The sequence below is a fragment of the Fundulus heteroclitus genome, chromosome 6, assembly GCF_011125445.2.
Source record: "Fundulus heteroclitus isolate FHET01 chromosome 6, MU-UCD_Fhet_4.1, whole genome shotgun sequence".
In the NCBI taxonomy this organism is placed as follows: domain Eukaryota; kingdom Metazoa; phylum Chordata; class Actinopteri; order Cyprinodontiformes; family Fundulidae; genus Fundulus; species Fundulus heteroclitus.
In genome coordinates, this window is record NC_046366.1 from 3538295 (window position 1) to 3610383 (window position 72089).

Below are 72089 nucleotides of genomic sequence, written 5' to 3' on the forward strand. Positions count from 1 at the left end.
TTTTTTCCAGTATCAAATAGTTTTCCCCCTTTGTTCAATATTTACTCTGGTATTTACTTTTTATCTTCTACTCTTAGTGTTTCTTAAAGCTAACTTTAAATTACACCGGTTTGCTCTTTTTTCTTCTTCTCTTCTTTTCTCATTGCTAGTAATTGTGTGTAAACATCTGTATGTTTGCCACTGTCACACCTGAATTTCCCCATTGCGGGACAATAAAGGAATTGTTACGTCATTAGATTTCCATCAGTTTGTTCAGTTAGAAATGCATTGCCGGCATGGTTTAATTTAAAAAAAGCAATGGGTGGAAAGATGCCAGTGCTCTCAATGCTTTTTATTTGCATCTAAGAGTTGAGGTGAGAACAGGGGCGGCTCTAGACAGGGGCCCACAGGGGCCAATGCCCCTGTAGAAATGGTCCTGGCCCCTGTTATGGCCCCTGTTCTAAAGACATAAATTAAATAAACTTCTTACGATTATATGCATTGGTGAAGAAACCACACCTCATTTGTCACTTTGACCAATTTTATTTTTTGTACCTTTACAATTTCACCCTAACAAGGGTTTAAAAATCAAAGTGTTTTACTTTTAGCTTCAGCAGCATTGAGCTGGGATCACAGTTTTCATCTGCTAGATCAGGGATCTGAAACCTGCAGTACCAGAGCCACAAGTGTCTCACTTCATATTAAGCGATTAAATATTGCCCTGTTTTATGATTTAATTCTTTTATGTTGCCCTGTGAAAAAAACACTGGCCCCACCTTGGCCCCCCTGGTAAATTTGGTCTAGAACCGCCACTGGGTGAGAAGGTGTAAATTTTTTCCCCCTCTTATTTGTGGGTTCTGTGTTTTCACATCAACACTCTGTGGCAGACAGCCGTATCATTAGAAGTTGGGGATACAATCTGCTTTTCAATTTATCGAGAGACAGACACAGATTCTGAATCAAAAATAGATTGAAAGTTGTCTAATTGTTACTCTATGATCTAATTTTAAGAAATGCAAAACACCCATCTTGGAAGCGTGTAAGTCTGCCAGACAGTTTATGGTGAACACAACAAATAATGATTTACCTCAACCAGCACACTCTACACCAAAGGCAAAATCAGTTGGACAGGAGCTTAATCATACAATGGCTGCCTAAAACTAAAAGTAGATATTATAAAAGACAACAAGCAAGAGGAACCATATTCTATAGTTCCATCTGAAGGAGAAAATAAAACAGCTGATTGTACCTGTCGCCAGGGCAACGTCAAAACAGAGCAACGTCAAAGTTCAACTTGGTAAAGGTGAAAGTTGTCCTGACTCAACTACAATGAAATTATAAATGCATGGTTGCCTCCTGAGTTATAATTGTGTTAAATGAAGATTCCCACCTCTAGATACCACATAATCAAACCAGTCTCATTTATAATTACCTGTTAAATTTTGATCATAACACTTTGTCCCTGTCATCCTGGCTTTTTTATGTTCTTGCAAAGTGTTAAAATCCTTAGAAAGTTGAACTTAGATAACTTGTAACAGGTGTGCGTACTTGAAGATTTTCTAATGAAAAAGAAGATTGCTAGTTTCTACAGTAGAAGTGTTTTTACCTATTCCCAACCAACATTTCAAATATTACTTAGAATATCAGAAATTTAAAAATACTTTTTCACCTAATTCTGTTTTCTGGAGATCAATTCCTCTTTGTCACTCTAAGTGATAATTCCTTATATTATGCAGATAAGCATGATGCTAATATCTTATCTCCAGCTGAATGTTTTCTGTTCAGGCTTTGTTTGGAGCTGTTATTATTATTATTGTTAGGTGTTTTTGCCCTTAAAGTAAATGGTGGAACAAGGCAGTTTCAGCTAAATAACTTATGTGTCTAAATGTTTTTGCACCTCTTGTCTATGATCTTGTCCTGACGCTGAGTCGGCTTTGGCCATCAGCAGTTCCTTTAGGAATTGCCTTTTCCTTCCAGATGAGGCAGGAAAAGTGGCGACTGCTACAGTGAAACAATCGCCTGATTTCTGGAAGGTGCCTGTGCATGTTTGTCACAGAGGAAAGTGGATTGACGTCAGTGAGCTGGGAAAAGACCCACATCATCAAAGAAGCTCTGAGGGAGAATTTCACAAGAACAAAATGAGCCTTTGTCCTTTGCTCATGCGGCGCTCCGGAAAACGCTGTTCATGATCCCATAAATATGTTTTTGACAGGTTTATGGAAGGACTGCACACGTCCAGTGTGATGCAGCATTCAGCAACAAAACATTGAAATATTCAGTGTGTTACTATTACTACTGGCAAGATAAAACTAGATGGAAATTTTAAAAATTCCTGTTTTAATAACTATATGCACCTCATGTTTTAACAGGGGGCAGCGCAGAGGCGCAGCTGGAAGTATCAGTCTTGCAGCAAGAAGGTCCTGGGATGACCTAGGGTCTTTCTGCATGTTCTATAGTTTGCATGTTCTCTCTCCAGGTACTCCAGTTCCTCCCACAGTCCAAAAACATGTTTTTTAGGTTAACTGGGCTTCCTTATTTGCTCTTAGGTGTGAGTGTGTGTGTGCATGGTTGTTTGTCCTTTGTATCTCTGTATTGTCCTGTGATGGACTGCGACGTGTCCAGGGTGTACTAATGACTGCTGGAGATAGGCACCAGCCCCCCTGCTACCGTGCATGGAAAAGCAGGTATAGACAATAGATGGATGGATGTTTTAACAGCTTTTGTAATCAGCTTTATCAGCAATAACGTCACATACAGTGAAAATGTATTTGCCCCTTTACAGATTTCTTCTCTTTCTGCTGTTTTGCCTTTGTTAAATATTTCAGGTCATCAAACAAACCTAAATTTCAGAGGAATATGACGTGAGTAAAAAGAAGATGCCCTTTTCCAGGAATGTGAAATGAAAAACCTTTCATGCAAAACAAAGAGAACTCTGAAGTGCAAAGGTGCGCTTCAGGGCAGGGAATGTATCTTACACCTTGTGCACTAAAGAGCAAACTAGGCCCATGAGTCAGATCATATTCTAATTGTTTAATGCTAAAATTAAATATTTTAAAATGTACCTGTCAGGATTCTGTAGGCAGTGCTGTGCAGCTTACTGCCGGTGCTGCCTCCTCTCCTCCCTTTCTCTCTCTTCACAGGTGATCGCAGTTGACAGGTGGGCGTGGTGCACACCTGCGACTCGTTCGGCAGCTTGTGCTGAAGCATGAAAGCAGGGCTCAGTCAGCTGGAGGACGCCAGAGTGTTATACTGTTGTGGTATGCCTCAGTGGCCACTGTCTCACGACAACAGACCTTTTCCCTGCGCTAACTCCTGTTTCCTGTTTCTCTCAGGTGGCTTCGCGCTATAAGATTCTACTCCAGGCGTTCCCACGTATTCCTACGTCTCTGATCAAAGTTCCGAGTTCTCTCTTTCTAGACTCCACTCTGGAGATCCCCCTCGTGCTCCCTTGGTCTTACCAAGTCGGGCTGAGACCTTTCTCTGGACTTCTCTGGTTCCTCCAGCTGCCCTCCGCTCTCAGCTCTCGGCTGCGGTGCTGCTCGGACTGCCCTTCGCTCCGTCTGCCTACTCACCTGTCGCTCAGTCACCGGTCCCATTATAGAGGAGAGCATTACAGAATCCATCTGTCAGAACCACTCCCCCGGAGTAACCCCGGATAGGTTACCTGAACTCGACGGTAAGCTTAACATTCTCTGAGCTAACCGGTCTCCAGGGCTTTCGTCTAATCAGCTGTTCTTTATCCACAGTGCAATCGGTCCCGCTCCTGCGTCTGTCAGCCGCTCACTCTGCGAGCCTGTCAGTGAGATCGGTCCCGCACCTGCATCGCTGTCAGTTGCTTGCTTTGCGAGCCATTTCTGTTGCCCGTTCCTAAATAAACATCTTAAACCACTTTCTGCCTCCTGATTGTGATCTGCATGTGGGTTAAACACTTGAAAGCCATGACAGTACCAAAATTATTAATTATATTAAACTGTGTTAATTTATTTACTGATTTGTAAAAAGACCACATCCTGTTCTCATTGCAGCAACTACAAAAGGCATTCAATATTCCTGAAACCCTTTTCTTTATATGTCCAGGATTGAGACAGTATATCCTGAAACAGGCTGTTTTCTGTCCTACATTATGAGTAGTAGTTATAGTGATGCACAGACGTTTATGCTAGAGGATAAAATAAGAATATTTTATGCTAGGGCTGTCAGTTTTAATACATTATTAACACGTTAACTTTGTTATACCATGTTGGCAAATCTGAAAATGGAGAATCAGATCACAATGATCAAATTGGAAGGGGGGAATGTAATGCCATTGAGCCATGATGAGAGCAACATGGGTTGGGACCCTCACATGCACAAAGGACGCTCCCTCTCAGCGGGGTGCCTTCTGAAAACCACCCCCACAGACGAAAGACCAGACCCTCACTTCTGCCCAGACTGTGAGACGACCACTTCTCCCTGGAGCACACCAGGACAAGGCTACTGCGTCTCACCTCCTCCCTCCCTGAGACAAAAGGAGGAGAGGGAGGCTGGCCCTAAAAGCCCACAAAGTGCACAGAGCAGCCATTCTGTGGAACTCATCTGCCTGCCTTGGGGGTGGGGGGGGGGGGAATTCTCCTCCTCTGCGGAGCGGAGAACCCAACTGAATCCGGAGAAACAACACCCTGATCAAAGCATAGTTGCACTCTGACTTCTGCGCAAACCAGCCGCAAAGTACAGATTGCCGAAACAACTTTGTTTATTTTTGTTAGCCATTACAGGGAAGCGAACCCCAGACAGTGCTGGACACCCAACAAAGCAACCCGTTTCCGCATGCTAAGGGGAACCTGCTTAAATCGGAACTGCAATCGGTCGGGGCTGTCTGCAGGACATTGGGCCTCCGATCCTGAACACATGGATTGGAGGCCCGATTGTAGGCTGCAGAGCTGCTAAGCCATTAGCCCGCCGTGAACAGACCAACAACTTTTCCTGCTTTTCACTGCCTTCCTTGGATGACCAAAGTGGACCGAACTCACCGACAGGTTGGATAAAGAGAGCCAAAGGGAGAGTTTAAATGGTTTATTGGGAAATGTTGTGTGATGCGTTACACATGGTTGCCTTAAAACAAAGGGCTAACGGAATAGCTCATTGCTAGCATTCGGTACCATGTAATTGTCAAGTGTGTTTTATGGTTATAACAAAGGTTATCTCCACAAGGGTTTCATACATTGATGGGACATTAATGTTTAGGTTATCAGGCCCACTCATTATGACCAAAATAAAACTGAAGCTTTTATTTGTTAGCGCCGAAAGTTTGCTAGCCAAAATGCTATTAGCTTCTGGTAATTTCCAGTTCCGTTTTTCTATAAAAGCCCGTTCCAAGCATAAACCTTGTTTGTTCTGCTCCGTCGTTTGATAGAGCTATGAGCCTTATTCCCGCATTAATATTGAATATTAACGTAAAGGCAATTTTGATAACTTTAGGCCTTAACCGATTTAGCGACCGATCACTACAGCGACCCCTAGTGCCCGGAGGTATAATTGCATAAACTATCCCAAGCGATCCTAAAAGTAAATGATTTTACTGGGCAAATCAGTCTTTAGAATGTTATTTACTCAAATAATGTTCTGGTTAAATTGGGATTTGCATTGTGAATGAGTTGAAACACATGTCAAATGTTACCTTTGCATGTAAATAGTTCCTTACCTTAGTTTCTTTTTATCTTCATATTGCTTATTAGTTTAGTTAAGTTGCACTAGCCTAGTAGAGAGGATTTGTTAATCGAAATATTGTCAGATAAGTCAGATAAACAGCATTACATAGTGATGTTCTCTGGATGTTCATTTTATTTTTGTTATTAAATTCTTGAACTTGAAAAGAAGTTCTCACTCCTTTATTCTATGTGTTTGCAGGGTTTGCTGTTAAAAGATCGCTAGTGCTCGAATTCATCCATTTGATTGTCTTGCAGTGTTGTATAGTAACAAAGTAAAAATACTTCACTACTGTTCTTAAGTATATTTTGGAGTACTTTATACTTTTATGGAGTATACATTTTTTTGAGAACTTTTACTTTTATTTCCGAACTTAATTGCATACTTTTACTCCAATGCATTTTCAATGTTTGGTTTGGTTACTCGTTACAAAAAAAAGATAGAAAGAGAGACATGCCAGACGTGCGTACATGCACAGGTTCGCCCGAAGAGCTGCTGTGGGCCAGCGGGGATGGGGCCTGGCGCTCCACGCAGCCAATCACTAACGCGCCTGGTCTTTTATTGACAAGGTAGACACCCCCCTTTAACGCCACTCTCATTGGTTGTGCTGCCTTAAATTCCGCCTTCCCTCTTCCTGATTGGCTGTTTCGTATTGCGTATGTGTGCGTGCATGTGCGTGCTTGGAGCACGAGATTTCAGTTTTGATTCATACTGGGACACTGCCATTACCACAATTAAAACTAGACTACGAAACTAGTCCCAGTTAAGAAACTAAATATTATCTGCACTAAAATAGGTGAAAGCTGCTGAGTGCAGTTCTGAACAGAAGCAGAAGAGAGTTTTGATTTGTTGAACTGGAGAAATGTAAGTAACTAACGTTAGCATCTCAAAATAACATTTAATTCTGAAGTATAACATATTTTATCAACAAAAACCTAATCTCTTTTATAAAACTAAATATTCTGTACCAGGCAGAAGTTCTGAAGACAGCAGGTATAATTTCTTTTGCATAATATACAGAATAAGAACACTAGATGCTGCCGTTTAGACCTTTGCGTAGTTATAATAGTATGATTAGGGTTCCACAAAATAGTAGTGCTATTTATTTGACTATTTCCACTTCTAGAATTATAATAACGACAAATAAAACAGAGAAACACTATTTACATTGGTTTTCTTGTACATAGATTTCCACACTGTCCATTAGTAAATTAGTACAAACCAGGGCCGAAGCGAGACATTCTCATCATCAGGGGCTTAGCCCATAAAATATTTCATCATCACAAGGGTAATTTGGTACACCAAAAAAGTAAGCAATTATTTAATCTGTAGATGTGGTCGCAACATTTATTTAATACAGGCCTTTACATATCTTAAAGTTTAATCTGCTGTTGTTTAATAGTCTTACTAGTACAGGGGTTGGACAATGAAACTGAATCACCCCTCATTTTAGTGTGGGAGGTTTCATGGCTAAATTGGACCAGCCTGGTGGCCAATCTTCATTAATTGCACATTAATTCATTAAGAGCAGAGTGTGAAGGTCCAATTAGCAGGGTAAGAGCACAGTTTTGCTCAAAATATTGCAATGCACACAACATTATGGGTGACATACCGTAGTTCAAAAGAGGACAAATTGTTGGTGCACGTCTTGCTGGCACATCTGTGACCAAGACAGCAAGTCTTTGTGATGTATCAAGAGCCACGGTATCCAGGGTAATGTCAACATACCACCAAGAAGGACGAACCACATCCAACAGGATTAACTGTGGACGCAAGAGGAAGCTGTCTGAAAGGGATGTTCGGGTGCTAACCCGAATTGTATTCAAAAAATATAAAACCACGGCTCCCCAAATCACGGCAGAATTAAATGTGCACCTTAACTCTCCTGTTTCCACCAAAACTGTCCGTCGGGAGCTCCACAGGGTCAATATCCACGGCCGGGCTGCTATAGCCAAACCTTTGGTCACTCGTGCCAATGTCAAATGTCGGTTTTAATGGTGCAAGGAGCGCAAATCTTGGGCTGTGGACAATTTGAAACATGTATTGTTCTCTGATGAGTCCACCTTTACTGTTTTCCCCACATCTGGGAGAGTTACGGTGTGGAGAAGCCCCAAAGAAGCGTACCACCCAGGCTGTTGAATGCCCAGAGTGAAGCATGGGGGTGGATCAGTGATGGTTTGGGCTGCCATATCATGGCATTCCCTTGGCCCCATACTTGTGCTAGATGGGCGCGTCACTGCCAAGGACTACCGAACCATTCTGGAGGACTATGTGCATCCAATGGTTCAAACATTGTATCCTGAAGGAGGTGCCATGTATCAGGATGACAATGCACCAATACACACAGCAAGACTGGTGAAAGATTGGTTTGATGAACATGAAAGTGAAGTTGAACATCTCCCATGGCCTGCACAGTCACCAGATCTAAATATTATTGAGCCACTTTGGGGTGTTTTGGAGGAGCGAGTCAGGAAACATTTTCCTCCACCAGCATCATGTCGTGACCTGGCCACTATCCTGCGAGAAGAATGGCTTAAAATCCCTCTGACCACTGTGCAGGACTTGTATATGCCATTCCCAAGACGAATTGACGCTGTATTGGCCGCAAAAGGAGGCCCTACACCACAATAATAAATTATTGTGGTCTAAAACCAGGTGTTTCAGTTTCACTGTCCAACCCCTGTATATCCCAATAGTATATTGTTCTCATTTCAATGATGAAATGGACAACCACTCATGTAACAATTCAGTTTTGGTGTCACTAAACGTACTCAAAGTATAGTATTGGGTCCTCCATGCTCCTTATGTATTAAGATGTACTGCACATTTAAACATTGATAACTCACTATTGTTAGGGAAATAAGTAGTTGTCTGAGAAGATGTAGGTAAGGAGAAGCTGTTATCTACACTTCAGATATATGATGTAAGAAATGTGTTTGGAATATTAAGATAAATTACATGAAATGGGCTACACAGAGCAACTACAACCCAATTGTACATTTGTTGAAATTTGAATTTAATATTGTTTATATTATTTTAAGTGAATTTGACTTTCAAAGTTTACCAACATCTAACAAATGTCATTCAAACTGCATTTGCTTTGTTTTACTTTTTACTTATACTTTTTATTTCATTACATATGTACATCTATTTTTACAGTAATTTTCATACTTAAGTATAAGACATTTCAGATACTTTAAGACTTTTACTCAAGTAACATTTCAGTCAGTGACTTGGCCTTTTACCAAAGTCATATTTTGGAGAGGTACTTATACCTTTACTTGACTCAGAGATTTCAGTACTTTATACAACACTGATGTCTTGATATCAGCTTAAGAGCTGATTATCACCAGATAATACTTAACAGACAGAGAGTTACTTAATTTGTATGAAATAACTTTAAACAGTGTATAATTGCACAACAACCATAAGGCTGATAATTTCTTTGTTGCGTGTTAATCGCGCATGAACACACGCACACCGTTCCCTAATGTTTTTTTCCCCACAGTGCTCTACGGCCTGTGTTTCTTTTACCCTCAGTGCTTTCCGTAGTTCCAAGATGCTAGAGACTGTAGCAAAACAGGCCAGCGCTTACTGTTAAGTCTGCTTATTTCATGCGACTTTGAGCTTCTTTTTTGTAAAGTCGCTTGTAAATTACATGAGTCGTGGGTTGCGGTTTTTTGGGCCTGTTTCTCAAAGTGAAGCCACTTATTTGGCTCTAAAATAAGTGGCAATAAACAGCAGTTATAAAGAGACCGGATTGCACTACAGACATTATGACTACAGACAGTATAACCAGCTGAAATATCCTTCCGCCTCATCATGCACTGAATCACATCTTCCTCTAGACAGACATAGGAGCAGACGGACGGGAGTGAAGGCAGAGGGAGAAACTCTGCCCATATATGGTTCTGAAGATGAGTTTGTACACACTGATAACATTGCAAAAACCAAACCCATAAACCATACTTTAATGCTTATCAATTTGTTGTCTTTGTATTTGACAAACTAAGGCTGAATCACATTGCCAAACAACGTACCCTGGAGTTACAGTGTCAGTTCTCTTTCAATGGTATTAAGCTCCTGCCCAGTTGCAAGCAAAGTGTAAGACTCTGGAATGACCTGGAAATTTTAAACCCTGTTCCAGACCTTAAAAAAACTGTACGAATGTGGATATAAACAGCATGCAAAAATATACAAAGAAATTATTGCTGTTGCTCAGAATTAGATGTGTGTGTGAGAGAGTTAAAAATTTAACAATAAAACTTGTGACTATTGAAATATAAAATTAGTATAAATTTATATGTATATGCGTATTTTCATGTCTGTCTTTCTCTAAGGGGCAAAAAAATATTTCAGCATGAAAGCAAGTATTTATTTATACATTTGATTAAACATTGTGTAAACATTAGGCCATTATCATTAGCGATTTAGCGATTATTGGCCAGAGTTTAACATTTTATGGCACCAGGATGTTTTCATTCCAATTCTGAAAAGTGCTTGAAAACTAAAAACTAAAAAGAACTTTTGTACTAGCATGTTTTTTATTTGTGTCATTTATTGAAACATTGCACAAATAGGCTTTTACACTTTCAAAAATAAAAGGATAATATATGTGATTAATTTGCGATTAATCGTGAGTTAACTATTGACATTATGTGATTAATCGCAATTAAAATCGTTTCACAGCCCTATTGTATACAAATTTTTTATTCATTAATGGCCTTATTTGACATAAATGAAAAAAAAAACAATATTTCTCATAAATGGGAGGAAGACTTAGGCACTGTCTTAAAGATGACTTGGCATCTCTAGACTGGTTTCAAACACCATTTGTTTGCAATGAATTATGGTTTTCCCAGTAAGACTTAATTTAAATCATTTTAAAACAACTTTCTTTATACCAAAGGGGAATTTTAATAATTACGCAATCTTCACAGGCAGCACTCTTTTATAGTTTTTTGGGAGATACCTGTCTCATTTGCTATCAGAAACAAACTGCTTGGCTGAATTAAAATACCTTCATATCAGCCAACAGTGTGAATAGTTTTGAGTTTAACTGTATGTAACAATAAATATGAGAAAAGATTGGAAACTGTCTACTAAAGTTTTTTCTTCATTACATCACAAAGATTTCAGAGGTTCTTGGGGTTGTGTAGGAATTGTGAAAGCCACTGCCTGATAGTCCAGTCATTAAGTCTGTTTAACCAGCAGTACTGGCCTCCTGCTTTCCCTCTGGAAGCAAAGAGAAGGCTCTTACCTTTTGCATAGAGTTTTTTTTTTCGTGTTTGACTTCATCTGTGTTTATTATACTCAGTGGCGAGCTATGCCTGTAATTGCTGGGCTTTTTCTGGCCAAAAACATGCTGCAGCTGTAACTGCTAACTTTGTAAGCAACAATCTTGACTTCACTTAAAGAAATGTAGATAAGAAATGCTCAAGTCACTTTTGGAATAACTGCCCATGCACAAGACCATCCTACCTGCTCCTCCGCTCCTCAGGGGAATCGCATAAAAAAAAGAAATCTCAAACACAACAGGCTACACATCCCATAAAAAAAAAAAAAATTCTGCAGTCACTAGGCTGCAAAAACAGCCTAGTGACTGCAGAATCAAGCTCTTTTTGCATGGTTCTTTTGCAAAATGCAACAAAGCCATGTAAAACCATGTAAATGAACAATTCTCTGATCATTATAACTTATCTGAAATAAGTAATTTTACAAATTAGAGTCCTGTTTATTTGTAACACAGTTTCACCTTAGTAGTGAAGCATGTGTTTGTGGGAATATTTGCTGCTTTGTGTTTTCAAAGCATCCAGTAGCGGGAGGAGGCTGAAGCTCTGCCCATTTCCTCTCAAGGGAAATGGGGATGGAGAAGAGTTTATAAACTCATGTGCATGTTTAAACCTAATCCACAACTGAATGTTGTGTTTTCAGTGCTGCAGCGAGGAAAGGTCTGACCTACATGGGCAGAGTGTCTGGCTTTATTGGAGGAAGGGCTAAAAGATTTGGAAGAAATGTACAGTGGAAGCTGCTGTGAGATTGTTCAGCTTTGTTAAACCTGCAGGCTTCTGCAGTTTATTTTCTTATTTAGAGAAATACTATATCAGAACCGACTGACAGCTCACTGTAATTCCAAACCTTGAGCAATCTACAACGTTGGGACCAATGTACAGCAGCAGCTACTCCAAAGTCACTCCAGCGGCTCAGAAGAAGATGCAGTACCGCCCTAAGGGCAAGAGTTGCGGCTATTACATGCGCATCATCTTCTTCTTCTCGTCTCTAATTCAGTCTCTCATCATAGTCAGCCTTGTGCTCTTTCTCATCTACGGGAAGACCCAGGACTCTGCGTCCTCGGCCCAGGACCTGGAGGAGAGCCACAGCCGACTTTCCATCGAGAACGTCGCCCTCCGGGCGCAGAGGAAAAATCTGACCAACCTCCTTAATGTCACCATCACTGAAAAGGCTAAGAATGACTGGGACCTTCGTAAAATACGGAATATTGTCAACCGCTCGATCACAATGTTCCAGGACATGGACAAGCAGCTGGTAAGACTAATTAGAGCACATTGCTAAAATAAATGACAATTAATTTGTCATCAGAAAATGTTGGAATGGTTTTTAAGCTTTGCTCTGATGTATGTGGAGTAGCAAAGTCCGGCTAACAGAGAACCTACTGTAATGAGTGTTCTGTGCATGTTAACCCCACACATCACTGCTTGACCCACCTGTTATATCAGTTATCTATTGCTTTTTTGACAAAAGTAGTTATTGCAGAGGACATTAGTTTCAAATTGCACCGTAAATATCTGCTATGATGCTCTTCAAGGAGCCTTGGTCCTGCGTATCATGCTCCTTTACGTTTAATCTCAAATGCAAAATCTTGGGCTCTTCACTGGATATCACATGATTTAGCCAGTTGCACATCTTCAACAATCCGTAGACAATACCACTGATATGTTTTCATCACAAACTCCCAGCATATCTCAGGGATACCTCCTGACCTGGTTTGACTTCTTGGTTCAGTCAGTTGGGGCCAGTCTTGAGCAAAAATGGTTGTTTTGTTTTGTTTATGTTTTCATAAGCTTCTACTGTCAGAAATAACATACTGAGGGCTGAACTGAGGAAAAGCACACTGAGCCAGGCCTTGGAGCAATGTGTTGCTGTTTACTACAAATTTAATTTACAATATCTAAAGGAAGCTGCTCTTCTATTTCCACTTATCCATCAACCCATCCATTATGCATACACGGGGGGTGCTTATCTCCAGAGGTCACTGGGAGAGTCACCAGTCCATCCAGGGATGTTTAGAATTATTGAAAGGTAAATTCATTCAGTGTTTCTTTTTAACCCTGTACAGCACTTTGGTTTATTGTGCCGTTTTGATGAGCTTCAATCTTGGATTGGATAAATCTTTTGGCTCCCCTTATGCCTTGCCTTTTTATGCACCTTAAAATCTAAAGTCATGCCACCCCATCATATGATGACAGCATTAAATCTCTGTCTAACATGGGGCACAGACCACTGAGGCTGATCAAAACGAGTCGCACATGGTCAACTCTGGTAGGATAGACTTTTACTGATATTTCAGGCATGCTGCTTAAAGAAACACTGGTGACAATTAGAACTTTTTAAATTGTTTGTTTTCATCTATCATGGTGCTGATTATCCAGCAGTGGTTTGTTTGTTTGATAGGATGGGCAGTGGTTTGGATTATCTGAGACCATGTTTATCGCATACACTGTAAATTCAAATTACCGGAGCAATTTAGTCTATTAAATGTTTCCCCCATTCGAAAAAAAAAAATTAACAAAATATTTTTTTAGTATGGCTACTTATAGTTTATTTATGTAGTTCTTGTCACTAAACTTGTTTTTCAGCTCCACTGAAAAGCATCAGGATTTTAAATGTAGACAGTGAGTAAACAGAGTGTAGTACTTGCTTGAAAAAGACACAAAATTAGCAACAAAATTTTTTTTATTCACACCAGTTTAAATGGATTTAGTTTTTGATTTCCAGTCTTTTCCTGTTTATTTTGTTTTGTGTGTGTGTGTGTGTGTGTGTGTGTGTGTGTGTGTGTGTGTGTGTGTGTGTGTGTGTGTGTGTGTGTGTGTGTGTGTGTGTGTGTGTGTGTGTGTGTGTTGCTGCGAACCACGCTGTTCTTCCAGCTGAACATCTGTGCCGAACTGGAGATAAGGTTTTGGATCCATAACGTTTTGATTGCTGTTTTATTGGTTTTCTGTACAGCGCTCTGGGATTGCTTTGTCTGTGAAAGGTGCTGAATAAATAAATAAAATAATTAAATAATATATACACTTTGCCAGTGAACGCTGTGAAGATCTCACTGCAAGCCTTTACGCCGTGCTCTGTCCTCCGCTAATGTAGACCAAACTACCCTCCGACATCCTTAAGAGGGACAATAAACCTGTTCTAATGATTTTGTCACAAATTTAACATCTTCAGCTTGAGGATTTACTTCCTGACAATTTTTATGACAAAAATGACATTTGCTCTCGCTTTCCCTTTTAAGTAAACACATTATACACTTTTATGCCATTTTATTGTGTAAGTGGCGATTCTCAACATCTGCTTTTTTTCTGTTCATTAACTTTGCTCTTATGCATCATTGATTCCTGTTTTCAAATTAACAATGAATGCATTGTGATGTATTGAAAAAAAGTAAATACTAAATTAATCAGTAGTTATAATGCTGGGAACCCTCGTGTTATTTGTGTAAATTTAGAAAATATGCTGCAAATCACAGGATCTTTTTCAAAGCCACATTGATCTACTGTGAGGCTGATTACAGAAATCTGTGCAGTTTTGGCAACCCTGCTAGAGAGCCATAGTGGTCCATTTAAATGACAATCCTTCCCAGTGGAGGAGGCTAACAGCTTTTGTTTTGTTTTGAACAGCTTGATTGCAACCAGGGGTGGTCGGCCTGCAAATACACCTCTTTTGTCAACCAAGGCCGTAGTATTTGTAAGTACATTATGCGTTCACTGCAAATCCCTGGGGAAAAAAAAACACAATTAAATGTCACCCTACTATCTATAATATTTTATATGCATTTGCACAAGTAGCTGCCTTTATTTATTGATATTTTGTTTTGACATTTTAAAGCACCGCAGCCTCCTGGGAACTGTAACTGCGGCCTGCTGGTTCAGCAAATGAAAGCGGGACTTGAAATGTTGGAATCCAACTTGACTCAAACAAAGCGCATAATGGCATACGAAAAAGAGCTGATTTCCAAAGAGAGGGACGCCCTTATCCTGGAAGCTATCCGTCTCAGGAGAGACAAATCCACTGTGGAGAAGGAGCTGGAGCTCTTCAAGGAACAATCGAAGGACAATTTTGCCAAGTTGTTGGGTCCTGTCTCCACCGTCTCTCAGGCATTACTAGGGAAGATTGAGTCTCTCTTCCCTAAGCATATTGCATTCCAGCTCACTTGTCCAAAACAAATGGAACACCTGGAGCAGATCCAAAGCAACTGCACCAGCCTGTCCCGGGAAGTGGAGAACAAGCTTCAGCGCTACCTGGACATTGTTGGAGACCAGGTGTCAAAGTTGCAGTTCGAGAACAACCACTTAAAGGCAGAGAACTGGCGGTTTTCAGAGGACTATCGCTGGTGCAGCCAGAACCGCACCGGCATGATTGAGCAGCACAAACGTAACAGAGAAGAGCTTCAGCTGAATCATGATAGGGAGAAGGAGAGACTCCTGATGGACAAGATGAGGATGGCAGGGGAGATAGAGGTCCTGAAGACCAGTGTGAAATACAAAGATGCAGAGGTGGATGTCCTGAAAGGACAAATAAATCAGCTCAACATGTCATGCATGGGGAGGGTAAGAATACATTTACACATCTGAACACTGGGGGGGGGGGGGGGGGGGGGGGGGTAGGCGTTTTAGATGCCTTCTAGCTTTAAAGAAAAGGGTGCAGAGAAAACTGATCACTTTAGAGTAAAATGTCTACAACAGATTATCTTCACAGCCACATTCAAAACCCACGCAGAAATTGACAGAAACGGATACAAAAGGGAAAATGTGAAGTAACCACACATTTCCCCCATATCAATTATTCTGTCACCCTAAGATTTACAGATCAGGGATAGATTTATGGACATAATATGTACACGATCAAAGCAGCTAGAAATGACCCAGCATTAGGTTCTAAGCAGAGGGGATTTTAAATACTGGGGGGGGGGGGGGGGGGGGGAGGGTCTGAACCCACATAACATGTCTCATGTGATGTCTTCAAGCTATTCCTGCATTATTCTGCTGGAAATTTATGTCCATAGTGTGTGAAAAGTATTTCCAGATTAATGTTGCTTTTTTTTTGTTGCTTTTTTTTAGGCTGGACCAGGTGGATTTCCAGGAGGGGTCCCGGGCTCACGTTCAACCATACCGAATCCACATGGGATGGGCTCATTTGGTGGTGGTGGTTCCAACTATTCTCCTTTCGGTTCTCCCAGTTTAGGTCAAGGTAGGACAGGCATTGGGTCAGGTACAAGCTTTGGCTCTGGTTTGGGAGGAAATAGAGTTGGATCCACTGGAGCAGGCTCATCGAGTTCAACTCAGCAACAACCTGGGTTAAGTCAAACCTTAACCAACATGGGGCAAGGATTTAATAAACCAGGATCAGTAGGAGCAGGTTCATCAAGTTCCAGTTTCCTGACACCTGGGTTGAGGTCAAGCATAGGTAACACTGGTGTTGGGTCAGAAGCAAACAAACCTGCATCAAGTGGGAGAGCGTTTGCCAATTCTGGATCAGTTGGGTCAAGTCTTGGCTCAAGTGGGACAGGATCAAACAAACCAGCAGAGGGTGGGAGAAGCTCAACAACCTTCGGGTCATCGTTGGGGTCACTGGGGTCCAGTTTAAATCAAGGTTCAAGTGGGACAGGATCAAACAAACCAGCAGAGGGTGGGAAAAGCTCAACAACCTTCGGGTCATTGTTCGGGTCACTGGGGTCCAGTTTAAACCAAGGTTCAAGTGGGACAGGTTTAACTAAGCCAGCGTCAGGTGGGAAAAGCTCTCCGAGCTTTGGGTTTGGGTCATCATCTGTATCGAGTGGGACAAGTGCAACAAGCGGGTCTAGTGGCTCAACAAGTAAAACCTCATCGAGTTTCCCTTGGTTTGGTCAGGGTAGCAGTACATCAGGGCAAAGTAAGACAGGAAGCGTGCCAGGGAGGACATCTGCTGGGAGTGGGATTGGTGGAACTGGATCTATGTTTGGTGGAGCAAAGACAAACGGAGTGTCAGGTGGCTCAGGTAAGACTGAAGCAAAAACATTCAGAAGTTTTAAGTGTATCTATCTATTTTACAGTTGATTTTCAGGAGCATCTTTTATGTAAATGTTTTGAATTTTCCCAGACCCAGTGTCTCTGAGCATTTACATCTCAAAACTTCTCTGGTTCTTGAACAGGCTGTATTCAGGATTTTGTTAGACCTCAGTGGACGCTTGCATACCAGCCCAGTTTTGCAGTTGTAGTTCTGAACATTGGCACCTTTGTCCTGAGACAAAGTCTAAATCTAAATTGGGATGAATTCCTGTTTTTTTAAACCTATCAATGGCAGCTTGTTGGGTCCCAACAATAAATAATACCATTAGCATCATCAATACATATCAGAGGAGTAGTTGGAATATGCAGACAAAGAGTAGCATGATTTCTAACATACTCTATTTACCTTTTAACATCACCATGCTTGTAAAAACCTGGACCATATATGTTTCATGTAACCACAGATCCTTTTCCCTTCTATGTTTCACCAACAGCCATCACCCAGCACATTCAGGAACTACAACGCCTGATCAACCCACAAGGGCCCCAGTGAGTATGGATATGTGCTAAAATATGGTTAAATTTTGCAGCTGGGCTTTTATTTCTCGATTTATCTGAGAGCATTTGCAAAGCATTTTGAATCTATAAAGCATCATTAAAAATACACTGTGTGTATTTTCCAAATAAATATGAGTTGATAAATTGTGTCTAATTTTAGGAACATGCATGTTAGCCATTGGCGGTGCCAGAATTTTTTCGTTGCTTTTGCTTAGCAGTTGCTAAATGACAGACAGGAGTTGCAGGCCGAACGAGAAACTTCTCCATTTTCAAACTCACCGTTATCCTACAACTTTACCGCTTTTATTGATTTACATTAACCTGCAAATATCACGAGATTTGTCTAAGGTCAAAAATGTAAGGATTGCTCAACACAGCCCTTAATTAAGTTAATTAAGGGATGTGTTGAGCAATCTTTATATTTGAAATTATAATTAACCCATTACTAAACTACTACGGTGTATTTTCGGTTTCCAAGGCAAAAATCTTGGGCTTGCTTAGCAGTTGCTTGGCCAAAGCTACCCCCTGCCGCTGCCCACGCTGTTAGCATGAAAGTTTACACTCTTCCTCCCTGCATACCATCAAGAATAACTTCTTTACGTTTTCTCTTTGTGTTTTCTTTTCAGGGAGAAGCAAGATCTATCCAGAGCACTGGGTTAATCCTGCACAAATACATGCAAAGATAAAGCAAAGGTTTAGATAACAAAGGCAATGTAATGTGTTTATAACAGAGATAATGTATGTTTCTCATACTGAGCTCATGTAACCTGGCTAGCAAAATTGCTTATATCTCTTGAAGTTCTTTCCATCTTTTTTCATGTTATAATCCCAAACCTCCATGTATTTTCAACTTTATTGTTTGGGTTGTGATAGAGTAACACAAAGTAGAGCTTTTTTCTAAATGGAGGGAAAATGACACAGTTTTTGTTTTATTTTTTCCATATATAAATGTGAAAACCATGAATAAGTATCCAGCCCCTCTGGATCAATACTCGGCAGAACCACCATTCACTGCAACTACAGCTACATATTTCTTTTGGAGTACATCACTACCTGTTTTGCACATTTAGACTCTGAACTTTTTGTCAGTTCCTCTTTACCAAACAGTTATATTCAAACATTTGGGAAGTCAGTCGTTATGCAATATCCACCTTCTACATTTGGAAAAACATGTGTTGCTGGAGGTTGAAGCTATGCTTCTGTCTCGAGTATTTTCCAGCCTCTAATTGTATATTTTTTTGTTTGTTTTTTGTATTTCAAGAATTGTCATGCTTGGTCATTTTCCCAGCTTTGACCAGCTTCCCTATCCCCACATTATGATTATGCGTTCTCGGTAAACGGTTGCTACATATAATTTTTCACATAGGCTAACATATTTAAAGGGTAACTCACCCCCAAATCAACTTTTTTTTTGCCCATAAACTGTACATGGTGTTCCTATAGTACGTTCTACATATCCTGGTCATTATTTAGAAAAAGTTGTGCACATTTGTTGAAATCCTGCTTTTGTTTCTAAAACCGTCAGTGTGCTGATCTCCTTGGGTTTAACGGTGGTCTTGCATTGAATTTCGAATTAACATTGCTTTCAGTTGATGTGACGTAGTTCTGAGAGAGCGGCCTCAGACTAACCATACAGAACAACTAAAAGTCACACCGGGGGACTCTGGCTTCTAAAGGCAAATGTTTTGACGTTCACTTTATTTAGGGTTATCAGAGTAAAAGAGGTAAATGCCAATGCAAGCTATAATTTTCAGATTTTTACAAGTAAAAGATTTCATTTTGAAAACTATTTCCCCTCCATTTCAGTTACGCTCTATTTTTTGTCAATCAGTCACAAAAAAACATGCCGAAAATCTCAAGACATATGATTATGTTTGCAAGGCACTGTATTGCATATGGAAAAATAGACTTTATGATAAACATTTCATTTGTTACATCTTTAATACATATGCATAAAATTTATTTGAAAAGTGTGTCGCTCTGTGGTAAAGATTGTGTTACACATTGTTTTCAAACAGCGTGTCATTACCATCATCATATCATGATGCTGTATTGTTGTGCAAACACAGCACAGAGTTTCTCTTTTTTGTAAATATATGAAAATAAAATTTTTGTTGGAACAAAAGCATTCCTTTGGTACCTGCTTCTTTTTGCTTTTGATAAACAAAGCTATTTAAACTATTACCCCACTCAGACCTGGAAATCACTGTTTGTCCCTGTGTGCGTCACCTATTGTGTAGCTAATTGTCTTAAAGTGGCTCTCTGGCCCCTGCTGTGACGATTTACTGGCAACAAGGTTTAATCCTTCGATCAAGTTTATGTTTACCTGTCAACGTGTCAGCAGACAGAGGCAAACTGATGAGGGGAACTTTGGCAAAACTCTTGTGTACGTGCGCCCTGTAAAAGCAACTTGACAGTCATTCCTTGTATAAAGAGCTGGTTCCTGTTACCTAAACAAAAGCACTTAACATCTCACACGAAGACAACGTTGTTCAGAAACAGAGGACAGCTGGTGTTGGTGTCATAGTGTTGTGACAGAATGCATACTGGATCATCGTTATGTGAATGCTTGACTTTTTATAGTACACTTAATGAGTAGGTTATTTCCATAATGAAGACACAATTAGATCACACACAAAAAGCATCAGTTCATAACCCCATAACATTTGGACATGGAACTAAAAGTGACCAGGATAAAAAAAAAAGCTAGATGAACAGACAAACATCCTGTTGGTTGCACCAAGGCCCACTTGTATTGTTGCCCGTCAGTTCAGGACATCTCTGCCCTCTGCAAAGGATATCCTTTGTTTAGGGGAAACTATTTTTCCACATTTGGGATGTACCGCTCACTGAAGAGGTAGCTGTGAGGATAATAAAGGTCAACTTCTGGGAGTCATTTTATTAAAAGGCATGAAATAAAAGATGCATTCGAATAACATACCTGGCAAACAATGGATATGATGCTCTTCTGAGTAAGCATTCTTTCTCTCAGCTTACTTTAGTATTACTGGCAATGCCTGCCATGTTTGTATTCCCTGTAGAATAATGGTGCAGATTACTACTACTGTTGTTTTAACCTGACCCAGTAGGCAATAATGATAAGTGCCACAAGGAAAAGAAAACTTGTGTAATAAAGCTGACCATCTGTTTTTCTAGAAACAAGGGTCAAGAAGGTCATCAGCTAAAGCGAAATACTATCTGGGTAAATTGTAAATGATTTGGACTTCTGGAATGGCAGCACATTAGGTGGATCCACGCCTCCAACCTCTGTAAATTCATGCCAAGAATTCCTGTGTAAAGTACATTTTTGTGCATCAAATTGTATACGATATCCCCATAAAAGCTTGACCATGCCGTCTGGACTGGTAAACTAAGGTGGAAGTAAAATTTTAAAAGGGAAGATTGTCTTTGAGTCACCTCAAGAAAGCACTAAAGCTAAAGCTAGCACAAACATGGAAGACCCAAGGTGCGTAGCAAGTGAAAACCTAAACCATGCTCCAGTTCTAGAAGCCATCAAAGACCTAAAAGCTGACTTTTCAAACAGATCGGATGGGGTACTCACCGCAGTAGAAGGAATGAGAAGCGAGGTCCAGGAATGTATGGAGCTTATTGTCGACACTGAGACTCGCATCTCTAATACTGAGGATATGTTAGCTAGTCTTTAAGCAAATGTTCAGAGCTTGGAAAGCAAAAAGAGGGACATGGAAAACAAGATAATAATTTTGGAAACAAGATCCAGGAGAGCCAACCCGAGAGTGGTAAGGAGGCAGAAACCTGGATGCTGGAGACACTAGACATCCCTCTGCTCAACTCAAATCAATTTCTGGAGTGAGCACACCATACTGACCCCAGGTATAAGCCTAATGCCCGTCCAAGAACAGTCATCAAGAAATTCCTCAACAACAGAGACAAGGCATCAGTGATGAAAGCATTCAAAATGAAGAAGTCCTCCATGAGGGTAAGCTGGTTGGATTTTACCCAGACATGATGGCTGAATTTCACAAGAAACACAAAGGAATTTGGTCCAGGGACATGACAGCTTTGTAAAATAGGGGTCAGGCATGGAGTACGGCTCCTGGCCGGGGTTGGTTACCTTCAGGGATAAAACGCAAACTTCTGCAAAGCCAGAGGAAGCAGAGGCTTTCATACTGAACATTGGATCAGAGCAAAGGACAACACAGGATGAACAAGGGCACGGAGGAAGTAAAGTAACTAACTGCAGCGCTCAGCTACTATAGCTGAGATCCCAGGCATCTATGAATGAACCAGACTCCTTCCTAATTAAAGAATGAAACATACCCAGTTTATTAGTACACTGTTTTGATGACATAAGAAGCTAAGAGGCATTTGAGTACACTCTTTACAGAGACTCTAAATTTAGTCAACATATATGCTCCAAATAAGGATGAACCCAATTTATGTAACAATATATGCTGCATGCTGTCAGAACTTAATGGCCATTATATCTTAGCAGGTGACTTTAATTGTTCTCTCATTCCTACTTTAGATAAATTGTCACATATAGATATATCTCACAACAAGAGCATGGGAACTATTCTTCAGTTTTCTGAGAAATTGAGATTTGTGTGGAGGGACAGAAACCCAGGAATATCAACATATTCTTGTCATTGAAGCACACAAAATTCATACTCCCAAATTGATTAGTCTCAGTCTTTATTATATAAAGTAAATGACAGTATTGCTATCTCAGATCACTCCCCAAATGGTTTAGTTTATGTTGGTGCAGGTCTGCTACGAGATCCACCTAAATGGAAATTCCAACAACAGTGGTTAAAGGATCCAGGTTTTATGGCATATCTTGAAACCCAAATTCATAATTATTTTATATTCAATATATCTGAAATTTCTGCGTCCATTAGATGGAAGCATTCAAAGGCTTCATAAGAGGGCAAATAATCAATTTCACAAGTTCATGATCATAGAAGGCCAAATATAAACTGAACACACTGGAAACAAAAAAAAAAAACATATAAAGAATGAGTACTTTAGGAATCTCACTCCCAACCTACACCTAAACCTGTTGCCATTTAGATCACTGTACAATTACATTTTTGCATCAAGAGCTACAGCTAACTTCTTGAAACTTAAAAAGCCAGTCTTTGACCAAGGAGAAAAGTCAGGTCAAATCCTGGTTTGGCACATTAAACAATCCCAATTAGAAAAATCAATCACTGAATTAAAAAATGATACAGGGGAAACCATCTCTGACTCCATTAAATATATGACTCCTTTTATTAACATTATGAAAGGCTATGTAGCCCTGAAACTGCCCCAGAATCACTACATCCAAGTCCCTTCTCATTTCTGGGTAATATAAACATTCCCAAATTAAGGAAGAGTAAAGCAAGATACTGGGTGCCAACTTAACATTAGAAAATATCTCAGTGGCCAGAGAAAGTAGGAAATCTGGAAAAGCTGCAGAGCCAGATGGCCTGCCAATTGATATTTATAAGAAATTAGTATTACAATGTTAAAAACCTGTCATGGTTTAGTTTTGGTCAGGCTTTTTCTAAGTTATTTTTCAGTTCCTCCTCCTGTCACTCAACTCACCCTCCACTCCCTTAGCAATCAGTAACACCTGTTAGGCCCAAATCAGTCAGAACTCACTCCACCTGCCAGCCTCCCTACATAAGCTCCCTTCAGTTTGCTCCTTGTCGCCGGCTCCTGGTCCTTGTCATTCACGTCTTGCTCCCCGTCTGTTCAGTTAAGTACCTGTTTGCTGCGCTGCTGGATTCTGCTCCTTCGTCTCCGTCTTCATGTTCTCTGGGCTACACTCCTTGTTCTGCAGCAGCCCAGCTCTTCCGAATCCTGACAATCATCCCCGCTCCATTCCTGTCAGCCAACCCTTCAAACTCCCGTCTGGTAACTGTCTCTGATTCTCATCATCCATCTCATTATCCATCATAAACTCTCAAAACCAGCTCTGTGTGTGCGTGCTGTGTCCGGGTTCATCAAGACAAATCATGACAATACGAGCCGGCCAAAGTATGAACCTGAGCACACACAGAGCTTTTGGTGCAGGAGCTGGCAGGATTTTCCGCTCAGCCTCAGTCCGAGTCCGCCGAGGATTCTGCTCCGCCTCAGACTCTGCTCTGCCGGGGTCGCTGTCCACCACGCCCGCCTCTGGTTCATCTGCCGCGGTCGCCATCCGCGACGCCCGCCTCTAATTCGTCAGACGGGGTCGCCCTCCACGACGCCCGCCTCAGACGCTGTCCAGCGTTTCAAGACGGCGCTTTCAGTCGCTGCTGCCCAGCATGTCAGGACGTCGCTGCCCAGCACATTCAAGTTACCGCTGCCCAGCTTTCTCAAGTCATTGCTGCCCAGCGCAATTAGGTTCCGGCGCTCTCAAGGCTTCCTGCGCTTCGTTCTCGAGTTCCAGCTTCGTTCTCGAGTTCCAGCTTCGTTCTCGAGTTCCAGCTTCATTCTCGAGTTCCAGCTTTGTTCTCAAGTTCCAGCTTCGTTCTCAAGTTCCAGCTTTGCTCTCAGGTTCCTGCTTCGCTCTCAGGTTCCAGCTTTGTTCTCAAGTTCCAGCTTCGTTCTCAAATTCCTGCCACGTTCTCAAGTTCCTACACTCTAAAGGATTCATGTGCTCTCCCAGCGCTCATAAGGTCCCAGTGCCCATAGGTCCCTGCACTTATAAGGTTCCCGCACTCCCTAGTTTAGAGTTGTTTCTGTGTTCCTTAGTTTCTGTGTGGTTCTAGCTCCCCCTAGTTTCTGTGTGGTTCTAGCGTTCTCTAGTTTCTCTGTGGCTCTAGCTTTCCCTAGTTTCTGTGTTGTTCTGGCACCCTCCTGTTTCCCACCGTGTAAGATGCCCTCTGTTCCCTGGCGTTTTAGATATTCTCTGTTCCCCAGTGTTCCATACGCCCTTTATCCCCTAGCGTTTCCATACGCTTTCTAGTCTCCAGCGTTTCGATATGCTTCCTTTGTCCCCCGGCGTTTCCTTACGGCCTCCTTTGTTCCCTGGCATTTCCTAAAGCCCTTTGGTTCCCCAGTGTTCTTTAGGCTCTTTGGTTCCCCAGTGTTCCCTAGGCTCGTTGGTTCCCCAGTGTTCCCTAGGCTCTTTAGTTCCCCAGCGTTTCCATACACTTTTAGTTCCCTAGCGTTTCCTTACGCTTTCTAGTTCCCCAGCGTTTCCTTACGCTCAAGTACAGCTGCCCCACCGTCCCTAAAATGCCACCGGCAAGCACAAAATGGAGGAGAGCAAGATACCTAAATGAAATTTCCCCCCTCTCCATATTTAGTCCAATTTGGGGAAACAACAACTCTAGGCAGAAAGGATGGGGTTTCTAAATTTAATATCCCCCATAAACATTTCTTGCAACTGAGAAATTTCATCAGGTGTCAACAGAGTAATTTTACACATATGCCCTTGATGTAAGTTTTAGAAAACATTTTAACCAAAAATCCTTAACAGAACAATAACTAAACTAAATATTTTTGATGTACTATGGTTAAACGCCACACGCTATCTCTGTGTGTTGTTCTCTAATCTCTTGTTAACATAGCTGAGTTGCAGCTATGTCAGTTGCAGCTCAAACGTCATAACAAAAGTTAAATTAATAAAGTTGAATTAAACATCAATAAAGTTAAACACAACATCCACAGAGAAAGCCAGAGAAAGATCAGTCACACCTCCACAACCTGAAACGTCTCTGAAACAGAGTCCCTCCGAGTGGATTCACGTACTAAACTCTAATGATCTACCTGTGTGTGTTCTCAGTTAGTTTATTTCATGTAACTGCTTCTAAATCTGAGTCTGACTCACAATTTACGCCACAAAATACAAACATGAAGAAGTTTGATTTGTGTCCTATGATGAGCGAGCAAACCACACTTTGGTAGAGCAGCACAGAGTAACAATATCGGAGCGCTCCATAAAGATGTTATTTATCAGAGAAATAAAAAGTTATTTTCTGATCGTTTCACAGCGGTTACATCAAGCAGGTAAACACGCCCATAACAGCCCCACCTCCGGTTTGCCTGTTTCTGTCTGAATACGCGCTAAAATTGCATCTTTAAAATGAACTGCACTTGTCTGAATCACAAAGAGAAGTATTACAGCTCTATGCTGTCAAGAAATCGCGTATATCAGCACTAATCACCCCCCCCCCCTGCGCATTTGACGCAGTGTGTGCGTCAAATGCGCGTCAGTGCTTGTCACCGGTTCAGTCATGCCCCCATGAGCAGCGCTGTTTGTAGGTGCTGCTCGATCGATAGAGACCCAATTTAATCACGTAAATAAAAGTTTCGGTCCGAATTAAATATTTTCTCTGCTGACGTAAACGACGTAAAGTCAGGAGAGAGAAAGAGACATTTTCTGATTCTCGCTCGTTTTTTTCTCCTGGGTCCATTGCAATTATCTCCTCTGTTGCCTCCAACTCCTCTCTCTCTTCCTCTCCTTCTTCATCACTAACTTTGACCTTAGATGTCTCACCTGCCTGACAGTTTCCCTGATTTCAGCCAATTGAGCATATTTGCAAAAATGATTGAAGCAGAGGCCACAACCTCTGCGCGCATATACAGCAAAATGCAGATATCTCATCTTAAAATCAAGCATAGAAGAAGATTTCTTTTAAATAAATACAGTTAATAAATGTTTTTGTGAATACTGTAACGTTCCGTTATGACACCCAAGCACCAGACCGAGGTTTTGCTGCTAACACTTTATTTTAGGACGAACAGAACGGGACAGCTTTCACCCCACCAGTTCCCGAACCGCGACTCCTCCCCCCGGAAGCCACACATTTCTTCCGGTAAAAACCCAAAACATCCATCCATCCATCCATCCATCCATCGTCTTCCGTTTATCCGGGGTCGGGTCGCGGGGGTAACAGCTTCAGTAGGGAGGCCCAGACATCCCTCTCCCCAGCTAGTTGGGCCAGCTCCTCCGGGGGAATCCCAAGGCGTTCCCAGGCCCGCCGAGAAACACAGTCCCTCCAGCGTGTCCTGGGTCTTCCCCTGGGCCTCCTCCCGGTGGGACGTGCCCAGAACACCTCACCAGGGAGGCGTCCAGGAGGCATCCTAACCAGATTCCCAAGCCACCTCAACTGGCTCCTCTCGGCGTGGGGGAACAGCGGCTGAGTCCTCCCCGGATGACTGAGCTCCTCACCCTATCTCTAAGGGAGAGCCCAGACACACTATGGAGAAAACTAATTTCGGCCGCTTGTATCCAGGATCTCGTTCTTTCGGTCACGAGCCAAAGCTCATGACCATAGATGAGGGTAGGAACGTAGATCGACCGGTAAATCGAGAGCTTCGCCTTTTGGCTCAGCTCTCTCTTCACCACAATGGATCGGTGCAGCGATCCAAAACAATCTAACTTAAAGAAACTGTAAGTGTGCAACAGCACTTATCAATAAAGTCTAATAATTTTTGGATCAGTTGTCAGACTTCTTATCTGATTTGGTGATAAACACTGACAAGGTTACTATAGTATCTGTTACGACCCCAATGGTCTAGGGGTCCAGGGGAGGTAACATAAAAGTGTCCAGAGAAAATTAATATAATAAAAGGTGATTTATTACAAAAAGAATGGGTTTTAACAAACACAAAACAATACAACCCAGTTTAACACAAAATAAAGGTCACATAATCTTAACAGTGCTTAGGGTAAATTAAATTACTACATGTTTAACCAAACTAGGAAGCACAACTAATTCAAAATGAGGCCAAAACAATCACAAACACCAAAGGTGGGGGAACAGCTTAACAAAAGCCACTTCCTACTAGCTGTCCCCAAAGAAGGAATGAGTGCTGGAGTCTTTAATACTGCTGCAGGTGGGTCTCATCAGCAGTCAGATTGGCATGGTAGTCCTCTGGTCCAATGAGGTTGCAGCTTCACTGCAGCCTCCTTACAGCCAATCAGGTAGATGTTACGTCACAGTGGATTTGCATAACAAGCCTCCTGCACAGCCTCCATAGGCCAGGGGCCGTAACAGTATCACATTCTGTGTCAACATTCGTGTTGACACAGAATGTGATAACCATAGTGTAGCCTTTAAAACTATCCTGGATTCAATTGGTTTTGCTCAAAATGTGCATAAACCGACACACTCTTGGCTCCATACTTTAGACCTTGTGCTGACATATGGCATTAATTGTGAAACAGTATTTCCTCACAACCCTGTCCTATCTGATCATTTTTTAATAACATTTGTGTCAGGACTCAGCCGGCAGGGCCGGCCTCCGGCTCTGCAGTCTCTGCTTCTTCCACAGGTGTTCTGGGTTGACTGTTGGGCGGAGCACGCACACCTGCGGGCAGTTGAGCAGCACTGGGCCCCGCTATAAGAACTGCGCTCGAACAGCGGGAGGATGCCAGAGTGTTACCGTTGTGGTATGACCAATCGGCCACGGCTTTTCGCCTACTTACCTTTTCCGCTGACTAAGACAGTCCTCTGTGTCTCCTAGGTTCACTCCCTGAGCTCTGACGTCTCCTCTCGTGCTCCTGCGAGTTCTCCCGTGATCCCTCTCGTGCTCCACTGGTTACCTTCTGAGTCGGCTTCCCCGGACCCAAGGTACCCCTCTGACGATCTTCTGGTTCCTCCCGCTGTTCTGATCCCTTGGATTCCCCCGGTGCTGCTCGGACCCACTCCTGCCCCAGCTTCCCACGGACACCCGTCTCCTCCACCGTGTGCTAGGCTGAGACCGCACTGCCCCCTCCCCGGTCAGGTTCCCAGGCTTCGTGGTAAGCTTACGCTCCTAGCAGATTTCCGCCGGCTCTCTTCTGTGGACTAATCGTTTGTTCTCCTCCGTAGTGTGTTCCGGTTCCCTGGTCCCCGTTCGTGTGCCCCAGCGTCTGCTGTGGCAGATTAGCTCTCGTCCTCCCCGTTGTTCCTTGTAAATATGTAACACGGGGAGATGGAGCCCGGACTGTGACAGAGGACGTGGCCCTAAAGCCAACTGGTAGACCTTAAATATCAAGTGGCCTAGGGTCTCCCAATTAAAAGTACCCAGGTAGGTCTGGCTTAAGAATTTGGAAACAGAAATAGTATACAAAATATGTTTTATTTCTACAGTCTTTTACAATATTAAAAATAGACTTTATTATACCAATCTAAAATCCAATAAAGCACAGGGACACAGGACAATACTAGAAACAATCTGAGAATTAAACACAAACAACTGCAACCCAAATTAGTAACAACCAAAGACACAAAATAATGTTAAATAACCAAAAAAACAAAACAAGTCTCAAACTGCATCAATCCAGTCCTGTAAAGCTGTGCCAAATCAGCTATTTAATAAAATTTAAAAGAAGAACCCCGTACTATTGTCTGGTTCAATGTGTGTGGTGCTACAACTCCAGCTCTAAACAACCCTTTTCTTAATTAACCCAGAGCATTAACCATACACCTGGGTGAGAGCATAATATGCAGCAGCAGCAGCAACCTGAAATACCAAAAAAAGATCACAATAAAGGGTCTGCTAACAACAAGACATAAGAAAACAAGGGAAAAACTGGTACCTTCAGATGCTGCAGTGAGAAGTCACTGAAATAATCCCAGCAACACAAATTTCCTGATGCCAATTCCTGGTGCAGCAGGTTAACAGCTCCAGTAGTCAGCCAAGTGAGATTCAATCTACTTCTAGCTTGGCAGGCACACCTGGTGCCTATATACACCTACTAATGAGCCCAACAACGCTGCAAACCCGAGGAAGGTGGAGAAATAGGGCACAGATGCATTCAGGGACCTTTAATGGGTAGGAATTTACAACCACTCCACTGTTCCCGACCAATAAACCACCCGGTTACATCCTACTCCCCCTCTATGGATCGGTGGCCCACCGATAAAGTAAAACTACGACCAAGGCCGAAAAATGGCTGTAGCCATGCTGCTGGCACCTGGAACCCGAGGAACAGCAACCCTGCTATCTTCATTCCTGGCAGGTCCTGGAAGACGATGAGGATTGGAGTGTTTACCAGCTGTTTTGCGAGTGGACTTTCTTGGGCCAGCCCTACTGCTGTGAGGAGTTCGTGAAGCTGGTGGTACCTCAACAGGTGTACGAGCTGGAAGGATTTCTGGCAACTCTGGTACCACAGGCATGGATGGATTACTGTCAGCCTCTCGGAACATCAGCCAAGATCCCGACTCCACATCATCCTCGTCACTGTTATCCTCAGGGGGCCTTTTGGGCCAACCATCATAGCAAGTCTCTGTAGATGACAGGGCAGGCTTTATAGAGGTACGGTGGACTTGTCTAACAAGGTGAAGCCTATCAACTGGAGCAATTGAGTATACAACACCCCCTGAACTTGGTGCTCTCATGACTTGGTACACTGTAGACCCCCATGCGTCCTGGATCTTTCTGCGCCCTGGGCCAACATCACGCAGATATACTCTTTGCCCGACTTCAAGTGGCTCGCACCGGACCTTCTCATCATGCCTCACTTTCCTCCTGTGGGCTGCCAACTCCACTCTGCCTCTAACAACATCAATGGCCACATTTAGGCGCCTCCTGTGCTCTGCCACCCAGTCACACACTTTAGATGCTGTGGGCTCAGGAAGATGGCCAAGCAGAAAATCCACTGGCAAGTGGGGCTCTTGTCCAAACATGAGGAAATAAGGCGATTCACCTGTCGATTGATGGGCAGTGGTGTTATAATGGAAGACAAGTTGTGGGAGATGTTCAGGCCAATTTCCTTTTTCATCTGGTGCTAGGGAACGAAGCAGATTGAACATAGTTCGATTAAAACGTTCACATTGTCCATTTCCCTGTGGGTGGTAGGGCGTGGTGCGACTTTTCTGAACTCCGTACAACTCACATAACTGTTGTACCAGGACGCCTTCAAAGTTCCTCCCCTGGTCAGAGTGGATACGGGCCGGCACTCCAAAACGGTAAAACCACTCACGAACCAGGACCTTTGCCACCGTTGTCGCTTTCTGATCACGAGTAGGGATTGCTTGGGTGAACTTCGAAAACACATCCGTCATCACCATCACCAGCTCTCTTCCATCACGGGCTGGTTCCAGAAGTGTAAAATCAATAGCCAACAGCTGATTTGGTCTTGAAGCAAGAAGGTGACCCATAGGAGCTCGAACTCTTGGCTGAGTGTTCTTAGCAAGGGTACACCGTTCACACTGCTGGCACCAATCCTTTACATCTTTGTCCACTCCTGGCCAGAAACATCTCTGCTTCACCACATCTGTTGTCCTCTCGATCCCCTGGCGGCCATGATGTTGATGGAGTTCCTGCAACACCTCTGTTTTTAAACTCTCTGGGAGAAGAACCTGAATAACTTCTTCACCACCATCTGGTCTCCACGTGCGCCGGTACAAAATGCCTTCTCTCTGGACAATTCGGTCCCACTGTTTCAGAAGTCCACGGGCACCCGGCCCTAAGCGCTCCTTTTCAGCCCGGCTCGGCACTCTTTGCTGCTGCCAAAACTCCAGAAAGGCTGAAATGGCTGGATCAGCCCCTTGAAGCAGGCACAGATCTTCTCTTCTGCGGGAGGGAAGCGCAGTGATCGCCAACTGGGCAGCATCCTCTGGCACACCGACAGACGCCTCACGGACCACTTCTGGAATTGCTGTCCCAGGAAGGTATTGCTGTAGTTGTGTTTGATCCTCGCTTGTCGATTGCCTTGAAAGGGCGTCAGCATTCTTATTTACACGGCCTGGACGATATCTGACTATATAGTCAAATACAGAAAGTTCAGCAACCCACCGATGTTCTGTTGCACCCAATTTGGCAGTGTCCAAATGGCTCAACGGGTTATTGTCAGTCCAGACAACACATCGGTGGCCCCACAGGTACTCTTTGAATTTTTCAGCCATGGCCCACTTCATGGCCAGCATCTCGAGTTTCATGGAGCTATAGCTTTTCTCAGCAGCATGAAGGCTTCGACTGGCATATGCAATTGGTCGTATTCGGCCACTCTGCTCTTGAGACAACACGGCTCCAAGGCCACTGTGGCTGGCATCGGTCTCTAAAATAAAAGGCAGTGAAAAATCAGCAAAAGCAAGAGTGGGAGCATTTACAAGCTTAGCCTTGAGCTCCTGGAAGCTCCTTTCACAGTCTTCTGTCCATGCTCCTGCCAATAGTTTCCCTCGTCCTCGAGATGTCTTTGACCCAGCATGTGCTGAAACAAGACGATGAAGCGGACCAGCCAGTTGAGAGAATCCCTCCACAAACCTTCGATAATAATTAGCAAACCCCAGGAATGACCTCAGCTCCGGGACGTTGGTAGGGTGGGGCCAGTCTGACACTGCTGTGATCTTGTCTGGATCTGTAGCCACGCCATCCTCTGAAATACGATGTCCCAGGTACTGAACCTGCCTTTTAAAGAAGTCACATTTTTCCAACTTTACCTTCAATCCCTCTTGTTTCAGGCGACTTAACACCACCTCCAGCCGTGCCAAATGCTGATCAACACTGGAAGAGAACACAACAATATCATCCAGGTATAACAAGAGTGACTGGCCATGCTGAGCCCCGAACATCCTCTCCATCAAACGCTGAAAAGTTCCTGGTGCATTGCACAACCCGAATGGCATGCGATTGAATTCAAAGAGGCCAAATGGCGTGCAGAAGGCTGTTTTTGGGCGATCCTCCTCTGCCACTGGGACCTGGTTATAGCCACAAGCAAGGTCCATGGTTGTGAACCAGCGGGCACCCGATAGGGAGTCCAAGGTTTCTTCTATTCGGGGCAGTGGAAAAGCATCCTTTCTGGTCTTTTTGTTAAGCTGCCTGTAGTCCACACAGAGACGAAGACTGCCATCCTTCTTTCGGACCAGGACAATCGGTGATGCGTAAGGGCTACTGCTCTCTCGGATAACCTGGGTTGCCAGCAGCTGATTAATGTGAGACTTAACTGCCTCATATTCAGATGGAGGGATACGCCGATAACGCTGCCGCACAGGAACATTGTCCAACAATGGGATGTTATGCTCGATTAAGTTGGTAACACCAAGGTCGCCATCGAAAGCAGAGAACACAGACTGGTACTTTAGCAACAATGTTCTCACTTTACACTGCTCTTCTCTATCCAGCATAGAGAGATTAATTGATGCTATCTTCCCTTCAACCAAACCAGTCTCAGCAGTATGGGACCTGACAGCAGCCACAACTTGCTCCTGCACACAAGGAACTTCCTGCAACTCTGACGGTAAGCTAACCACATCTACAGGAGACATGACACCCAGAGCACAACGGGGTCTTAGTGTGACTGTACACACCCCTACATTCACCACAGGAACATAAACAGTGCCCCGAAAAACCTGCAAAAGGCAAGGAGACACCAACAAACCCTCAGGCAAGCCAAACTTTACCTCTAAGGGCTCGATTAATGCTCCGCCAGCCTGTGCCAACATGGCCGAACAAGTGGCAGGTACAAATTTAGTAGTGCCTCCAGGAACTACAACGGGTCTTCTACCGCGAACCTTTGCAACACTGGTTTGAATATGGCCTTTTTGAACCTCAGCCTGCTGACATAACTGAAAGGCAGGAAGCCAGGAAGTGGGAGCCCCTAGTATAGAAGGGAGTTTAAACAAATCAGGGCCATACTGGTCAAATAACTGAAGATAGTAGGACTTTATTATATTCATCCCAATTATGCCCGGTATCTGAGGTAAACTGGCCTGGCCCGGAGGGTCTCTAACAACAAGGATCCCTCTTCTAGGGATTACCACCCCACACACCTCAATATCAGGCTCAAGATAACCCAAATAAGGAATAGTCAAACCATTTGCAGCCCTCAACTCTAACCAATGGCATGCCTTTAACTTATCTGGGAAATGCTTTTTAAAGAAGCTTTCTGAAATGGTAGAAACCATAGAACCAGTGTCAAGGATACACTGGACCGGAACTCCAGATAGTTTTACAGTGACTTGGGGACAAGGTGCAATTAAACACTCCTTCACCTCATCTGCCTGGGGACTCACTGAGCCTGAACCACCCCCTCCTAATGTCTGGCTCCTAACACTAGGGGGAGTTAGTTTTCCTGCACCTGAGAATGAGTGGTAACTTGGACTTGAGGGGCACCACTTGCACGTTGGGACTTAAAGCGGCCACGAGCAGTACAATACCTAGCAATGTGGCCTGGTTGCTGACATTTATGACAGATCACACTACTAGAACTGAGAGACCTAATCACAGGAGACTGCTGCATAACTGCAAGAGATTGAGTAATCTGGTCCAACTGTTCCTGCTGTTTTTGTACAATTGCAGCAAGATTAGCAAGTTGTGAAGCAACAGAACTGGAAGAAGAGTCAGTTAGGGAAGGGGACCCACCGGCACTCTGTACAGCACAAAAAGAGGGGACAGCACTACTTTTATTTTCCACCCCACCCTCACGCTCCCAGGTAATGGCTTCAGCCCTAACTTCCAGTAATGTAGACCGTGGATTATCACGAGCATAACGTATTAGCTCTCTACGCAAGTCAGAGTTAATAACATTTTGAATAAATTGATCACGAAGCAAAATATCTGCATTTGCTACAGCATTAGGAGAATTAGATTTAACTTTGTCCATCAAACAAAACAATGAATGAGAGAATTCCTGCAACGATTCACCATCTAACTGTCTCCGTGAAAAGAAGTCCTCCTGTAATGAGACATATGACTGTTGGCAACCATACAGTTCCTTTAAAATGGCGAAAACAGTTTCTGGATTCTCACGCTCAGTGGATGATCTATATTTAATTTCATCTCGAGCTTCTCCTTCAAGATGGTCAAAAATGAAAGCAGCCTGATCCATAGGTCCAACATGGCGGACTCGCATGCTCGTGCAAATCTCTTCTATCCACTCCTCCACCCCAATACCATGAGTTCCTCTAAAGACTGGACACTTTCTTTCCCTTGGCAGGTAGATTATGCGATCAGTCGTCCCATTGTTCCTTTGAGCTCCACTTGTACTCGGGCCAGCTTCTACATCATGTTCTTGATGAGAATGTGCTAGTGCAGCATCCCTCTCCTTTTGTAGACGGCTCCTTTCGGCCTCCAACTGCTGGATGCGAGCACGGAGTTCTTGAAGTTCCTCAGCCATCGCACCGGGACGTCAATCCTTGTTCACAGCAAGAAACTTCCTGCCAGGTCCCACGATGTGCCTACTGTTGCACCATTATGCTCTCACCCTCTAAGTACTCCCCCCCCAAAAAAAACAGCAATAATGCTTTCCACTAACGCACCACAGAACCAGCAATGTCAATAAAAAAAGGAATATATAAACTCATACACTATCTGTTCCAACAACCAGATCCTGTCAACAACGCCAGAAAATTGTAACACGGGGAGATGGAGCCCGGACTGTGACAGAGGACGTGGCCCTAAAGCCAACTGGTAGACCTTAAATATCAAGTGGCCTAGGGTCTCCCAATTAAAAGTACCCAGGTAGGTCTGGCTTAAGAATTTGGAAACAGAAATAGTATACAAAATATGTTTTATTTCTACAGTCTTTTACAATATTAAAAATAGACTTTATTATACCAATCTAAAATCCAATAAAGCACAGGGACACAGGACAATACTAGAAACAATCTGAGAATTAAACACAAACAACTGCAACCCAAATTAGTAACAACCAAAGACACAAAATAATGTTAAATAACCAAAAAAACAAAACAAGTCTCAAACTGCATCAATCCAGTCCTGTAAAGCTGTGCCAAATCAGCTATTTAATAAAATTTAAAAGAAGAACCCCGTACTATTGTCTGGTTCAATGTGTGTGGTGCTACAACTCCAGCTCTAAACAACCCCTTTTCTTAATTAACCCAGAGCATTAACCATGCACCTGGGTGAGAGCATAATATGCAGCAGCAGCACCCTGAAATACCAAAAAAAAGATCACAATAAAGGGTCTGCTAACAACAAGACATAAGAAAACAAGGGAAAAACTGGTACCTTCAGATGCTGCAGTGAGAAGTCACTGAAATAATCCCAGCAACACAAATTTCCTGATGCCAATTCCTGGTGCAGCAGGTTAACAGCTCCAGTAGTCAGCCAAGTGAGATTCAATCTACTTCTAGCTTGGCAGGCACACCTGGTGCCTATATACACCTACTAATGAGCCCAACAACGCTGCAAACCCGAGGAAGGTGGAGAAATAGGGCACAGATGCATTCAGGGACCTTTAATGGGTAGGAATTTACAACCACTCCACTGTTCCCGACCAATAAACCACCCGGTTACAAATAAAACCCGTGAAATCTGATCTGTCTCACCGAGTGTATTCTGCATGTGGGCCAAACATTTAAAAGCAAACATGACAGAAGAACACTCAGGCCAAATTGACTCAGCGAGTACATTTGGTGGGACTCTAGCCGTCCAACAGGATCAGATCCGGGGGCTAGAAACCGCAGTATCCGGGTTGCAGGACCAGCTACAGGGTTTTGCTGCCCAGATCAACCAACTGACAGGTATGTTAAGCGCTAGCCGCCAGCCAGCTGTTTCCGCGTCTCCCGGCCCCTCCCCTGACCCCGCGTCAGTAGTGACGTCATCGGGAATCCCCGAAACCTCTTCCCCGAATCCGGAGAAATTCTCCGGGGAGAGTGGTGACTGTGGGGGTTTCCTCTTCCAGTGCTCCCTAGTTTTTAATCGTTCTCCCAGTCTGTTTACCCACGATTACGTTAAGATCTCTTTTATTTTACGGCTTCTTACCGGAAAAGCCCTTAGATGGGCGGAGACCTGCTTCCCTGACTGCCAACAGTTCGGCTGCTCTTTTAGTGATTTCCTAACTGAGTTTAAGATGGTTTTCGCGGCCGAATCAGACGAAGTGCAGAGTTCCCAGCGGTTGTTGGCCCTTCGGCAGCGGGGCAGACAAGTGGCTGATTTTGCCATCGACTTCCGTACGGTGGCTGCGGCTGCTGGCTGGGAGCAGCGCGCGCTGAAGTCTGTGTTTTTTCAGGCATTAGACGAGTCCCTCAAGGACGAGCTGGCGCGTCTAGAGGAGCCAACCACTCTTAATGAATACATAACCCTCGCTGTCCGGCTAGATAACCGGCTTCGGGCTCGGGGCAGAAACCGGCCAGATAGACCCCTCATTTATCGGCCACCTCTGCCCGAGCGGAACGCCTCTTCAGCCGCCGTGACTCCTCCATCGCCCCCGGAGCCTATGCAGCTGGGCCGGGTTCGGCTCACTCCCTCTGAGAGGCAACAGCGAATGAGTTCACGATTATGCATTTATTGTGCTTCTCCGACCCACTTTATTAAAGATTGTCCAGACCGGCCAAAATATTAGGTTCGTCGGTTGTAGAGGAGGAACCGGCGGACCGATCTCAGTTCTCTCTTTCTACTCCTCCACGCCTCTGCTTAAAGGCAGTGATCGTCTCTGTGCGAGACGCATTTAAGTTGTCCGCCCTAGTAGATTCGGGGTGCGATTTTAATTTATTAGACAGTTCTTTTGTTCTCCGCGCTCGTCTCGAGACAGTTCCCCTAGAAACTCCCCTTCAGGTTTCAGCCCTGAACGGAGGGGTTCTTCCAAGAATAACCTGGCAATCACAGAGAAAAGATCTCATTTCTAGTTTTTCCTGTTAAGCATGCCCCACTAGTTTTAGGTTTCCCGTGGTTGCAACAGCATAACCCACTGATTAATTGGGCCGACCGGCGGGTTGAGACCTGGTCACCTAAGTGCCATGCTGACTGCTTGCAGTCAGCTGTACCCCCCTGTCAGGTGCACACACTGCCTCAACCTCAGGTAGATCCCGAGACCTTAAAACTGGTTCCTACGCCCTATCATGACTTAAAACAGGTCTTCAGCAAGGCTCAGGCGTGTTCGCTCCCTCCGCATCGCCCGTACGACTGCGCTATTGATCTCCTGCCTGGTGCCCCGCTGCCGACCAGCCGCCTCTATAACATCTCCCAATCTGAACGTCAGGCCCTCGAAAAATATATCAAAGAGTCGTTAGCCGCTGGGTTAATCCGTCCGTCATCCTCCCCACTCGGTGCCGGGTTCTTTTTCGTCTCAAAGAAAGACGGCTCCCTTCGCCCCTGCATCGATTACCGTGGCCTAAACGCTATTACTGTTAAAAATAAATATCCACTCCTACTCCTCTCCTCCGCCTTAGAGCCGGTTCAATCTGCCACTGTCTTCACTAAGTTAGATCTGCGTAACGCTTACCACTTAGTGCGGGTCCGCCGGGGAGATGAGTGGAAAACGGCCTTCAAGACTCCCCTGGGGCATTTTGAATATCAGGTCATGCCTTTCGGCCTGTGTAACGCCCCTGCAGTGTTTCAAGCCCTGGTAAATGACGTTCTCCGCGACTTCCTAAACATCTTCGTCTTTGTCTACTTGGACGACATCCTCATTTACTCCCGCAACCTAGCCGAACATCAGCACCATGTCCGCCAAGTGCTCCAACGTCTTCTCGAGAACCGGCTATTTGTAAAGGCGGAGAAATGTGAATTTCACAAACCCTCAGTCTCATTCCTCGGCCTCATCCTGGAAGGGGGGCGGGTCCGGTCTGACCCCGAGAAAATAAGAGCTGTCCTCGAGTGGCCCGTACCCAATTCCAGGAAAGAATTACAGCGTTTCCTTGGGTTCGCCAATTTCTACAGGCGTTTCATCAGAGGCTACAGCCAGGTCGCCGCCCCTCTTCATGCCCTCACCTCCGTAAAGATTCCTTTCTCGTGGAACCCTCAGGCTGACTCGGCGTTCACCACCCTAAAGAAGCGGTTTTCTCAAGCCCCCATTCTAATCCACCCTGACCCGAAGAAACAGTTCACAGTGGAGATTGACGCTTCTGACACCGGGGTGGGTGCAGTCCTCTCCCAGAGCTCTGACCAAGACCAAAGGTTACACCCATGTGCCTTCTTCTCCCGACGTCTCTCCCCGGCAGAACGAAATTACGACGTCGGAGACAGAGAGCTGTTGGCAATAAAACTCGCCCTGGAGGAGTGGCGTCATTGGCTCGAGGGGTCCGAGCAGCCCGTCCTGATCTGGACAGACCATAGAAACCTGGCCTACCTCCAGACGGCGAAGAGACTGAACCCCCGTCAAGCCCGCTGGTCCCTTTTCTTTTCCCGTTTTAATTTGACCATTTCCTATCGCCCCGGTTCCAAGAACCAGAAGCCAGACGCCCTGTCCCGCCTTTACTCTCCTCCCGACTCAGAAAAGGAACCAGCACCGATTCTTCCGCCGTCCTGTGTGATCGGAGCCCTCCGTTGGAAGATCCAGGACCTAATCTCCCGAGGCCTTCAGACCGAGCCAGACCCTGGAACCGGACCTCCAAACCGTACCTACGTGCCTTCTTCAGCCCGACCTCATGTCCTCCAGTGGGCCCATTCTACAAGATTTTCTGCTCACCCTGGCATCCTCCGGACCCGGACTTTCCTCTCCCGACGCTTCTGGTGGCCCACCTTGTCCCAGGACGTAAAACAGTTTGTCCTCTCGTGCCCCATCTGCGCCCAGAACAAGTCATCGAACAGACCCCCCGCTGGCCTCCTTCAGCCCCTCCCAGTTCCCGAGCGCCCCTGGTCGCACATTGCCCTCGATTTCGTCACCGGACTCCCCTCATCCCAAGGAATGACCACAATACTCACCGTAGTCGACAGGTTTTCCAAGGCATGCCATCTCATCCCCCTCAGAAAGCTTCCCTCAGCCCTCCAAACGGCCCAGCTCCTGGTGAAACACGTTTTTCGCCTGCATGGTATCCCGCAGGACGTTCTGTCTGACCGTGGTCCCCAATTCATCTCGCGGGTGTGGAGAGAGTTTGCCGTGGCCCTTGGGGCCCGGTACACCCTCACTTCCGGCTATCACCCGCAGACCAACGGTCAGACAGAACGGTTGAACCAGGAGCTGGAGGCCGCCCTCCGCTGCCTCACCTCTCAGAACCCCACAGATTGGAGCAAATTTCTCCCCTGGGTTGAATACGCCCACAATTCCCACATCTCCACAGCCACAGGCTTGTCCCCCTTCGAGGTCTCCCTTGGCTATCAGCCCCCGTTACTTCCCGAGGACAATAAACCCATCGCCGTCCGCTCTGTCAATGACCACATCACCCGCTGCAGACACTATTGGACCCAGACCATCCAAGCCCTCAAACACACAGCAGAACAAAACCGCCGATTTGCTGACCAGTAGCGAGTCCCAGCCCCCACCTACCATCCCGGTCAGAAAGTCTGGCTGTCCACTAGAGACATCCCCTCTAGAGCTGCCTCCCGAAAGTTGTCCCCACGTTTCACCGGCCCCTATGAGATCATCTCCATCGTCAGTCCCACCACCGTCCGTCTCCGCCTCCCATCTCACTCCCGAGTCCATCCCACATTCCACGTTTCTCAGATCAAGCCTGTCGTCTCTAGTCCCTTGTGCCCTCCAGCCGAACCCCCTCCACCCACCCAGGACCACCACGGACGTCAGATCCAACGGATCGTGGCCTCCCGTCCACGTGGTAGAGGTTTCCAATACCTCGTGGACTGGGTTGGTCGCGGTCCCGAGGATCGGTCCTGGCTCCCTGGTTCCGCCATCCCCGACCTGTCTCTCATTAGCTCCTTCCTTGCTTCTCGACCTTCCACGTCCTCCTCGTGGTCGCCAGGAGGCGACCCTTGAGGGGGGGGTGGTGTCAGGACTCAGCCGGCAGGGCCGGGCTGCCGGCTCTGCAGTCTCTGCTTCTTCCACAGGTGTTCTGGGTTGACTGTTGGGCGGAGCACGCACACCTGCGGGCAGTTGAGCAGCACTGGGCCCCGCTATTAGAACTGCGCTCGAACAGCGGGAGGATGCCAGAGTGTTACCGTTGTGGTATGACCAATCGGCCACGGCTTTTCGCCTACTTACCTTTTCCGCTGACTAAGACAGTCCTCTGTGTCTCCTAGGTTCACTCCCTGAGCTCTGACGTCTCCTCTCGTGCTCCTGCGAGTTCTCCCGTGATCCCTCTCGTGCTCCACTGGTTACCTTCTGAGTCGGCTTCCCCGGACCCAAGGTACCCCTCTGACGATCTTCTGGTTCCTCCCGCTGTTCTGATCCCTTGGATTCCCCCGGTGCTGCTCGGACCCACTCCTGCCCCAGCTTCCCACGGACACCCGTCTCCTCCACCGTGTGCTAGGCTGAGACCGCACTGCCCCCTCCCCGGTCAGGTTCCCAGGCTTCGTGGTAAGCTTACGCTCCTAGCAGATTTCCGCCGGCTCTCTTCCGTGGACTAATCGTTTGTTCTCCTCCGTAGTGTGTTCCGGTTCCCTGGTCCCCGTTCGTGTGCCCCAGCGTCTGCTGTGGCAGATTAGCTCTCGTCCTCCCCGTTGTTCCTTGTAAATAAAACCCGTGAAATCTGATCTGTCTCATCGAGTGTATTCTGCATGTGGGCCAAACATTTAAAAGCAAACATGACAATTTGAGTTTAATCAAACTGAGTTCTCTATCCCCAAAAGAGGGTTCGATTATAGTAGATCTTTATCGGATAATGCTGCATCAAACTTTAAAGAGTCTGTCCCCCTTTTAATATCTTCAGTATTGCAGAAACACCCTGCAGATGGCAGCAATGTTGTTTCTTCCCATTCACAAATAGGTGTCTTTGTTAACGATGTGACCTTATCATTGCGTTCTGCATTATTCTGCAAATATTCCCTTTGATCAGTGGCACTATTTTAGACATGATTAATCTACCCTTAGTAAATGGATATGTACCACAGTCTTTTAAAGTAGCTGGTATTAAACCTGTCAGGTTTCTGTGCTTTTGTACTCTCTAACTCTACTTTACAGGTGGCTGCAGTTGAACAGATGGGCGTGACCCGCACCTGCAGCTCATTATGGAACTCTCATCTCTGCCTTAAAAGGAGTGCACAGACAGCTGGAAGATGCCAGAGTGTTAGCCCATCGTGGTATGCCTAGGCCACTGATCTGCCTCCTGTGCTTCGTACCTGTGAGTTTTTGGAAACCCAGTTTTTGGACTAATACTGTCTTCTGTCTTCTCCAGTTTTGTCGTGTTTTGGATTTACTCACCTGTGTTGGCTCCGCACTCTGAGGACCAGTCATCCGAATCCCGCCACTCAGATTTTGCTCTGGCATCTCCCCTCATACTCTCTTGGTGGTACCACGCCGGGCGTGAGAACCCCTTCCCTGGATTTACCTGGTTCAACAGGTGAATCACTTTCCCCTTTGTTGAGCCTTTAATAAACATCTTTAATTGTTCCTGCTGCCGTCTGTGTCTGCATGTGGGCCAAACACTTAAAAACCATGACAAAACCATTACTTAAGAAACCATGTCTTAATCAAGATGAGTTAGTAAATTACAGACCTATATCTAATCTTATTTTCTTATCAAAAATTTTTGAGAAAGTAGTTGCTAATCAACTTTATGAACATTTACAAAGTAATGACCTACTTGAGGAGTTTCAGTCAGGCTTCAGAGCTCATCATAGCACTGAAACAGCTCTGGTGAAGGTCACTAATGATATTCTCATGGCCTCGGATAATGGACTTTTGTCTGTACTTGTCCTGTTAGATCTCAGTGCTCAATTTGATACAGTTGATCACAATATTTTCCTACAAAGACTTTATCATACTGTAGGGATTAAGGGGAAAGCATTAGGCTGGTTTAAATCTTATCTATCGGACAGATTCCAGTTTGTTAATGTTAATAATAAATCTTCTTCAAACTCTAGGGCCACTTGTGGAGTACCACAGGGTTCAGTCCTTGGATCAATTCTCTTTACTATATATATGCAAAATTATCAGACAGCATGGGATTAATTTCCACTGTTATACTGATGACATTAAGCTATATTTATCCATAAATCCTGATGAATCCAATCAATTACTTGATGACATCAAAAGCTGGATCACTTTAAATCTCCTGCATTTAAATTCTGACAAGACAGAAGTTGTTATCTTTGGACCAGAGTCCTCAAAAAATAAACTCCTTAATCAATCACTTAATCTGGATGGCATTAACTTGGCCTCTGGTAATAAAGTATAAAATCTTGGTGTTACCAAGACATGTAATTTAAATTCCATATGAAACAGGTTTCCAGAGTTTCCTTTTTTCACCTCCGGAATATTGCAAAAATTAGAAACATTCTGTCCAGGGGTGATGCTGAAAAACTAGTACATGCATATGTGTCCCGTTATATTTGTGCTTTTTTGAGCAATTAAGTTTTTTTTGTGTGGGATTTCGCATACTGTATCGTGATAGGCTAGAGTATGATAAACTCTTTTTTTTCTCCCTCCACTTACCCCACGTTTTTAATCTTCCTTCAACAGATTTCAAGGGCAGCGCCCTGTGGGCAAAAAGTCCTGGGCAGTTTGGAGAAATGAGCCTAACGGCTGCGCTGATGTAGCAGCGGCCGACTGGCTGTGTTCCTTGGCAACGCAAGGCCAATCGTTCCCCCAAAATGTTTGTTAAGTGTATGTGATGGACGGTTAACTGGAACTGAATTTTCGACTGCAATGCAAATTGTAGTTGACAATAAAACTGATTGATTGATTGATTGATTGGTTAATTGATTGATTGATTGATTGATTGATTGATTGATTGGTTGGTTGGTTGATTGATTGATTGATTGATTGATTGATTGATTGATTGATTGATTGATTGATTGATTGATTGATTGATTGATTGATTGATTGATACTTCAAGGCTGGACTATTGTAATTCTTTACTATCAGGAAGTCCACAAAATGCAGTTCAAAATCTTCAGCTGATCCAAAATGCTGCAGCAAGAGTTCTGATGAGAATCAACAAGAGGGATCATATTTCTTCAATTTTAGCTTCCCTTCATTGGCTTCCTGTTAAATCAAGAATACAATTTAAATTCTTCTTCTAACATGTAAAACCCTTAATAATCAAGCTCCATCATATATCAGAGCTCTGATTACTCCATATGTTCCTAACAGAGCACTTTGATCTCAGATTGCAGGTCTGCTGGTGGTTCCTAGAGTCTCTAAAAGTAGAATGGGAGGCAGATCCTTTAGCTTTTAGGCTCCTCTCCTGGGGAACCAACTACCAGTTTTGGTCCGTTTTGGTCCCTGTCTACTTTTAGGCCTAATCTTAAAACTTTCCTTTTTGACAAAGCTTATAGTTAGAGTGGCTCATGTTACCTGAGCTACCTCTATAGTTATGCTGCTATAAGCTTAGGCTACTGGAGGACATCAGGTCCTGTTTTTCTCACTCTACTGATTTCTACTGTTCTCCAGTTTTGCTTAGCTTTTAACTTTTTGTTCTCTCTCTTTTTTTCTTCATAGTAGGTACACCTGGTCTGGCGTTTTGTTAGCTGTGACATCATCCAGGGAACACAGATCACCCGCTATTACCATCTATTGTGGAACAGATTACTGGATCAATGTGTGCTTCTGTGCTTTTTTGTCTCTCTTGTTGTGTCTCTGTTCTGTCTTCTGTAACCCCAGTCGGTCGAGGCAGATGACCGTTCATACTGAGCCTGGTTCTGCCGGAGGTTTTCCTTCCCGTTAATGGGGAGTTTTTCTTTCCGCTGCCGCTTCATGCTTGCTCAGTATGAGGGATTGCTGCAAAGCGATGGACAATGCAGACGACTCTCCCTGTGGCTCTACGCTTCTCCAGGAGTGAATGCTGCTTGTCGGAACTTTGATGCAATCAACTGGGTTCCCCTATATAGGACATTTTTGACCAATCTGTATAATCTGACCCAATCTGTATAATATGATTCAATTTGATTTTGTAAAGTGCCTTGAGATGACATGTTTCATGAATTGGCCCTATATAAATACAATTGAATTGAATTAATACAGATCATTACGATAAATTTTGTTTATTGATTAAATTTACAGTTTTTGGTTTTAAGCTTTACAAAGGAAATGCTTATTTACACGTCTTTATGGTGTGGGGGGAAAAAACACTGTCAGACCGCCATTACAATTTTCAGCTCGCGCACCCCCTAGTGGCAGCTCGTGCAATCCCTGCACTACATAAACATTCACATCATTCTTGAACTCTTATGAATTTTATACCATTAAATTTCTTCTCTTATGTGCGCTGAACACTTTTTTTTTCTTTTTCCACCACTCTCTTTATAGACCAGTTCATTGTTATTGTTTTGATCCGGGTTTTTCGCGCATGCGCGCTGGACTGGTTGGCAAAAGGCGAACACAATTGCGGACGCAAACAGAGAAACCGACGAGTTCTCCACGTATTTTTCTTCTTTAGATAAGGTATCACAAGATCGTTTGAAGAGTAAGTTGATGGTTGATGGTATCAGATTGCCAGATCCACACAGCAAAAGCCTGAAGGGACTGAGCGAGTCTGTGAAATGCTGGCCAAGTGTTCCGTACCACGACATATACAGCTGCCTTATAAACACGCAGGCCAGTACAGACGAGAGAGCATGAAAGCCATGAAACCACTGGACGGCTACAATTATTTTATATCAGGAAAAAGGCTCCAGCAATGCCCGCGGCGCTATGAGGGATTAAACGGTCAGAAAATGGATGGATGGATAGATGTTGTTCACATGTTTGTAACAGCACAAAGCAGCGTCGGACACAGACCGCGTCTCAGCAGAGAGGAAGACCCGCCCGGTAGGTTAAAAAAAAAACATTGTTCGCTACGGATTATTTTGGTGTTTTTGTCTTATTAAAATGGGTAGGGGTGTCGGCGTCATTTTAGCGTAAACACAGAAGTACTAGCACCCGTGAACGGGGGCGTAGTGGAGCCGGAGTAGCGGCTGCTACAGCAGCAGCAGCCGCTACTCCTGCCCGTCTAGCGATTGCCACCTCCCCTCCGCCGCTATTTAAGTAGAACAATGACTAGAGCAGAATTAAGTTGTATTTACTGGAGATGAAGTGTAGACTGCAAATTCTGTCGTACTATGATGGCTCCCCCAGTCCATTGGGAGTGTCTGCCTGCGCTCTTTTCACTGAAAATATCCATTTCTTTCTTTGTCCTTCCTCCTTCGGTAAACGACAGAAATGTACATCCAACGATTTGGAATGCCTCTCTGTGCAACCGGGAGCAAAACAAGTCGTAGGCATTGTTTAGATTCCAGAAATAAACTAACTAAAAGCATGCTCTAAATCACCCGTTTTGTCATGTGGTAGACGAGAACAGCTCTGTTTTTTGCCAACCACCGTGCCCGGATGTAGCGCTGATGTCACGCGTAAACTACCCTATATGAACCCATCTTGTTGTGACAGGACCTGGGGAAACTGTCTTTGGCATCTGAATTTCAATCTCACACTGGTTTGGTGTGGGTGAGGCGCCCTCTGTAGGACTTGTGGGTGTACTGGGGAGTACCTTTAGTGTGGAGTCAAGTAGTGGCAATAGGTGATGTCTGTTCCTCCTGATAGCACCTGAAGGGCTCTCCACAACATATGAGCAGCAGTGGTGTGAGATGAGATGACAATCCCTTCAGTTTTGGTAATCCAAGGGAAAGTTGAGGAAGATCTCTTATCCGATGTCTCCCGTTGAACACTTTACTGACCTCCGTTCTCCTCTCTCTCTCCCTTGTTTCCACTTGTCTTGTTTGGCAAGCTGGGGAGGGGCAAGGAGGGAAGCTGAGGTACAGGGTTGTGAAGTCTCCGTCCCATTAATAGTTGGGCCGGGCTATATCCATTAGCCAATGGGGTTGCACGGTAAGCCAAAAGTGCAAGATAGGGGTCTTTTGCTTTCTTTAATAGTCTTTTTACAGTTTGGACATGACATTCAGCCTCGCCATTACTTTGAGCAAACCTTGGACTGCTGGTTATATGTCTGGACCCATAGGCTGCTAAAAAGTCTTTGAACTGCTGGCTTGAGAACTGGAGACCGTTGTCACTGTAGAAAAGCTCTGGAATTCCATTTTATGAAAAATATTGACTTCAGGTGACATCCTCTGATCTCGTATGAGTCAGTTTAGCTATCTCCACAAACCTGGAGTAGTAATCCACCAGAAGTAAATAATCACTGCCGTTTAGAGTGAAAAGATGTGGCCAATATGCTTTTATAGGGTCAGTAAGAAAGCTGTAGTTGGCGTGCCTTTCTGACAAAATGACATAACTTCTGAACATATACTGTCTGTTTTAAGCTCTTCTTTCAGCTTTGTAATGTACTCTGAGCTAGCAGGTAGGCTTCTGATTATTCCATCCACATAAATATGTGTGTCTGCCAATAGTTCAGCAGTAGTTCCAGAATCTGGATCTTGTTTTTCTTTTTTGTTGTCTGTCTGGCAATGTGGCACTAAGAATTGTTGTCTTAATGTCAGAAAGAGCCCAACAGATTTTATTCTCACAAGTGGAGCATTATCGCTTTCGCCATAGTGCTCTGCTTGATTTATATATGTAAATAGTTTTATTATGTAGGGAATAATTCATGTTTATGTGGACACTACATAAACACTATAAGATCTGGATCTTGGTTAACAGGTGCACGTAAAAGTGCGTCTGCTGTAAGGAGAGCTTTATCTGGAGTGTGTGAGATAGAGTAACTGTACCAGAGTCGGAACCGCTGGATCCTGGGAGGGAGCTCTGTAAGTGCGTGTTGTCCTAGGAGGCTGACAAGTGGCTTGTGGTCTGTTTCTAAGGAGAAATCTCTCCCAATAAGAAAGTCTTTAAATCTTTCACATCCCCACGTTAGTCCAAGCGCCTCCTTCTCGACCTGTGCATACCTCTGTTCAGTCTCTGTTAAGGAGCGTGATGCATATGCTACAGGTCTCCACTGCTCACCCTCTTTTTGAAATAGAACAGCTCCCAGACCGTAAGATGAGGCATCTGCTGACAGTTTCAACTCTTTATTCGGGTCATAAAGTGTGAGGACAGGTGTCGACGTCAGATCATTTTTCAGCTGATCAAATGCTTTTTGCTGTGCACAGCTCCAAACCCACTGGTTTTTCTTTGACAGGAGGTCACGCCGGGGCTTATCTTTGTCTGCCAGTCGTGGAATGAATTTGCCCAACTGATCAACCATCCCAAGGAAACTGCGCAGTTCACTGACATTAGATGGTTCCTTCATTACTTTCACTGCTTTTTTGTCCGAGTCGGGTTGAACTCCATCTGCAGACAAGATGTGTCCTAGGAACTTTACTTCCTGTTTGGTCAGTTCACATTTATCCATGTTTAATGTGACTCTGGCCTCTTGTAGCTTCTTAAGCACAGTGTGAAGTCTGGTGTTGCGTTCCAGCTTGTCTTATCCCCAAATCAGAATGTTGTCCATGTGACAAACCACACCTGGCAGACCATTTAGGATTACTGACATTCTATGCTGAAAATGTGCAGGGGCTGAGGCAATCTCAAAAGGAAGTCTGTTAAAGTGGTAGTATCCAAAAGGCTTAATAAATGTTGTGTAGCGTGCTGACTCTGGTGACAGTGAAACCTGCCAAAAGCCTCTGTTAGCATCTAGCTTACTGAAAACCTTTGCTCCGGCCAGGGATCCATGTGTCTGTTCAACAGAGGGTAAAATGTATGTTTCCCTGCACACTGCTTCATTAAGGTGAGTGAGGTCCACACAAATGCGCACTGATCCATTTTTAGTTGGCACTGGGACCATACCTGAACACCATTCAGTTGGTGTTCTGGTATCGACTCTGCTTATGACTCCCATTGACTCCATTCGCAACAGTTCCTGTTTCACTTTTCCCATCAAAGGGATGGGGACATATCTGGGTGTGGCCAGGGAAAAAGGTACAGCATTAGGTTTCAACTTAATGGTGTACGGTTGCTGCATCACCCCTAAACCCTGACACAATTTGGGGTAGTTGTCCTTTACCACATTGATGTCTATGCTATCTGCTCTGGACACAAGGTTTAGCTTAACACTTGCTGGTCTGCTTAACAGAGCTATGTGTAAATCTTCTATAACATACATGTTTTCTTGTATTACCTGTTCCCCTCTATACAAAGTTTCTGCAAACATACCCACCACATTAAGTGGAGTACCACCTGGTCCAAACTAAAGTCTATCTGGTTTACATAACTCTGTCTTGTTTGGGTTAATGCAGTAGTATGTCTGGGCTGGAATAACTGATACATCAGCTCCAATGTCTATCTTAAATCTGAGTTTGTGATTTCTGATAGTAAGGTCTGTAAATCAGGGATCTGAACCTGCCTCTACAGAGCCAAGGAACATGGGTGTGTTATTACAGCCATCTGTTTCTATTACATGTACAGATTTTACTGATTTACACACTTTACTGTAATGTCCCCTTTTACCACATGCATGACAAGTCACATCTTTGCTGGGCATTGGCCTTTTCCATGAGCGGGTGATTTGCCACACATGTAGCATGATCTCTCATTTGGTGTTTTGGCTTTTGTTGCGTACTTTAGTTGATTTTGGGGTTTATAGGATGGATGTTTCTGTTTCTTGTGTTTTGCCGAAACAGCATCTATTTCCATTTTATTTCCCCCCCTGATGTCTGTTGCCTTTTTATGATTTCAGACTGCCGGGCTTGATTCATTGCTTTCTCCAGCGTCAAATTCTTATCCATTTGAAGTCTCTCCGCCAAGCTGGTGTCGCTCAATCACACAACAAGGCGATCTCTTATTAACTCACCATGCAATGCACCATAGTTGCAGTTTTCGGCCAAAGTATAAAGCGCAGTGACAAACGAGTCAACAGTCTCATTAACCTGCTGCACTCTTTGGTTAAATCTAGCTCTCTCATAAATAATGTTTTTTTCTGGGCACAAAATATGCATCCAAAATGTCTCCTACTGCTTGGTGTTGATGTCTTTGAGCATCTGGTAAAGCTTGACCTCGCAGAATATCATCTGCTTATATTACAGGCAAAGAGTAATTTCTCTGTTGTGGAAGGAAATGGGCAAACCAAGCATTACAAAATGGCTTAGAGAATTGTCTGTGTGTTTACCACTGGGAAAAATATCACTTACACTAAAAGATACACAAGAGATTTTCGAAAGGGTAAGGGGGCATTTCATTTTTTTTTTCATCAAGAACAAGGTCTTGACTCAACTGCTACAGTCATCTGGGACAACAGCGCTTTCCTGATGCAGATCCATATAGGCATATTTTGTATTTTGTAAATTCAACTTAACATCTAATGACTCTCAAGAACCCAAGAGTTGCTTTTTAATGTACTCTTTTGTTAGTTTTGTTGTTTGGGTGTGTATGTTATAAATTAAATGTAACTTATAATATTTTTGCATGTGTACATACCATACTCAGTTAAAATATCAATAAACATACTTTTAAAGCAAAAAAACAGTAAATGGTTTTTTTTATTAAGTATTTGGGGATGTTAACCCCAAGTCAGTAATGAAAAGTCGGGGCATTGTGCAGCAGTCTGCGAGGCCACCTCCTTCCTCTTCCTTAGGCAGGAAATTTGAATGGGTGGTTATGATTACGACGTCCTTCCTAATCAGGTCTTGCAGGACAGCCCCCTTTTCTTTCAGAGGCTCCAAAAGTTAACACTTTATTTTGACGTCTAATTGGATTTCCTCTCTGCGGGAACTCTTACAATCTCACTGATGTCCAGTCTGATAGGGTCCATGGGACAACCCCTGTTCTGCATACTGGAGGGGGATAGGAAGAGCTTGTGACCACTAAAGATGAAGGATGTGGAAAGGGGTGGGTTGAGCATGAACTTGACCTTCACCATGACCTTTTTCTTCAAAATTGTTTTCTAAAAAAACAAAACAAAGCTCAGATTAAATGCTCCAAGACAGGTTTGACTTTCATTGTTTGCTTTATTAGCAAAGGAGCTGAAACATGACCTGCTATAGACTTAATTTTTCACTTTTAAGGTCAGGATAACAAACTAATGCAACTTTTCCTGGTTTAAAATTATACACCAGCAAGAGTTCCTCAGTTGATGTTACACAGAGGAACAATCCACATAATGTTTGACAAATTCGGGCAATATCATTGACAGAGTAATCTGGTTTGATTACAAAGTAAATGCATTCACGATCCTTAGCAAGTGTGATCATTTCTATAAATGCAGATGTTTTCAGCTATTTGCTGGTCTATGGCATGGATGTGTGTTAAGGACAAGAAGGAAGTACATCTGCAATAACCTAAGAAAAGCAGCTGCTTCTATGAGTTATTCTAATGTCATTTCCATTTTGGAGTCATCATTCCACAGTGAAAATCTAGTTTTATTAACTATTTTTTTCTAAAAGCTATAGGTCTTTCAGTGTATTCAACTTTGTACACATAACTATTTGTTGTTGTCACATAAATACTCTAAAAAATACTCTCAAGCTGAGTCTGATGGTAATTTTTCACATCAACGCTAAATTCATGAAAGTAAATGAAAGTTCACAACTGATAACTAAGCTGTATAAAAGATAAAGTGACAAAATTAAGGTAGATGACCTAATTAGTATAAAAAAACAAAACAAAGAGCACACTAAAACATTCAACAAGTCAACAAAATGTCATTGTCAAGTGGAATGGCTAAAAATTATATGTTGTCTTAAAACATAAGAGTCAGGGTCTAATCAAGCTGGAGCACTGCCTAGTTTGTCTGTGTCATTGATTATTCAATACATGACAAGATCCTTATGTCCCACGGAAAGATACAGTGTGTAGAGAGGATTATAGACTGACTCACCCAGTGACATTTAACAAAGGGCAATTACAGTACCGGTAAATACAAGTCTCCTAGAGATTATTGAACTGAAGAGTGTGTTTTGATAACTTTTGTAATAACTCACAAAAAAGGATAGGACCCTGTGAGAAAATCACCCTTCTCCAGCAGTTTCCTGTAAGAATGATGACACATTTTTGACAGAGGTCTGCATGAAACAAAAGAAGCTCTGAATACTGTGATGTAAATTCAGCACACTTATCCTGTGTCACCATTCTCAGCACTTTTTTATCATTTCATGCTGGGAGGTTCTCAATATTGTTGTTATTATTCTATTATATTGTGTTGTTGTTAAATGTTAGTGTCCTATAAATTCTGTTATTTGTCTTTCTTTTTTTCTACTTTTTTATCTCATAAAGAAATGTAAACTTTTGCCAAGCACCTTTGACCTTCATGTTTCCAACCCTGAATCTCTGGATCAATTAACCAACACAGAGGACTGACTAATTTTCACGTTTCTTTTTTTCATTCTTTTTTCCATAGGAATGTAATCATACTAAGTATGGCTGTCACATAAATACAATGACAACAACACATTCCATGCAAAAAAGAACAATTCTTATTAACTCCTCCCCCATTTTGCCATGACGCTTGAACTTATCTCAAAGTAGGACAATATGCTTGTAAATGAGAGTGTGTGTATCTTTGTTTCGTAACACTCTGTGTTGGTTGTGTAATGGACTCTGTGTAAAGTCTACGCTGCGTCTCCCTTGCTGACTGCTTGGATAGATTCATTCTGGCCCATGTGACATGAATAAGCTGAGGCAGGTACATAAATTATTTGAAACATAATTTGAAATGGTAAATGGCCTGTACTTGTATGGCATTTTATCAAGTCCAGAGGACTCCAGGGCACATCACTCACCCAAAAAAAAATTATCTTTAAGTTAAAGAACTGAAATTTGCATGGATGTCCAAACCCTCCTTGAGAAACTGAAAGTGTGTCAATAGACATTAGCAAGTGAGAGAGACAGAACATTTTGCTGTCCAACCATCCACTGCTTCCCAATATATGCAGAGAGTAGCGTGTTCAGTCTTGCTGGACATCCCATAGTGCATTATGATTTCCTTTGTCTTGCTGGTGTTCAGGATTAGGTTATTCCTGGAGCACCACTGTGTCAGACTGTGGACTTCTCCTCTCTGTAGTGGGTCTCATCGTTTTTGGATATGAGACCCACAGTAGTGTTGTCCGCAAAGTTCACAACCATGTTTGTGGGGTGGATGGTGGAGCAGTTGTGCGTAACGGTGAAGACGGCAGGGCTGAGGACTCAACCCACGTCAGTATTAAGGATCAGTGAGACCTCCACCTGGGTGAGTGACTTCCTCACCACCTGGGGCCTGTTGGTGAGAAAGTTATTTTTCTGTTGCTTTAGAACCTAACTTTAGATCAGCTTGTTTTCCGTTACTGATCTAGTGTGAAGTCGATTGCATCTAAATTAATTACTCTCTATTATTATTACACATCTTCTTGTGGCTTTTTGGAGGCCTAAACATAAATGAAAACTCAACAAACATCATCCAAAATTGCCCCCTACTTGAAATAGCAAGATTTCAATGGAATTAAAATTGGGAATTGTCAAACGACTCTACAGTGCCCCCTAAAGTGAGATGTGAATATATAGTACCAAACCTCAACCTTGGTTTTTCTCTGTACATATAGTCCTGTTAGCTCTTAACAAAGAGCGGCCTGCTATCTCCATCACAGAATTCGGATATACTGTTGTCCAGCCATGTCTCTGTGAAGATCCCCATACAACTGTACAGCTTACGTGAGGCGATACTCAGTCAGGTCTCATCGATTTTGTTATTGAGTGATCAAACGTTAGCCAAGAGGAAACTGGGCAGTGCTGGCCAGTGTGGGTAAGCCTTTAGCCTAATACACAGTACTGCAATTCCACTTATGTTTAGGTCTTAGAGGCGGGTTGATCACAGCCTCTGTTGTTAGTTGTAGTTTGGGCAGAATAAAGTCCGGTTTTAGCAGTTTGGGGTATTTCCCTAGTTCTAGCACCTCAGGCCTTCCGTATGAGATTAATGCTTGGAGTGGTGATAATAACACCAACAAAAACAGAAGGACAAACATAACGAGCTGAGAGCCTCGGGTCCCCGCGACACCATGTTGAGTATTTATATCTACTTGATGTAAGAGTTAATACCTTAACGGAAATAAAATAAACCAACATGGGTTTGATGTGGTGCCTCCCTTTGTAAAGAGAATATATTTAACATAGCTATAGCATCAGTCTGCTTGCCATGAAGATGAGCAGGCAGTTGCTCTGAAATCTACAGATATGAAAAAGTCATATGCAGTATTTAGTTTTTAATGATTTAAAAGCACTTTAAAATGTTTGGAAGTTGAAATTAGATTGATAAATAAGTTGTGTAGAGTTTACAGTTGCTCAGCAGGTGATCCTACGTTTACAGTTTATTGAGTTTCACAAAAGACTGAAAAGTGGGCCAATACAACAAACTACCTGCAGCTGTAACTGCAGAAAATGTTCTTTCTTTCTTTCTTTCTTTCTTTCTTTCTTTCTTTCTTTCTTTCTTTCTTTCTTTCTTTCTTTCTTTCTTTCTTTCTTTCTTTTGTGGGGGAGCGGGGGTTACAAAAGAATCCTACACTTCTCATATTATAATTTGAAAACAATTCTTTGGTTTCACATTGGCACAGTTGGTAGCAATGTTGTCTTGCACCAAGAAGAATTAAAATACTGGCCTGGGGTCTTTCTGGATGACCTGGCAAGCCAGATTGATAAGTGTGTAAAACTCTCCGTTCTGCACGTGTTTGTGAATGCATAAAAAAAACTGCGAGAGTTCGGCTTGCTGGCAAGTTTACTTTCTGCACGTCGTGTTCACATGTTCTCCCTATGCATGTCTCTGAATTTTCCAATGGTGCACTAACAACCTGTCCAGGATGTGCTCAATCCAAGCTGGAGATCGCCCCCTACCCCCAGCCCCACTCCTTCACCCCTCCAAAGAGCAGTACATGCCAAGAAAATGTACTGTAACTGTTTTTCATGGTTTCAGGGGTGTTTTTTTGGGCAGAACAATCAAGTGAACAAGCAATAAACTTTCTACTGCTTCCCTCTAGAGGCCAAGGCAGTGTATTTTTTTTCTAACAACACCATGGAAAGAAATATGGGATGAATATGTGGGTAGGTTTTCTTTCAATTTACTGTCAGATGTTTTGCAGAGTTCTGTTGTGTCTGTGTGTTTATACACAGCCGAGAACCTATTTATACACCGGTAAATCTTTCAACCTGTGGAAAAATAAATAATTCAATTGCTTTAAATAGTGTCTCAATGCTGTCTGTCACACACATTACATGCTGCTCTTAAAAAGTCTGATATTTTAAAGGTAGAGTCTGTAACCAAGACGTCCTACAGTCCCTTTTGGAATAATTGTGCATGCACTTACCTGCTTTTCTGCTCCTTAGGGGGATTGCATGAAAAAATTCTCCAAAATCCACTCTGGTCTTATTTCTTTCTACTGAGGCCTTCTTCTAATAAACTTGCACATTGTTTGTTTCTTGTGACTCTTGGCCATGTTCAAAGTATACGGTGAGAGCAGCGGAGCTACAATGTATGATTAACATCGAAGTTAACTACTAAGCTAACCGGATGCATAAACACTAGAAGTGTGCATGCACAGCCAGCAAGCGGAAACTCAGAAGGAAAGAACACGGACACTGGTGTTACATGAGCGTGTCAGAGTGTTTGGCATGTGGAACAATCAATAGATAAGGTGATACCCCTACAACTTGAGGGACAGAGGGAAATGAGGGCAGAACAAAAACTCTGACCAATCCCTGCCATTTGTTCCGAATGACAGGATTGATTGAGTTTTTACAGCCCTGCAGCTCTCACAGAGGTCTAATTTTTAATATCTTAATTTTTAACATCTTTATACATAATGTATCGACAACTTTCAAGATGGAAGGACCCTTTCATCCAGTATAACAAAAAATGTTTCTGAACAGGATTACTAACTATACCTTTTAAGTTACATTTGGCACTATGACGCACCCATTGTCAAATACCTACAAAATTACTTCACATGGATTGCTGGGATTTACATTAAAATAACAGGTTTCTATTCAGTTAGACTGCAACAGCATTGATAAAAGCAGCCTCACAGCACAGTGAAACAAGGAAGTGAACTCAGAATGCGTCATTTGAAAGCTGAGTTTACTAAAACTGCTCCAAGTTAAAGAACTGTGCAATTTGTATGGATGTTGAAAACAACAGTCCCTGAGAAGTTAAAAGTGTGCAAATAGACATCAGCATGTGAGAGACAGCGTAAATAATTCTCAATTAAATCAAGAACATGTGGAACCAGCAGCATATTTGTAAATATTGAACTGTCTGTGAACTGGGCTGGTGCTTTTTATTGATTCTCAGCCGGGCAATAGCTTTGGGAAAGAAGCTGTTTTACAGCCGTACTAATTTTTGAGTGCCACTCCCCCTATAGGACCTTTTGAAAATGTAAACTCGCTTCCCTCCGCATGCCCCCTACACCCCAGAGTTATAGCACACTGTGAGGCTCCCAGCAGTGAGAGAGACAGAGAGAAAGAGATTTGTGTATGGATAGACCCAGCTCACAGTGAGCCCAGCAATGCAGCACGGGTGAGTCTATTTTTAGCTCTTGTTTATTTAAGAGAGGGAGAGGGACAAGGAGGAGGAGGTGAGTGAGTGAGAGAGAGAGAGAGAGACAGAGAGAGAGAGAGAGAGAGACAGAGAGAGAGAGAGAGAGAGAGAGAGAGAGAGACTCCCTGTCTGCAGGGCAGCAGGAGCAGGTCTATTAATAGCTCTTAAACTAGTTTGTTGCCCAAATAAGGTAAAAAAAAAAAAAAAAGGAAAAAGAAAACCCCAATGAACCGCAACCTGCAAGTCACAAACCTTACAAGGGACAGAGAAAAAAACAAGCCAGACTTTACTTATAATAAGCAGATGCCATTGGCCTTTCACCGAGCTGCCGTAAAGCTGTTCGTCTTACCGCGAGAACAAGGACAGAGCCTCAAGGCCTTTGGATCGCAGAAATTAGCAAGTGTGTTTTTTCGGTCAGAGATACTAGGGGGAGATGACAGACCCCTCAATCATCTAATACAGCAGTTCCCAAACTTTTTTAGCCTGAGGATTTTCAGGTGCATTGGCGGCTCCGCCTGGAGCGAGAGTAAGAAAGAGACACTCATATCGGTCACACCTCCACAGGCAACCTGATACGTCTCTGAAGCAGAGACAATTCAGGTGTGCTGTGCAATTATACACTGTTTAAAGTTATTTAATGTTTCATAAATAACTCTCTGTCTGTTAAGTATTGTCTGGTGATAATCAGCTCTTAAGCTGATATCAAGACAATGGTTGAAAGGGATGAATTCAAGCACTAGCGATCTTTTAACAGCAAATTCTGCACACACAGTGACATCTTTGTCCGGAGTGACAACTTCTTTTCATGTATAAGAATTTAATAACAGAAATAAAATGAACATCTAGAGAACATCACTATGTAATGCTGTTTATCTGAATTAACACAATATTTCGATTAACAAATCCTCTCTACTAGGCTAGTGAAACTTAACTAAACTACTAAGCAAACTGAAGACAAAAAGAAGCTAAGCTAAGGAACTATTTACATGCAAAAGTAAATAAAAGACAAAACAAACGTGGTTGAACATAATCAGGATAATTCAGTGAAACCTTGTTCACTGCAGATCTGATTCAAAAGCATGAAATTGAGTTAAATTAGCTTAACTAATTCAGAACATGTGTTTCAACCCATTCGCAATGCAAATCCTGAGTTACACAAACATTATTTGAGGAAATAACATTTTGAGGAATGATTTGCTCAGTAAAATGTTTACCTTAGGAGCGCTTGAATTTATCAATGCAATGATACCCCTGGAAGCTAGGGGGCGCTGCGGCAATCGTTCGCTAAAATTTGTTACTTTAAAGTTACCAAAATGCCTTAAAATTGACATTAATATTCAATATTAATGTGGAAATAAGGCTCATAGCACTATCGAATGATGGCAGAGTAAAATGACAAGCGTTATGCTTTAAAACAAATTCCTTTGAATGTCCGGAAATCGGAAACTACCAAAAGCTAATAGCATTTTGGCTAGCGGATTTTCGGCGCTAACAAATAAAAGCTTCGGTTTTATTTTAGTCATACTTTAATAATCCCAGAGGAAAATTGCTGTTTCAGTACAACCGCCATCGAGACGATTTACTGAGGCCTTGCTGCCAAGGACAGCGCCTTACACGGTGCCCACAGGGCACTGCCATAAGACAGCACAATTGCTCCCACAATCTAGTGGAAGACCTGCTGCTCTTGTGATCACCTACATGTTTAGTAGATACCAATGCCAGCAATAGCACTTGAGTCTTGAGGGACAGATGCTTGAGATCAGCTTCCTCCAAAGGCTTGAATTGGGGGCTGGTAAGGCCTTCCAATACAACTGGCAGAACCCTACATGCCCCTTTTATAAAACGGCCCTCCAAAGGGTGTTGGCTGGCTGTTTTACCTTCAAAGCCTACATGGCATGCTGAGATAGCAGCCAGGTAAACTTTGATTGTGGAGAATGCCATTCTTTTGTTAATCAGCTCCTGCAGGAATGACAAAATTCCCCCAACAGGACACTGAAAAGAGAGGAGAACTCTGTCAGAGGACCATCCTTCAAAAATGTTCCACAACCAGTGCATCACTGGCCAATGTGGAGCTATCAAGATCCCTGTGTGGCGGTCCTCCCTCACTCTGGCGAGAGTGGGTGAAATCAGAGCCAGAGGAGGGAAAGCGTACAACAGAACATGAGGCCAGTTGTGCGCAAGCGCGTCCCCACCGAGTGCCGCGTTCCGATCTTACATCGAGAAGAACAGTGGACACTGAGCGTTCTCGTTGGAGGCGAACAGGTCCACTGTTGCCCACCCAAAACGGAACCACAGCTGTTCCACTATGGCTGAATGCAGAGTCTAATCTCCGTAATCAGTTTGTGAGCTAATGCATGCAACAGAAGGGAGCGCAGTACTCTCTGACGGTTGATATAAGCCACTGTAATAGTGTTGTCGGTCCTCACAAGGATGTGATAACCGCTGTGGAATGGGAGGAAGCGTTTCAGCGAGAGAAACACCGCTAAGAGCTCCAGACAATTTATGTGGGACTGATGGAGGTTCTGGCACCAAAGACCGGCCCTCGTGAATTCCTCCCCATCCTGACAGGCTCAAGTCCATCGTAATCACCTTTCGTGATACAACCGGACCCAGCGGCACACCCTGTCCTAGAAAGTTTGGACGCCACCAGGAGCGCAGCACCATGATACACTCCGCCGTGACAACTACCCTCCGTGCGGCATGACACGCAGGGTGAAGCTTGTGCGCAGCTACCCAGCGCTGAAATCCTCTCATATGTAGACGGCTGAGGGGAACGACTAGGATGAAGGAAGACATCAGTAGCAGCAGAAAGGCATAATCTGAAAGGGACTGATCTGAGCAGGCGGAATAAAGCGAGGCAGGACCAAACCTTGTTCACCCTGTCTGAAGACAGACGAGCAGTGAATGAGCCCGAATCCAGCTTTAAACCAAGAAAGATGATATTCTGTGTCGGAACTAACATTCGTTTCGTGGTTCAGCACAAAACTCAGATCGTGTAGGTGCCGAACGAGTATCTGTATGTGCGTCACAGCCTCCCTCTGCAATCGAGCGAGAAGGAGCCGGTCGTCCAGATATGTGGCCAAGCAGATGCCCTGCTTTTTCGGTGGAGCAATCACCGCTTCGGTACAGCGCACAAATACTCTCGGAGAACGGGAGCACTGTTTATTCATAACAGACGCACTGCAAAGCGAATCTCAGATATTTCCTGTGCGGTGGGTACACAGAAATATGGAAATACGCGTCTTTCAGATCGATCGAGGTGAACCAATTGCCCCGACACACCAGATGTAAGAGGGATGCATGTGTGAGCATCCTGAATTTGTATATCCGGAGATAACCGTTCAGAGCCCTCAGATCCAGGATAGGGCGAATTCCTTTCCCTCCTCGTTTCGGGATCAGAAAATACATGGAGTAGAAGCCGTGGGGTCTCTGCTCCGTGGAAACAGGGCTGATAGGTCCTTTCCTCAGCAGCGCAGAGATTTCCTCCAGCAGCACACAAGCAGATTCTCTCCGTGCCTGAGTGTGACGTCAGTATAGGGTCCCCCTCCATTCACAAAAGCGGAGTCGGCCTCAACCTGCTGCCTGTGGGGTGAGGGGCCCCTTGCAGGAGCAGTGATGTGACTAACCCGTTTCTTTTTATTTTTTGTGTTTTCATCTGCGCCCTCCACCTTGGGTCAGGATGCTTTATTTTTGGTTTTGACCATGTGTGTGTGCTTGGGTGACTGCTATCGGAACAGGACCAGCTGTCCCAGCAGTCAAGCATCCTCATCCTCTGGCTGGGGGAACAACTCGCAGGAGAGAGGCGGGGGGACACACATTCTTTGGTAGGTCATGTGCAACTCCATCACCTGAATGGGGTTGGGCCGTCAGGTCGCCCTCTTCTTTCTCCTGGCCTGATAACTGGAGGTCTGCACTGGCTGGCCAGCAGGAGGGGTTACCGAAGGCTTCGACAACTTTCTGGGCCACCCCTGTCTGCCTTCCTGCTCGGACGGGGCAGGTGGAGAGGGCTGGGGTTTCAGCCGTCTGGGGTTCTTGAATGGAGGAGGCTGAGATGTAGCCTGGGCGTAGGACTGCCCAGGCAATGCCTTGGCCCCCTCCCCTGAGGAGAAGGTTCCGTCTTCCTGGATAGGCAAAAATGGAGGGCCTTGTCCTCCTTTTTCTGAGCTTCGCACTGCTGTTGCATAGATGCTAAAGCAGATCCGAAGATGCCTTCCGGCACGATTGACACACATGTCCAAAATCTCGTCCCTTTCACGGTCTGACAGGTCGGTCAGGTTGAGCCACCTAGCTCTTTCCTGCAACACCTTCATCCCCATTGATTTTCCCATGGCCTGGACTGTGCAGCGCTGCACGTGGAAGCAGAGGTCCATTATCACGGTGTACTCATCCCACACGTCAGGGTCCGGCTTGGAGGCCATGCCCTCGCACAGTTCCACTTGGAGCATGAAGGATACATTAAGCGCTCTTACTGCAACTGCTTCCGCTTTATATGCCCTTTCTGTCAAGGTGGACTGGAAACGTTCTGCCTTGGAGGGCAACGTGGGGCTTCTGGAGCATGTCGGCAGCCATGGGTGCAGGTGTGCTGCTACCATTGGGGGCATGCAGTGGATGCCCAGCTTCTCCATGCCCTCAAAGTCCAGAAATGAAGCTCCGTGAATCTGAGTCTTCCCGCTGAACGGGCAGTCCTTCCAGGAGACTGCTACCTCGTCCAAGAGCTCCCGGAAAACAGGGAGCAGCTGTTTGTTCGCCCTGGAAGTCTGGGGCAATTTCTTCCCTTCATAGCGGCATATGGTGGTCTCCGCTACAACTTCAGGCCATGGGATGTTGAGCCTGGATGCAGTGTGTTTGCACTCTGTCTGCATGTTCATACCCATAGCGGGGGAGGCTGTCGCTCTCTCATTGTCATCCCGGGGAGCCAACGGGCTTTGTAGCCTGTGGGCTTGGAATGAAGAATTCATCATCTTAATCACCTCTGAAATGAGGAGCTCCGAGATGGCCTAATTTTCTTCCTCATAATCCAGCTCTAGGACGTCCTCGACAGGCGAGAGTGCTGTGGCCAAGTCTGCTTGGGAACCCCAGCTGGCCATAGCGTCCAGTCCATGGGCGACATTCTCCTCCCGTTCGCCGTCGTTGTTGGGCGGCAGCCCAAAAGACGCCAGGCACAGGTCTTTGCCAGAGAGGATAGCTTGAGGTGCTAGTCGTCTTCAGAGACTCTTCATAGTGAAGCATGTTCTAGCTTTGCTCGAGATTTTGTTCCCACAGCCACAGAGGCGAACCTCTGAGCTGCTATCTCCTCTCGTGTGAGGGGGAGCAGGTTCCATTTCGGTAGCTGGATTGCCAGCCGAAGTCAAAACTGAGCTGACTAGTGTGACAGCTCAGAAAGGATAATATTATCTGGTGTGCTAATATAAGCAGTAGTTTCTCCAGACTATGGTGAAACTACTATGGGCGTATCCCATAGTGAGACATCGAAACGAATGCTATGAATGAGAACCGTTCAGACATAAGTTTAATGACGGCCACATTTATTAGTAGTATGAACGCCCACCTAAGAAAAAATCAGATTTCAGCATAAAATATGAACTGCGCATCCAGACCTGCAGTGTGAACATAGTCTTTTGATTTAATGGTCCCAAATCAGGAAGTATTAAAGTTGTTTGCAGTCTGATAATGTTTTTGTGCTTTTTAGATAATTTGACTATTGCTGTCATCCAAAACTGCTATTTTCTAATATCTTTATTAGATTTTGAGCTATTCAACGTTCAATGGACATAAGAATGGGAAGGTAGAAGAGAAAAAAAGGAAGAGAAATAGGTACCAGCCCCCCGTTCAAGGACAAAATGCTAAAAGGGAGAAAATGTGACAAAAACAGAGGCGAGGAAAAGGAGAGAACAAGATAACATCCCCGGAGTCTGCTTCTACGCCTGCAGAGAGCTATATAAAAAGAACAGCAAAACCAGCTAATAAATATTTTAGAGGTACAAACAACCAACGCCTTGAAGACATTGCTGAAGAATAATAGTATCATTTAATATGAGATGTGTAAATTGACAGCTAAGGCTAACTATAGGGTTTATCTGTATAGAAGTGAATCTGTAAGCACCTGGATCGAAGCACCAGTAGATGTTTGTGAGTGTGCTTGTGTATGTAAAGTTTATCCATAAGAAAAATGTTCTATAGAGGTTGTGAGGAGCCAAAGACCAGCCCCCAATAGCACCGAGGCAGACACACCCAGAAAGCCATGCCTGAAAGGACCCCCAGAGCAAAGGGGCCCAAAAGGGACCGACACACGGATAGCTGCCTCCCCCATTCCAGGGAAGAGCAGAGAAGAGCCCCAGGAAACCTGACAGGCCAGGAAACAGCCACAGTGCCAAAGCCTAAGCCTCTGGGAGCTGTGACGACGAGCTCGCGGGCTCCACTGGCAGCTAGCTACGCTCCCTGTTGGGGTCGTGAGGGGTGCTGGTGCCTATCTCCAGCTGTCAATAGGTGAGAGGCGGGGTACACCCTGGACAGGTCGCCAGTCTATAGCAGGGCAACACAGAGACAAACAGGACAAACAAGAGAGTTAATTAACCTAACAGTCAGCCGGAGTACCCGGAGAGAACCCATGCATTCACAGGGAGAACACGCAAACTATGCAAAACCATGCAGAAAGACCCAGGGTGGACTCAAACCCTGAACCTTCTTGGTGCAAGGCAGCAGTGCTACCCACTGTGACACTGTGCAGCCACTGTTAACCATTTCTATCCATCCATTGTCTAGACTTATTTATGCCGGTATATCCTGGACAGATAACCTGATTTTACCTGTTCTTGTCAGTTATTATCCTCTGAAGCTTATATTTCAAGTTTACCGGAAGTAGAGCTAGGGCAAATCTGACCAAAGTGTGGAAAACACACAAAAGCTGCGTTTCCGAGCACATAAAGGAAATTTCCTCTTTTTCTTTGTTTCTAATTGTAATTCTAATAATCTCTGGATAAAAGAGCCTGGACATGGATACATCACAAGCAGAGTTAAAAAAAATCTGCACTTTGAAATCATTATTTTTTCCCCCAGGTTTTTTATCATTGAACTACAAATAAATGAATAAATGAAGAAAGTAAGGGCTCACTTACTTTATTCAAATTTGCCTGTATGAGAAAAATAAATAAATTTAAATTATTATTAAAATTATTATATTATAATAAAATATTAAACTTTGGAGATTAGCTGAATCAATGTTTCTATAAGTCCTTAGAAGTAGTTTACAAATTTAAGGGAATAGTGGCTACGCCATCTGGTGGCAGAAAGAGAAAGCTATCAATGGTTGGCACCTGGAGGCAAGTGGTCAAAACTCTATACTTAAGGCAGCAGCCTGACGTTTCAGTTTGACTCACGAGGAACGCTGAAGAGTTTCATACTTAAACTCCATGCTTGATCCAAAAGCACAAAGATCAGCACCAATTTGATCACAACACTGTAATAAGGAAAGGAGGCTTTGGGATTCTGTTCTGTGGAGTAAAGAATCAACACTGGAGATTTTTAGGCCAATGAAGTACTGGTATGTCTGGAAGAGAAAGAAGGAAGCATACGCTGAAAAGAACACCATGCCTACAGTGAAGCATGGAGGAGGCTCAGTTATGCTCTGGGGCTGCTGTGCTTCCGCTGGCAGTGGAACACCTGCAGCATGTTGAGGGCATGCCCTCTATGAATCTTGGATGAATCAATCCAGTACAAAGAAATCCTGTTACAGAAAAGTATGCTGTCTGCAAGTAACCTGAATCATGGGAGTTATTGCATTTTCAAACATTACAGTGATCCAAAGCATAACACAAAACCCACCAAGGTTGGGTTTCAGAAGAAGTCCTGGAAGATACTAGAGACGCCATCACAGTTGCCCGACTGTGCAAAGCTGCCAGAGCTTTCATCCTGAACATCTTGTTGTTTAAAGCAGGTCATAACAGAAAAGGGTGCTCTAATAAGCACTGAAATGCTTGTAATGACAAAGGCGAATAATTCTGAGACAGCATTAGCTATTAAAAGAGGTATTTTGTGTTTAATTTGGAGAAACCATTCGTAATGTTGGTAACATTAAGCTATTTAAATTGTTATAGTTTGATTGAATTATTGCAAACAACCTGGTGGTTTGTGAATGTTACCAGTAAAGCAACTTTGCAGAGGTTAAATAATTTAAAGTGCAGCTGTAGGTTTCCATAGTTTCTCATATGCATGCCTTTGAAACACATGCCTTCAAAAATTCTTATGACATGCTGTGTGACAATTGTGTGACAAGGTGGCAGAAATTAGTTCCCATAGATTCCCATATTTATGCCTTGAAATTCTGACTAGTTTATACGTTGTACGTGGTTTGCCATGGAGGGACATATTCGGTATTTTAATCGGTGGATATTTGCTTCGGGTGCCAAAAGCAATCGTTGTTCCTAAAATCACTTCTGATATCAAATAAAAACCGTTCAGGGGACCTGGATGTGGAAGAAAAATGATTTGGAAAATCTAATGTGCTACAATAATTTTAAAATGATGTTGAAGATAATATCGAAATACGCCGGGCCTATTTAGGACATAGATTTGTTTGAAACACTAGTCTGGACGCGTCCCGTTTTCCGTGTGAACCTGTGGCCCGCGCGGTGTCCCCGCTCTGTGTCGTCATGCAGTCACGACTGGTGCGCGGAACGTGTCCGTGACATGTTGATGTCGCTCCTGCTCCTCCCTAGCCGTTCCACATAGCAGGTGCGGGCTGCCAGAGCTACAGCCGGCGGCCATGCATTAACAGCGGGCTCCTCCGTGCTCTGACGGCGGTCTTCCTTCTCCCGATGATGGAGCATTCGGTCACCAGCGCGCAGGCGGCTGATGCCGACTCTGCCGCAGACGGTGGAAGCAGCAGGAGCAGCGCAGACGGGGCAGGGGAGAGGATGGAGAGGACGGTGCCCGGGAGCGAGCACCAGGACAGGACCAGCAGCCAGCAGCAGCAGCAGCAGCAGCAGCAAACGTCCGGGATGCTCGGTGAGTTGCCAAAGGAAAAAAAAAAAGGAAAAACCATTTCAAAGTGCGCCCGATCCGCCGTGTCCGCCGTGAATCAGCGGGAGCTGGGTAGTTGTGTTTGATGCGATTGAGAATGAAGATAAGAAGCCGCTGTGCATGGGCATTGTGAAACATCACTAATGCTGCGCAGCCTGCACTGGAAGGGTTTGTTTGGTTTCCCTCTGACGGGCCCTGGTACCCTCAGCTCTCTGTGGAGCTCAGTGTCATCCTGGAGGCGTGAGGTCCATGTCAGCTGCTGCTACAGCATTATTACTCTTTGCATGGGAAAGACAAAAATATAACAGGTTGCTGCTCTTTAGTCCCGCGCCTTTAACAGAAAAGATCATTCCTGGTATTTCATTCTCTGATTCCTTTGCTCGACTGAAAATGCTTTGGGTTCTATAACATTATGATGATCTAGTAGCCTATGTGACGGTGTTTTAGAGTTTAGGTTTTGGGGTCTTACATACCAGGTTGTTCCCCTTCAAAATCAAGTATTAACATAAGATAAAGAATAATAGAACAGGTTAGCCCTTAATTCTCACTGTACAGTATATTGTTTATGTTTCTATAGGCCTATAGAAATTCCTTTTCGGGATTTAATTTATGTCAATCATTTAGCTGATTTATGTCACTCAAATTTACCAAACATTATCGTAAATTAACAAACCGTTCTCTTTTTTTACAATCCCTGTCCAAATTTCTGGATTTTATCCATTTCATTGCAATCCAATCAATGATCCGGTTTAGATCAAATACAATTCGATTCAAACCATTTACAATGACCAGACAGAACATTCTGAGTACTGTTTTTACAATTATGCTCAATAATTGGTTCCCCATTTGCTGCTAAAACAGCCTGACTCATTGAGGAAAGGACTCTTCTAGAACCTTGAAGGTGTGCTGTCGTATCTGGCAACAAGATATTACAAGCAGATCTTGTGCATCCTGAAAGTTGTAAAATGGAGCCTCCATGAATTGGACTTGTTTATCCGGCACAACCCCTCAATTTCCCATAGAATTGGTATCTAGGGAATTTGGAGGCTACATCAACCCACCCATCAAACCTAATGCTCCTTAATTTAATTCTTGTTTACCAGGTCAGTGACAAAGACATCTGGCCAGCCAGGTGATGCCAAAAGGAAACGTGAATCATCACACCAGGTCTCCTTCATCCATTGTTTTGCGGTCCAGTTCTGATGTTCACATGTTAATTGCTGGTGCTTTCTGCACTGGTCTGCCGCCCCACATACCACAGGCCATGACGCACTATGTACTCTGATAGCTTTCTATTAGAACCAGTGTTAACGTCTTCAACAGGAGACCAGCAGTTGGAGCCGACTTAGCCTTTATTTCCCACATGAATCAATGATCGTGTCTGGTTCGCCACTATTCCTTCTTGTTCCACTTTTGATCGACAGTCAGCAGGCCAGACCTGTACACTTGTCGCCGTTTTTCCAGCTTCCATCACATCACACCAACTTTAAGGACCAAATGTTCCTTCCTAACACATCCCACCCACTAACTGTTGCCATGACATGGAGACAATCAGTGTTATTAACTATGTCTTCAGAAATCTAAGTGTTTAGTACATATTAAGATCACCATCAAGTCCTAGATGCTAAAACGTTAGTTGTCTTAGAAAAGCTTGACTCTAATCCCTCATCCTGAACAAGCACAGGGAGACAGTGGAGTGGAAAGGTTTCCTTTTAACTGGAAGAAACCTTCATGCAAACATGGCTCAGGATTAGCTTAGGGTGACCATATTTTCATTTGTGAAAACCAGGACACCTTGGAGCGGGGGGGCGGGGGGGGGGGTGGGGGGGGGAAGAGAAATCTCTGTTCCCATGCATAGAGATGTCTGTAGCATGCACTCACTTAACATAGGCCTACGTAATCCTACAATAACATGATATTTACAGTTGGTTTATTAAAAATGCTTTTCAGTAAAAGTCAACAGCAATAACTCCAATAACAAATGATAATTTTATTCAAAATTTATTTATTAAAAAATGCTTAACAATTCCTGTAATGAATGAATAGCACAATAAAGGCCTCCCATTTGTCTCGACCCGGTCTGAAAGCGGGGAAACTCTTTTATAAATCGTCGGTAAACATACATTTGCGCTTCGGCATGTTGTTGGCGTACTGACAGCCACGCTATCTATCTTCTGATTAAGAACAGGGCTGCCCGCACTGACACGGCTCAGGGATTACTCACACGCAGCGCCGTGCGCAGTGCCCTAGTGCCTGTCAATTTAATGGTCCAATGAAGGTAATTTAAAAAACAGGACATTTCCTCACTTTCTAAAAAAAAAACCGGACGCCCGGGACAGGACGTGAAATACGGACATGTCCCGGGAAATACGGACGTTTGGTCACCCTAGATTAGCTCCCATTTGCAGCCAACTGCTTTGGTAGAGAGGAGGTGAAAAGAGACACAGAAACAATACTATACATTCTGAGTGACATTACAGTTTAGTGTCAGTAAAAAAGAGAATAGAACTTTGCATACCAAATTATCAAGTTAAAACAATGTTTTGCTATTATGTTGACTGGACTGAAAAAAATGAAACACTTAACAAAAGCAAGATCAAAAGAAGACATAAAGGTTCCCACATACCTGCATAGACTTGAGTCCACGGACATCCACACACATACTCGACGTGGATTCCGCGCATCAGCCGCTAATATACACTCTCAGAGCTATATTTCTACGGCCGTGTCTGTGTACGCAGAGTCACATTATAAACTGCTTTATAAAGAAGTCTTCACATCGAACTGTTTTATATTTGACACCGAGCTTGATGCACTGAGATTCTCAAAGCAGGCGATCGCAAGGACACGCGGAGTCACAGCCCCTCTCTGTGCCCCACTGACAGGTGTACTGTGGGTGCCTGCTGGAGATGAAATGGCTCTAGGTGCTCAACTTCTTCCCACTGGCAGAAAGTGTGAGAAATGCCGAAATTTGTCACAAAAAATATAGGCAATAGGTAGGCTCGAGTATGAAGCGAAAATTGTTTTTGGAGAGTCATAGTATGCAGACAGTAAGCCAGAGTACATTTGGTGGAATAGAGAAACATCTAAAATAACACCTTAATCCACATGGTTCGCAAATGGATTAATATTGGACTTCTTGGACTTGCTTACATATCTTATCAGACCCAAAAGATTATTTGCACACTTTAAGCTTCTCAGGAAATGCTTTTGGTCAGTACAATCGATTGATTTCATTCATGTGTTATATGTTGTCTGTGTACGTCCCAAGTTGGTGTCTGTCTCCAAAAAACAATTCACCATGGTAACACATGGTGACAATAAAGATTCTAGATTCTTTATTCTTAATATGCTTTTCGATATCCTACTTTTCATATTGAAATCATTCAGTTGTGTTCTATATAAAGTTTAACTGCAATGCTTTGGTCTGAATTCCTTGTTATCTGACAGCAACTCGTTTTGGTGCTGTCTCTTTAAATCTAAAGGAGGCACTTCACACCCTGCCCCCCTCCAGGTAGCAGAGCGTTTCACTCCACCCCATTTGGCTGTTTTTGTAGTACGCTGGGGGACAAGGTAATGAAATGTTTGGTTGTTACACCCAACAACCAAACATTTTCACTGATCCACTTGTAGCTTCGGCATCTTTGAGCTTAGACACCAAAAATGACTCGAAATAGGGTGTTTTCACTGACGTCACTGGCCAACTTCCGGTCCGCCATATTGGGTGGCACACTTCCTTATCTCTAGTTGTCTTACACGTATTATCATATCGCGAATGGATAAGTACGCCAGCACGCTAGAGCGACCAGATAAGGACGTATATCTGAGGAAATGTTCCGTGATCGACCATATGGACCCGTATGCCCTCCACGGTGCCTTGTTTAGCCGTAATCCAGATGATTGGCCAAATGTAGAGCACGGCGACATAGTGCATTACCTGGTGTTCAGTGAAAACCCTCTGCACACTCTTGAGGAAATGAGAGCTTACAAGGATCTAGAGGCTCACAACCAGTTCACATCTGGTTATGTACATCAAGGAAATCGCCATCATACGTGGACGGGTGAGTTTTAATAAGATGGTAAAAATGTAAACAATCCGACGCAAATGTGTTGCACCGCCCGCCGGCGGCGGGCGGTGCGCGAAGGCGCTTGGCTGCAAGGCCGATCGACGCCGCTCGCGGCTTTAATTATTTAAGCAGAACAATGACCAGTGCAAAATTAAGTTGTATTTACCGTATTGGCGCCGGTAGGAGCTGCAGATCATAAAGCCAGCAAACAGTGGGAACACAGCAACTCGTTCAAAGGTAAGCTGCGCTCGGACGGGTTAGCACATGCTAGTTTAGTAGCTGCTAACCGCCAGTGCTAACAACCACTCGCGCATGTAATGTACTTTTAACTTGCTGCTATGTGTTTCAAAGGTTTAGAACACACTCTCATTGACATCGGGATACTGTGGAAAGTTATGTTCGGTCTTACAGCCGCGATCCAAGCGAGCCGACGATCTCTTTATCTCTGTAACTCGTTCAAAGGTAAGCTGCGCTCAGCCGGGTTAGCACATGCTAACCGTTAGCGCTAACAACCACTCGCGCATGTAATGTACTTTTAACTTGCTGCTATGTGTTTCAAACGTTTAGAACACACTCTCATTGACATCGGGATACTGTGGAAAGTTATGTTCGGTCGACTTACAGCCGCGATCCAAGCGAGCCGACTCTTTGTTATCGCTAACAGTTGTTCTCCGTGGTTGCGCCTCCAGGCAGGAAAGCGGTGGAAAATTAATCTGTTTCTATGTTTTTCCCATGGCGATCATGTGTTGCGCTGTTACAGCCCACAATACAGCAACGGTTTACCATGGTTGAAATCAAGTTAAGGTGAAATTAATCAAATTAAAACACAGCTGAGAGAGGGAGTACAGTATGCGGTAGTAATAGGCAGTGGAGGCGGCGGAGGCAGTCAACACGGCAGCCGCGGAAAGTAATAAGTCATAACGCCCAAGCCCTATTATTAATATATTCTTCTTATATGTTTTAAATACTTAACAGTTAATTACCTGTGACAAAGTGAGCACCGCAGACTCTGGCGTATTCCAGCTTAACACCGTCCAAATCGGACCTGGATATCCGTGTCAGCCATAGGTGACGGCGTTGTTCAGACAGCTGTTTTTTTTTTCACACTGATTCACTATTACGGCTGGTAGGCGATAGAAAGAGCGTTGATCTCCACCTCCACGGGCCGTGCAACCAACCATTAAACACGTTTTCCCCATTGTTCACTTCCAATACTGCCTAAGGCGTCATACAATGCAGGTCAACGGTGCGAAACGACTGCCACCCAATATGGCGGACGCGCTGAGTAGTCACGTGAGCGTGACGTCAGCTGAAAACCCCCTATTGGTCAAGTGAATTTCGGTAAACCAGAAGTCCATGATCTTATTTAGAAGTTCCCCAGTAAATACTGTGACGTAATTGTTAAACAAAACATAATGAATTAAGAAAACTGAACAGCTTGAAAAATATGACCCAAACAGAATATAAAGAAACCTGTGCAGTTCCTTTAAAAATTGCTGTGATCAGCACACAACAAAATCTTTTGAGGAGGCCGAGGTCTTTTGGAGTGCAGGGGATGCTCCTGAAGACTTTCTTTAACTCTGTGGTGGTATTGAAGCAGCAGCTTATCTGTAGCTGAGAGGAAGCTGCTGGATAAACCTATTAAGAAGGCCAACTCTGCCCTGGGATCCCCTGGACCCAGTACAGGTGCTGGGAAACAGAAGGACACTATAAGACAAATAACATCACTGATGGACAATGTCTCCCACCCCATGTATGGAGCTGTTGCAGAGCTAGAGAGCTCTTTCAGTGACACCAGCTGCATCCTAGATGCCCTTCATCCCAGCTGCTGTTAAACGTCCTTCATCCTAGCTGCTGTTGGACTTTTTAATCTCTGCTGCTAACAAACTCAACAAGTGTTTACACCATGCTAATGGTTACACAAGTTCTGATCCGATCAGGAATCATGAATCGTTTACACTGTCTCAGATCAATGTCCATTTGCACATGCTTAGGCTACTTCAGGGTGTTGCTTGTACAATCATACATATTGCATAGTTTTCTCACGTCGATATGTAAATCGGCTGCTGTATTTCCTGTTTTATTTGAATATTTCATTTTTGTCAGAAAATGCTTCGTATTCATTTTATTATATTTTGGCCTTTGTGATAAGCTCAATCTCTATTGCTTTAAAACTAACTTTATATCAGCTTGTGTTTCATTATTGATTTAGTGTATAATTCTGCCCATGTTTTTGCCACTGTCACACCCGAATTTCCCCATTGTTCGACAGTAAAGGTATTTCTTATCTTATCTTAAAAAGGACCCAAGTGCAGAAAGTGGCTATAGAAAAAATGATGGTTTTTAATAGTGGAAAAATTGGTAAATTTAAAAGGGTATGTCTGGCACTGGAAATAAAATTGGCATAGTTAACAAAAACATTTAGTGATGAGCAGTGACATTAAATGATGAGCCAAAGGTGGATAAATAACAAATGAACCAGAGGAGCTAATCAAAGGAAATATGGAGCAGCTGAGGGAGAATGAAGGCAGGGCAGCTGAGGGACGGAGACTACTCAACAGAGGAAGCTGACTTAAAAACAGCCAACTAACAGGAAAACATAAACAGGGGTCTAAAGACAAATAAATCAAATAATACAAAAACATGAACTAATATGGCAAGACTTAAATGAACAACAAGGATATGCTGAAAGCACAAAATAAAATCAAAACCCAAAAACTTGAATATCATGACGTAATATTTAGTTTTTAAATAGAACCGATTGCATATTTACTCCTGGTTTCTCCAACTACCTGAAACCACTGAGTGAGTATAGCATTCAAAGATATTCTGTAAATTTACTCTGGTATTGTGATGATAGCTCTATCATATAGACATAACAGGAGCACAGATTATGCTTGATAGGAGGGATAAAACAGGCTACTAGTAGACAGATATAACCATATAAAATCCCAGCTCATGTATACACACTGAGAGGGCCACTTTATAATTGCGTGAACACTTAGGAGAGCGGTCACTGCAGCTACTGTCCCTCCATGAAGCACCATGTGAGCCACTGAGGTACACTGTTTAAAAGAACATGCAGCAAAAATGGCTGCAGACACAGATGTTGTATTTTGGCATGTCAGCATATTGATGTGCTTCTGCTTCTTACACATTTCTGTGGTACAATAAGAACAATTAAAGCATTTAATAAGTTTCAAAGGCTTTTGTTTCCAAATGCATTGATTTTCAGTAAAAAGCTGATGTTTTCAACACAGGGGTCACTGATGGTGACCCATTGTTAGTGCTTCCTGTCAATCCCAGTCTTTAGGCTTTGGTTTCTTCCTCTGAAGCAACCTCAGGTTATCTCTTGGGTGAAGGTCTGGCCACAGATCCAAATGTTTAATCTTCTGATCTTTGAGACCATTTGTTATCATTTTAAC

The 72089-nt window shown here is 43.8% G+C and overlaps 2 protein-coding genes and 1 long non-coding RNA gene across 3 annotated transcripts in view; 2 read left to right on the forward strand and 1 right to left on the reverse strand.

Moving 5' to 3' along the window:
* The first annotated feature begins 11570 nt into the window (after window positions 1-11570).
* On the forward strand, window positions 11571-19629 carry plvapa (plasmalemma vesicle associated protein a). The gene is made up of 6 exons (XM_021322080.2): window positions 11571-12210; window positions 14577-14643; window positions 14785-15506; window positions 16017-16932; window positions 17438-17492; window positions 18128-19629. Exons 1-6 carry the CDS (start codon window positions 11830-11832, stop codon window positions 18159-18161), a joined length of 2175 nt encoding a protein of 724 aa, XP_021177755.2. The 5' UTR covers window positions 11571-11829; the 3' UTR covers window positions 18162-19629.
* Window positions 19630-34882: 15253 nt separating this feature from the next.
* On the reverse strand, window positions 34883-35650 carry LOC118563390. Its single transcript, XR_004931184.1, has 2 exons — window positions 35361-35650; window positions 34883-35283 (listed from the first exon to the last, which is right to left on the reverse strand). It is a non-coding gene; the product is annotated as an uncharacterized LOC118563390 (long non-coding RNA).
* A 28264-nt stretch (window positions 35651-63914) lies between these two features.
* The window catches only part of ano8a (anoctamin 8a), a 21221-nt gene continuing 13046 nt past the window's right edge, over window positions 63915-72089 (forward strand). Inside the window, exon 1 of the mRNA XM_036137878.1 lies at window positions 63915-64582. Coding sequence (XP_035993771.1) covers window positions 64393-64582 — 190 coding nt within the window. The 5' untranslated portion in view covers window positions 63915-64392. The remainder of the gene's footprint in view (window positions 64583-72089) is intronic.

Coding starts and splice junctions, on each gene's coding strand:
- plvapa (XM_021322080.2), top strand. CDS start 11,830: ATGTACAGCAGCAGCTACTCCAAAGTCACTCCAGCGGCTCAGAAGAAG. Junction 14,644..14,784: donor CAACCAAGGCCGTAGTATTT/GTAAGTACATTA, acceptor GACATTTTAAAG/CACCGCAGCCTCCTGGGAAC. Junction 16,933..17,437: donor CGGAGTGTCAGGTGGCTCAG/GTAAGACTGAAG, acceptor TTTCACCAACAG/CCATCACCCAGCACATTCAG.